This window comes from Mirounga angustirostris, unplaced genomic scaffold (assembly GCF_029215605.1).
Source record: "Mirounga angustirostris isolate CCGP_5_RB_7025 unplaced genomic scaffold, mMirAng1.0.hap1 SCAF_6, whole genome shotgun sequence".
Lineage (NCBI taxonomy): Eukaryota > Metazoa > Chordata > Mammalia > Carnivora > Phocidae > Mirounga > Mirounga angustirostris.
In genome coordinates this window covers 114,150,272-114,214,168 of record NW_026991714.1, presented here as the reverse complement: position 1 = coordinate 114,214,168, position 63,897 = coordinate 114,150,272, and the positions used below count along the sequence as shown (strand labels likewise).

The 63,897-nt window shown below is 51.3% G+C and overlaps 1 long non-coding RNA gene across 1 annotated transcript; it reads left to right on the top strand.

Moving 5' to 3' along the window:
- The first annotated feature begins 22,677 nt into the window (after nt 1–22,677).
- LOC123846618 (uncharacterized) lies at nt 22,678–45,559 on the top strand. The gene is made up of 3 exons (XR_006791328.3): nt 22,678–23,751; nt 31,845–33,149; nt 42,026–45,559. It is a non-coding gene; the product is annotated as an uncharacterized LOC123846618 (long non-coding RNA).
- The last annotated feature ends 18,338 nt before the right edge of the window (nt 45,560–63,897 follow it).

Sequence of the window (63,897 nt, the reverse complement as noted above, 5' to 3'; positions counted from 1 at the left end):
ATGTGGGAAGTGACACAAATGTTTAGATTAAGAAGCCAAACAAACCCCCAATAGGGTAAAACTGAAAGAAATCCCTGAGAAGACACATCACAGTAAAAACTCTGACAACTAACAAGAAAGAACCCCTTGGAAGCAGTGGGAAATGGCACAGTGCATGTAGAGGAGAAGCAGTCAGAGTGGCGGCAGATTGCTCACCTCAAACTCCAGAGGCCGGAAGAAGTAGAGCACCATGATTTTGGGGCTGACAGAAAGGAACCCAGAGGCCAGTGGAGATATCCTTCAGAAATGCAAGGGAAGTCAAACATTAGTAAGCCTCAAGTCTGATAGAGGACTCCTCTCTAGAATATACAAAGATCTTTCACAACTCCACTGTTAAAAATAAGCAAGTCCAAAAATGGGCAAAAGAAATGAAGAGAGAGTTCACCGAAGAGGATAGATGCATGGCAAGTAGTCACTGGGAAGATGTCCAACACTGCCAGCTGCCAGCCACTTGGGCAATGTCACTTCAGACCCCAGTGAGCAGTGTCCTGAGTGAAAGAAGCCAATATCCCAACAGACACAAGAAAAAGTGCTCAACATCAGGGAAATCCAAATCAAAACCTCAATGAGATACCACTCACACCAGTCAGAATGGCTAAAATCAGGAAAGACAGATGTTGGCGGGGATGTGGAGAAAGGGGAACCTTCCTACACTGTTGGTGGGCATGCAAGCTGGTGCAGCCACTCTGGAAAACAGTATGGAGGTTCTTCAAAAAGTTGAAAATAGAGCTACCATATGACCCAGCAATTGCACTACTGGGAATTTACCCCAAAGATACAAATGTAGGAATCCGAAGGGCTACGTGCACCCTGATGTTTATAGCAGCAATGTCCACAATAGCCAAACTGTGGAAAGAGCCAAGATGTCCATCGACAGATGAATGGATAAAGAAGAAGTGGTATATATATACAATGGAATATTATGCAGCCATCAAAAGGAATGAAATCTTGCCATTTGCAACGACGTGGATGGAACTGGTAAGTGTTATGCTGAGTGAAATAAGTCAATCAGAGAAAGACATGTATCATATGACCTCACTGATATGAGGAATTCTTAATCTCAGGAAACAAACTGAGGGTTGCTGGAGTGGTGGGGGGTGGGAAGGATGGGGTGGCTGGGTGATAGACATTGGGAAGGGTACGTGCTATGGTGAGCACTGTGAATTGTACAAGACTGATGAATCACAGACCTGTACCTCTGAAAAAAAATAATACATTATATGTTAAAAAGAAGAAGAAGAAGAAGAAGATAGCAGGAGGGGAAGAATGAAGGCGGGGGGAATCAGAGGGGGAGACAAACCATGAGAGATGATGGACTCTGAAAAACAAACTGAGGGTTCTAGAGGGGAGGGGGGTGGGAGGATGGGTTAGCCTGGTGGTGGGTATTGAGGAGGGCACATTCTGCATGGAGCACTGGGTGTTATACACAAATAATAAATCATGGAACACTACATCAAAAATTAATGATGTAATGTATGGTGATTAACATAGCAATAAAAAATTTAAAAAAAGAAAAAAACTAATGATGTAATGTATGGTGATTAACATAACATGATAATAAAAAAAAAGAAAGGAAAAAAAAAGAAAGAAGCCAATATCAAGGTTACAGACTATGTGACATCATGTATAAAACATCGTCTAAACTAGTATGTTGTAGGGATGGAGAACCGATGAATGGCTGCTCAGAGTTAATGATGGGTGTGTGTGTGTGGGAGCATACAGGGTGGAACCAGGGAGATCTCTGTGGTGGGGCATCAGCTCTGTGGCTGGGTTGTGGCGATGGTTATGCGGATCCACACAAGTGTTAAAATGGCATCAAGCCATTGCACAAATGTTGTGCGAGTGTCAGATCCTAGCTTTGATGTTGTACTGTGGGTCGGTAAAATGAAACCATCGAGGAGACAGGGCAAAGGGTATGTGGGAGCTCTCTGTACTGTTTGCTACTGCCAGCAATTGGGTAGCTATTTCCAAGTAAAAAGCAGGGGCACCAGGGTGGCTCAGTCGGTTAAGCATCTACCTTCGGCTCAGGTCATGATACCACGGTCCTGGGATCGAGCCTCATGTCAGACTCCCTGCTCAGCGAGGAGCCTGCTTCTCCCTCTCTCTCTGCCACTCCCCCTGCTTGTGCTCTCTCTCTCTTTCTCTCAAATAAATAAATAAAATCCTTAAAAAAAATTAAAGAGTAAAACCAATCAATCGAGTAAGAGCAAAGTATAAGAGAAAAAATTACTTTCAAAGGAATGACCAAGTGACAATAGACTTTCCACCAACAGCAAGAGATGCCAGGAGTAAATGGAGTAACAGTTTCAAAATGCTGGTGGAAAATAATGATGATTTGATCTTCATATCAGGCTACACTGAAAAATGAAGTAAGAATACAAGGATATCCAAAGTCTACAAAAATTACATCCATCAGATGATCCAGAAAAGAGCTATTACAGAGCTATTGTTTTGCACAGCAGTTGAGACTAGAGAAATAACCATGCAGCTGAAACAACGAAAAGCCGTCTTCATAACCAGTGGGCCAAATTACAATTGTTCAGTGGCCTTTAAAAACTTTTGTCATGTCAAAGGTATGCTTCTTGCCCTCCAGAGGCGCTGATGGGAGAACAAAATGTATATGTCAAGCTCAGTTCTCCAGAATTACCTAGGAGTATGTGATGGGACCATGGATGAGTAAGTTTACAAGTTTTCTTTGAAGTGTTAGAGATGGTGGCACCAGGAAGGTGGCCACGTCCTCAGGACTTAGTACGGGTCAGCTGGGGGTAGGGCCCATCTTATTAAACAGCTCAAAACTTTGGTGGCATGAGCAAAAAGGAAGTACATTTGATTATTTCTACTTTTGTAACTTTCCAAGAGCAAAATATTCAACTTTTTTTTTCTCAGTCTTTGTAGTTGTTCTTTTGAGTCAAATTATTTTAAAGATGGAGTTAGTTGCTTACTTTTCCCCTCTGATGTCAGGCCCCATTAGCATAAATACAGACACTTCAGACAGGCGGGAGCTCTTATGTACCCTGCTGTAACATGGATCTCTCCTATTGTAATATGAATCTCAGGTTTCATTAATTGATCTTGTGATCATGCTTTCCTTGATTCCTGCATTTCAAGAAAAAGAAAATAATAAAAAGTAGAGTTTGTAAAAAAAAAAAAAAAAAACTTTTGTCATGTCATTAAATAATACTCCCTTACTGCTTGACGTAAATATATCGGAAAAGGAAAAACATAGTAGAACTAATACATATTTACTACACTCTAATTGAAAATATTAGAAACATGGGGAATTAAAGTGGTTTTATTTCCTTATAGGACACTTGCAAAGAGTAGTCTGAACAACGCTTGCTTGTTCAAAGTCCACTTAATGCATTATCACATTTTGTTTCTTTGTTGCATTTTATCTTTTTTTTTTTTTCCAAAATACTACCTTGTGATGATCAGGTTTTTTTGTTTGTTTGTTTGATTTTTGGTTTTGTTTGTTTTACAATCACTTACTTGAACTCCTTTTCTTAAATCCATTTTTTTTAAAAGATTTTATTTATTTATTTGAGAGAGAGAGCACATGAGAGGGGGGAGGGTCAGAGGGAGAAGCAGACTCCCTGCCGAGCAGGGAGCCCGATGCGGGACTCGATCCCGGGACTCCAGGATCATGACCCGAGCCGAAGGCAGTCGTTTAACCAACTGAGCCACCCAGGTGCCCCTCTTAAATCCATTTTTGAAAAATGTCACTGGGCCCCAAGGCGACAGTACAACTATATGCTTTGCTGTCCGGACAGAAACTGAGTAACAGCCCTGCGGGACGGATCGCTGACAGACCTTGAAAGATGTCCCGTGACGGGTCATGGATCACAATCGGCTAGCCGCAAAGTCTGTAGATTTTGCAAATACAGTTAACACATTGTGGTAACTTAAGTTTGGACCGTGTTATTGGGGCACTGGTGCGATTTCGCACTGAAGAAGTCCACAAGAAGACACAGCATAGTTAGAAATCTGAACACTGAAGACCAAGGAGAAATCTTGGGAGCAGGGTGGCTGCTATTCACGCGCATCAGAACTGTGCAAAGTGAGGGTCCCGTGCGCATTGCTGGGATGAAGCCAGCCTGAGAGGAGCCATTGGGAATGGGCGTAGAACACCTGACCAATGGCAGCAACCATAATTCACTTTTAATTATAAAAATTATAAGTCACATTTTATACGTGAAGATAAGAGGTACAACCGAGGTCAGACAGAAATAACAAATGGAGGACCAGGGTGCAGTGGGGGTTGTTAGGTCTGGCAAGGTCTTTGTTGTATCTGTGATGGGGACGATGCATAATGCAGACTTGCTCAGAGAGAAAGGTAGTTAGGTATGTAGGCTGGGAAGGTAAGGGTAACAAGGACAGAAAAAGAGTGACTTCAAATCCATAAAAAGCGAAAATTGGGGTCGCCTGGGTGGCTCAGTTGGTTAAGTGTCCTAGTCTTGATTTCGGCTCAGGTCATAATCTCAGGATCCTGGGATTGAGCCCCACGTAGGGCTCCATGCTCAGTGGGAGTATGCTTGGGCTTCTCTCTCTCTGCCCCTCCCCCACCCTGCTCTCACTCTTTCTCTCTCTCTAAAATAAATAAATAAATCTAAAAAAAATAGGAGTGAAAATTGACTATCCAGGAAAAATGGAAATAAAAAGAGAAGTAATGGCAAACAGAGACTATAAAAGAACAGAACTAAGTTCAGCTATCTCAGCAATCACAGAATGGTGAGCAGATTAACTTGCCTAATTAAATGGTAGACGTCATCGGATTGGAAATGTAAAAATGCATCTATATGCTGCTTACGCATGATACAACTCAACAAAACCACGCGGAAGAATCAAGGGATAGAAAAAATGAACTATACCAGGCACGCACAAACCTAAATAAAGACAGGGAAGTGGTATTAACAGCAGATAAAACAGAATTGACTTCACATGGCATTTGGGGGATAATGTGGGACAAGGCATTATCCTAAAAGAAACAGTCTGCAATGACACACTGTGTGCACTTAACATAGCCTGGGGCTATCAAAACAATACTGCCTCAACATGCATCAAGTCAAGTCCAACAGAACCCTAAGAAACTGCAAAGCCCTCATCCTAACTGGAGACTTGAATTTACTTGTATTTAACCTGAAAAAGGTCTCATGTGATGAGGCTGGGCCCATCAGAAAAGTCTCCCTTATTAGCTTATCTTAAAGTCACCTGATTAGTAGCCTTAATGCTGTCTGCCAGGTCCCTCTGCAGTATGAGTAACCTTGTGCTGGGGGTGACTTGGTATTCGCAAGTCTTACCCACACCCAGACAGAGGGACGAGGGATGGAGACTGCACAGGACAAGGGTCTGTAGGGGCCCATCTTAGCCTGCAGGTGGTCATCTTGGTGAAATGCAGTGAGAATATGCCTGAAGGGAATTTCCTGGCCCTGGGGAGATGGGAGTGTGATTTGGGGGTATCTTCAAGGCTGGCACTTGTGAGCTCCCCAGCAGTGAGAGGGTCAGGAGCCCATCACATTGGGTATTAGGAGAGTGGACTTGGAAGTCAGCTGAACTGAACTCACCACTTCTTGCTGTATCAGTTATTTCGAGTCACCTCCAAAGCTACTGGCTTAAAGCCCAATGCTTATTTAGCTCAGGAAACTGCGGGGAGTGGGGTCGGGGAGGGCCTGGCAGGGAAGGCTTGTGGACTGCACCACTAGGGGCTGGGGGTCGGCTTCTGACTTGCCTCACTTGGTGGCTGGCGAGCTGGTGCTGGCTGGCGGCAGGGAGCTTGGCTGGAGCGGAGGGCCAGGGCCTTGGGTCCTTTCCATGGGAGCCCCCCCAACAGGCCTCCTCTTAGAAGGAGGAGTGAGTTCCAAGAGCAAAGTCCCAAGAGACAGGAAGTGGATGCTGCCAGCTGCCCCCAGCCTGCCCCCAAACTGCCCTTCGCTCTTGGCCAACAGTCCCGGATCCACAGAGAGAGGGGGCACAAACCCCACCTCTCGGTGGAAGAAGTGTCGAAGAATTTCGGGATCCGAGAACGTTCAAGAACTGCCATATGACCTTGCCAAAGACTCTGAACCTGGGGGTTTGACTTTCTAGAAAGGACGACAAACAGCGCTTTGCCCCCCAGATTTCTGTGAGGGAGGATAAAACAGGAAGAAGCCTAGTCTCAGAGCCTGGCCTGTGCAGGCGTCTCAGAGCTGAGTCCTCTGCACTTTACAGGGTCAGGGCAGGGGCACCTGACCCGACGGATGGCAGAAGAAGAGGGGCTTGGACAGCATCACCCAGATGTGACCCCAGCAGCCCACCCTGGATGCCGTTTCCAGAGCTCGTCGAAGGATCCTCCCACTGAGACTGCAGATCTGCATGCCGGTGGCCTGGCCTGGGCAACAGCAGGGCAGAAAACTGTGGGGGCTGCCTCCACTCTTCAGCCAGGAGGACAGACAAAGTGACTTGGGGCAGCAGGAGCTGGGCAGGTGCACCTCCCCACTGCTATGGGTGGTGGCCGGGTTGTGATAAAGGCAGAATCCAATTGCCACTGGGACTGTCCACGCCTGGTCCAGAGAACATCCACAGAGCACCTGAATACTAGAGCCCTGGCCCCGTCCTGGTCCTAGAGAGGTTCCTGTTCCCTCCACAGGGGGCAGAGGTCAAAGAGCTTCTGTGGCTGGGGATGATCACCCTCCCTTCACCCCGAAATTGAGGGAGGCCCAAGCTGACGCGGTCAGATGTGCTTCCCAGCCCGGTGCTGGGTCCTGATGCTCCAGAGGCAGCCATGTGCCAGTCACAGGCTGGGAAGAGGGGCCTCTCCGTCAGCCACCAGCCTCAAAACAGAGCTTGACTTAGGGTTTCCCATTACACCACGCTGTTTGGGAGAGTAACGTGCCCAGCCTGCCTTTCAGGGTGGAAAGGAGACAGGAATTATTTGTCGAGTCTCTCTTGCATGCCAGGCACTGTAGTAAGCATGCCCTCAGGAAAACCGGGCCCCAAAAAGGCAAAGAAAAGGCTACGTAACAGTTTCCTCTAAATTTGGTGGCTTAAAACAACATTTATCAAAAATAAAAAAAAAAAAAACCATTTATCACCTCACAGGCTCTGTGGGCCGGGAATCTGGGCGAGGCTTAGCTGGGTCCCCTGGCTCAGGCTGGAGCCAGGCGCTGGCTGGAGCCGTGGTCTCATCTCGAGGCTCGACTGGGGAGGGTTCACTTCCCAGCTCACACAGTGCTGGTTGGTGTCACTCCACTATTTGCTACTTGTTTCTGGAAGCCTAGCTCATGAGGTTCCTTGACTCGGCGGCCTTCCCACAAGGCGGCTCACAGCCTGGCAGCTGGCTTCCAGCAGGACAAGTGAGAAGGGACCCAGAGTCATCTTTGTAACCTCATTTTAAAGGAGACAATGCATCACTTTTGGCACATTTCATTCATTAGAAGCAAGTCACTAGCGGCAGCCCACATTCAAGGTGTGGGCTTACGTCAGAGCATGAACACTGGGTGGTGAGGTCACACCCAGGATACCAGGGGGCAAGACTGGGATTTGATCCCACCTCTCTGATTGCAGCGTCTGTGCCGCAAACCCCAACTCCACACACACATGCACACACATACACCCTCACATATACACCACACACGTATGCACATGCACACATAAACACTCATACACAAACCACACACACACATACACATATGCTCCCTTGCTGGGAGGAGGCTGAGGACAGTGTAGGTAAGACAATGATTACCGGGAATTGGGGTTCTGGTGTCACTTAGAAAATCATCTTGGGACCACAGATAGAATTATGGGCCAAGTTGGTTCTGTTTCAAATGAAATCCTAGTTCATCCCAGTTCGAGGATCCATAGCAACCATTTTTAAAACGGGAAGAATTTGTGGAGTTTGGAGGAACGAAGGCATCCGTGGTGCAGCCTGGGGTTTGGAGTCACTTGCTGGCTGGCTGGGCTTGGGCACGTTACCCTTTCTGTGTGACAGTGACGCCTACCTCATGGCTGGAAGGTTGGCATGACCTTCAGCAAATGTGACCTCACCCCATTTCCTTTTCAGATGATTTGGCTGTCCTCACGCAGTCCCCAAATCAGCTTTCGGGAAGAGAAAGGGAGCATTGCTTTATGGCTGCTGAGGGCCAGCTCCAAGATGGGATGCCGCGGGGGAGGGGGCTGGGGAGCATTTGTGTGCAGGTGCAAGTGTGGGTAAGCGCCTGTGGTATGCATTCACAGCAGGGTGCGTGTTGGAGAAACAGAGAGACAGGGAGAGACAGGGAGACAGAGAGACCCACACCATCAAGCAGCGTCCTGGTTCATGGTGCCAATCACATCCACTAGGTGGCGCTGCCTGCCCGTACAGCTGCCACATCAGCACCAGGGCTTGGGTCCTGGGAGGCAGGATCGCGACTCCCACGCACCCACTCTCAGCCGCTGGACCCGTGTCCCCTGCTCTGTTCTGGGTCAGAAGTTTGTGGCCAACAGATAAGCCTCAGCTGCAAACTGCTGCCGTCAGATCTGAATCCTAGTAGAGCATAGGCTTCGTATTACACTTCCCAGTGTTGCCCTTGTTAATATCAGGGAGGAAGGGAAGCCTTCATTTGCACCATGCAAAGCATTTACACACATCGTTGCTTTGGATCTTCACAACCACCTGTCAAGCGAGGAAACAGGTTCAGAGAGGTTCAGCAACTGCCCAGGGTCACACAGCCTGGAGGTAGAGGAAGGCAGACCTGTCTCCAGAACCTACTCTCTTTGTGTGCGGCCACCTGGACCCTGACCCAGGGTGGAGGAAGCTGTGCTGGCCACGGGGCATCAGGGACTGTGTCCGAGGGAAGACTGAGGCCAGATGGGGGCTATAATTGGGGGCTTTGCTTCTCCCCTGTCTGCTGGGGCAGGGGTGGCTCGAGGGCTTGTGAGCCCAGAGCAGTGTGAGCAGGGGATGGCCAATTGCAGGACCCTGTCTACATGAGCTTGCAGCCTGGTGGTCCATAGATGCCCAGTTACTGGCTGCTCCCTTCTGGGAGAGCTCATGCTCCTTGGGCAGCCAGAGCCCACACCGGGCCCCTAGCCCAGTTCTTTGCTGCTCCTGCCTGGCCCTCTGAGGAATGTGAGTCTGCCCCTCCCCCCCCCCCCCAGACAGGCTGGAGCTCTGGTTCCTGGCTCCCCCGTGCCAAATCCCTGTGACTGGTCATGGGTCAGAGGAGTCCAGCTGGGTGGAGGCGTGTGAGTCCCCCCGCTGCCCCGAGCTTCCCAAGGAGGGTCGTGGAGGTCTGTCCTCCACTCTGCAGTTCAGAAGGGCTGGATGTGGACAGGACCAGGTGGCCACAGGTGCCCTATGCTCAGATAGCACCTTTCACTGCACGGAGGCAGAGGGCAGGGAAGGTGCATGCTGTTCTCTGGGACAGAGCTGGACTGTTCCCTGCAAGGAATCATGGAGCCCCAAGGCCACTCCCTGTGCCCATCCCCACATAGCTCTGCAGGGTAGCCTGAGTGGTAGAAATGCCCATGGGCTCTGGCCGCATCAGCCCTGGGCTTGATCCCAGCTCTACCACCAGCCACGTGAGCCTGGGGGACTACCTCATCTCAGAGCCTCAGTTTCTCTTTCTGTAAATGATGACTGTGATGATTAAGTGGGCTCAGATGTGCCGAGCGTGCTGGCGGGTCTTACCCAGCACACGCCGGTTCTTGCTCCCTCTTACTCCTTACCTTTGGGCCTGGCCACCCGGACCCACTTCTCCTCTTAGGGCCCTTGTGCTCTTTATCATCTGGACACATGCCAGACATCAGGCCGGCTGCCAGGGAGACAAGACCCCATTTCCTCTAATCCTCCTCCCCCCACAGCAGTGGGCATTAATGACCTCTTTCTTTAAGGAGAAGGGAACTGTGGCTACAAGCAGTCATGGGGCTTGTCTGGGGCTGCCTAGCCTGATTCCACAACTGCTGCCCCCCCAATACACACACTTATACTAACAATTTGGGAGCTCTGAGCAGAGGCAGGAGCCTTCCCAGTGGGGTACGTCCGGGCAGACCCAGGATGTAGATGTAGCGGAGCTGGAAAGCCAGCCCTTGGGAAGCTGGATGGGGGTGAGGGAGGTGGAAGGCCAGGCCCACCCCTCTGCACTGTTGGAAGTTTCCTCAGTCCCCCCCTCAGGAAATCCAGGTCTCCCTGGTGTCTCCTGAGGCTGAGTGACGAGGGATGACCAGGGCCCACCCCTAACTGGTGAGGAGCAGGGTGCGGGAAGGAGGGAGCATCTGTGGCATGCCTACCTCTGGACCAGGTGCTTCGGGCAGGTTGCCTGGCTAAGTCCTGCAGAAAACCTGTTGGTGGAGTCATCTTTGCCCCAAGAAGGAATAGCATAGGCAGGGAGGGAAGATGCCACCCAGGCTCAGAGGGCCAACATGGGAGGGAACTCCCTGCCCATTCGTTTGCGCTCAGGGCTTCCTGGGAGGGTCCTCCACCCGGGCATGTCCCGGGCCACACCCGCTCAGTCTCCCTTTTCCCAGTGCTCAGCCTGTCTGCGGTGAAGCTGCCACAGCTGTCCCGTCTCCTGCCCTTCTGTATGCCCGCCGCTGTCCACGCGGCCCCAGCCCGGATGCCTGCCCTGCCGGCCTCCGCCCACCCCCGGCAGCTGGTTGCCCAGCTTCGCCTGGCTGTATGTCTGAGACGCGGGAAGTCGCTCCCCTCTGCTCCCCACTGCTCTGCCCTAAAGGGGGTGAAGTCTCCCCACAGTCAGTGTCCTGCTTCCAGGCCATCTGCCGCAGGTGCCACCCACCCAATCCCACCCAAGAAATAGTGAGCGATATTCAGAGATGCCCAGAGGGAGCAGAGCTGAGAGGTCCTTCCCGGTGGGGGGGACAGTGCAGGCGTTGCCACGGGCCTCAGGGGCCCGACACCCCTGGGCCTCTTGCACAGATCTGAAGACCTGTCGTGATGCATCCTCGGCGGGACTCCTCACCCCCTGGCCAGCGCTTCTGAGCATCTGTGTTTGTTCCTGAGGGCTGCTGAACAAAGCATCCCAGACTAGGGCGTTTAAACAATAGACATATTTTCCCGCTTTCCTGCAGGTGGGAAGACAAAAACCACAGTGTCGGGAGGGTGGGTTTCTTCTGAGGCTCCCTGTTTGGTTGACCTGCAGATGACCGTATTCCCTGGGTCCTCACATGGCCTTCCCTCTGTGGGTGCACCTGTCCATGCCCAGAGTCCCTCTTCTTACAAGGACACCGGTCAGATTAGATTAGGGCCCAATCTGAAGACTTTGTTTTAACTTAATCACCTCCTTACAGATCTTATTTCCAAAAACAGCTGCATTCTGAGGCACGGGGGTTTTAGGACTTCAACATATGAACTTGGGGAGTAACACATTTCAGCCCATAATAGCATCACAAGAGAGAAAGGGATCTCAGGGACCCAGTGAGGATTCTCTCTGTATGGAAGGGCTGGGATTCTGCCCCCCCCTTTCAGCCTGGTAGGTCTGAAAAAGAAGGTGTTAATGACCACAGGGTGACCACCAGCTCTCCTCTGGATAAGCTCCTGATTACCTCAGAAGGGCCACAGTTAAGGTCAACTGAAGAATGGGATAATGGATGCTACTCCAGTTGGTTCTACTGTTTCAAAGATCAGCCAGGGGGTCAGGGCTCATGATGGCGGAAGCAGGGGACTGTGGTAGCCAGCATGGTTGTACCAGGCACTGGGGTCTTCTTTATCCTGACTCTGGAATGCATGGAGTCTCTACAATCATTACCCGGCCCATTCCCTGCCACAACACCTTCTCTAGCATTTTCTGGGTCATTCACACTCGGTTTTCCATGCTCTAAACTCCTTCCACGAGAAGGAAGATGCTGTGTGCATTTGAGAGCGGAGATGCTTGCTGGTTTTTGTCTGCTGAGCTTGGCAGTGGCTTGGGAACAGGACATGGTAGCAGGAATCAGGGCTATTGGGAAATCACAAAAACATGTGTTTTGCTGATGCTGTAAGCTCTCCAGTCTCCAAAGAAATCCAAATGATGTAACGGGAATGCTGTCAGAGATCCCAGGTCTGGACCCTCCAATTCCCACTTCTGTGCCTGGGAAAGATACTGACTCCTCCAGGCACGTGGCAAGACCCCGATCACAGAGAGTAACTCAGATGGGTCCTCTGGGCTATGGTAAGAGCATGGTGGAGCTTTGTCTTTTTTAACTTATTCAGAAATTCCACCTAAGATTACTGATGCGTGTGAGACCTGATCAACATAGTGCTCATAATTGGCTGCAACACTTTAGATGGTGGTGTGAATATTTCAGTATATATGCTGTCAAAGCGAACACGGGTATAAAAATTTCAGGTTTGAGCACCACTGCTCTATGTTGTGCTCAGTGAGGGGGATGGAGGACAAAGTAGCCCACCTATAAGGGGGTCCCAGGGAAATAAAGAGTGTTGAGAGAGAAGGCAGGAAAGGCAGAGGGGTGGAGAAGCAGGCATGGTCCAGGCTAGGAAGCTTGTTTTTTTCTGTTGTTGTTGTTGTTTTGTCTGTTTTTTTGAAACTTATGGGAAACTATCGACATATTAAAGCTGAAATCATTTTGAATATTTAGAAAGATCATCTCGAGAACTGTGTTGAGGGTGGGTTGGAAGGGAGCCAGATTAGGACTAGACCAGTTATGAGTTATGAGCAGGTGCAAAAGTAGTCCAGACCCAAGATGAGAGTCTGAATCACGGGAAGGATGTGGAAGGGCGGGGGCTGGCTGGACTTGAGCGACGCAAGGTAAGTGCAGCCCACGGCGCTAACTCATCGGTGGGGTACACATCTCAAATGATTCCCAGGTTTTTGGCGTGGGGACTGGGCGGGGGTGATGTCATTCTTGGGAGCAGGGAATAGGAGTGAGTGTGAAGTCAATAATGAGTTCAGTTAGGGACATGGTGAGTTTGACCTGCTGTAGAACTTTCAGATGGAAAGGCAGGTCTAGTGCCAGAGGAGATGGGGCTGGAGACGTGGAGGGAAGTGGGAGGGCTCCCCAGGGAACAGAACGGTGGTGGGAGAGTGCAGGCTTGTTCTTAGAGAGGGACAGCCCCTGAGACTGTCGTGCTTCACCAAATCAGCTCTGGCTTGAATTCAGTGATGTGAAAGAACCAGAGACATTGTGTGCAGAGGTCAGGGAGCAAAGCTCCGCTACTCCGGTTGGGTGGGGCCGAGGGGGAGGCAGTGGCTCAGCGTGAGTCATGTCTGCGTGGCTGCCACGCTGCCTCCATAGAGAGAGGTAGGACTGCCTCCACAGGACACGAGGCCTCCTCAGAGCTGCTCAGAGCCCATGAAGGTGGTGCCTCGCGGAGAAACTGAGGGGGATGATGAGCTCGGGCCCGAGGTCTGTCCGGTGGTGGTGGTTGAGGGATTGTCCCGCCCGCTGAGCAGGGGTGAAGGGAGCAGGTGCATTTGGTTCCCAGTGGTACTTCATTTGGGTGGTTCCATAGCTCCTAAAAAAGAGACAGAGGAGGGGTCTACCAAGACTTAGAAGGGGCTTTCTGACTTCAGAGCTCATCCCAGAAGGCCCCCACCAGGGATGGTTTGGGGAAGCTGGACAACATTTTGAGGATAATGCAGAAGGAGCCCTTCCCATGGGAGCTGGGCCCACTAGACCTCAGAGTTCCCGTCAGCACTGAGATGGGATGATTCTGTGACTCATTCTCCCAGCAGCTATACTGGGAATCGGTTGCTGAGGTGGACAGGTCCTCCTCCACTGAGGCGGTACCTTGAGACAGCCTTCTCTGGACGGTGGGTGGAGAGGGTTTCAGACTTGATTCTCTTTTCCTTTCATTCATCTGCCTTTTTGTTCGTGTTCTGCTTCTTGGGAGGAGGGTCTTTTTATGAACAGGAAATCACAAAATGGCAGGTGGGGCATCCCGTCCTGCAACTATTTTGAGGATGAGCAGGGTGGGCACAGGCAATGCCAAAGTCACTCATACAGCTTTGAGGTGAATGTGCTAGCCAAGAAGCGACAGCATGTGACACCAGGAGAGCCCAGGGAAAGTCAAACACCCCCCAGGGGCCCTGGGGGCAGGTGCTGTGCTGACTTCGGCACCTGTAGTCTGGTGGTAAAGAGGGGCAGATGGTCCCTTGTAGCAGCAGGTGGGAAGCATGGGTTGGGAAGCATGGGTGGACGGCTTGGGGTGGGCACAGAGGGTAAGTGCAGGACCCAAGACAGCTCTCTGAATGCTGTCTGCTAGTTGACGCATAAAAAGGGAGGGAAGACCCTTCCAGCCCGGGGAGAGGATGAGGTGAAACCACGGAGGTGGCAGGGCCCCCAAGCAGGCTGAGGGGTTTCCAGTGGTTCATCGTGACTAGAGTAGCAAAGGGGAGGCCAGGAGCTGTGGAACATCAGTCTGGGCTAAGCAAGGACCAAGCCAAGGGACGTGGTGTTCTGGGGGGGCTTCGCTTTACTTGGTAGGAGACAAGAGCCCTCCACTGACTTCAGGCAGGAAGCGATGCCACCTGCCTTTCAGCACAGCTGTTCCTATAGCCGCGGCCTGGGTGGGAAGGGGGCGGGAGAGGACGGGATGGTTTGGGAGAGAGAGCTATGAGGTGGGGCCCTGGGACCCTGGAGCTGAATGGGGAAGCATTCTCACATGGCAATAAACCGGTTGTGGGGTTAGAGACCTTTGGGGGTCCCTCAGTGGTAAAGGTGAGCCTGCGGGCTCCGGGCCCGGGGTATGGCTCGGAGGCAGACTGTAGTCAGTGAGTGACTCGCCCCAGATCCCAGAGCTGCCGGTAATAGGGCTGCTGCTCCAACCTGGCTCTCCCTGACCCCATGAATTGTGATGTTTTCCACCTAGTCCGCATGTTCTACCATGTTTCACTTGTAAAGTTCAGCTACACACACGCACATGCACACGCATGCAGGGCTATGTCTAATAGTCAGGAGTCAACCCTTTTTGCATCAGTGAAGGACTTGCTTGAGGTGACAGCTCATGACCAGCGTCACCCAGTGGGCGGGGGAGTGTCCCCGGGAAGGGGAAGGGGAGGGGCGGGGTCATCTCACACTTTAAGGCAGGACATGGTTGAGTTTTTCTGGGCAAGGGATCATGAGTCAATCTCCACTGTCCCAGCTATACAGCGGAAGGGGAGGCTGGGGCTCCGAGTCTCACGGAGCTGAGGGTGTGAGCCGGGTGGGATCAGGTCACATGGCTGTCACAGGCCCGGCAGCGGCAGGTACTCCGGAGGTGGCAGGGTTCATCAGCAGCCGCCACCTACTGTCATGGTCACTGTCGTCTGCATCATCACCGTCATTAGCCCCCCTGCCTTCTTGCTTGCCCAGCCTGTCCAGGCCGTCTGTGCGAAGCTGGGGACAGTGACTGGGGAGAGCAGTGATGAATACAAATCGCTCCCTGAGCACCTTGGAGCCTGTCCCTGGCATCGCGGCCCGCGGCGCTAACCAGCCTCACTGCTTCGTGAGGAGCTGCCGTCGGGCCCCCGGGAGACGGGGGGCTTGATGAAGACAGACGATGGCCTGCGCCCGCTGGGCCTGCGCCTGGGGTAGCGCTGAGCTACAGCGGGGCCGGGTGCTCAGCCAGAGCGCCGCTCTCCGCCAGAGCCCGCTAACTGGGGGCAGGTGCTAAGTGCAATTTAAATAAAATGTTGAGTTAATAAGGACCGTCGACAAGGATGTTACAAGTCCCCTGTCCAAGTTTTCAACAGGGATTTGAAGGCACGTGGGGGCCCAAGGAAAGTGTGACTTAATTTCTTAAGGTTTTCTTCGAAACCAAGTAAAATTATTTTAAAGCTTATTTATCTTCACCTTTGTGATTTAAACATGAGAGTCAGAAGTCCAACAGACATGTCTCCCTGATGCTCATGATAGCTGACATCACTTCAGTATGTGAAGTGCTTAGTGGGGGGCTGTCTGCTCACCTTTTGAGGGATCACCCCTGAGTGAACAGAGATACCTAGGCTTGAACAGCAAAATCAGGGCCCATGGGTCCCCGAATTGAGCCTGACTTTTCTCCAATAGCCCATGCCCGGAGGCTGTGCCCCAGGAATAAGAGGACAGAGGTAAGGTCCACACTGGTCCTGTGCACATATCCTTAGGCTCAGAAACTTAAGCTTTGGTACTTAAAAGAAAATCTGAGCCCCCAAGACTCCTGTCAGACCAGCAGGTGTGGTGCAGCCCCACTGGGGTGCAGGTGAAGGGCACTGCCCCAGTAGCTGCCCCTCTGCGCAGGCCTCTCTCAGCCCTCTACTCCCATGACTCCACCCCAGTGGCCACACCCCTGCTCATCCTGCTCTGGGACACAGGAAGTCACCACAGGTCAGCTCTCCCCGTTCCTTGACTCGGCCTCAGGCCCTCCGGTGCCTCGGTCTCCCCCCTACCGCATCTCCTCCTGCCTGGAGCCTGCGGGGGGCTGCCCATCTTCCCTCTGACTGGCACCTTCCGAGCCCACCCCTCCCTTCCTCACTATTCCACTGGATTAAAAACTCCACTTCCATTTCCGGAAACCACTTGATAGTCCAGGAATTTGAATGTGTTTCCCAAGAAGGCAGGAGTCAATTCAAGAGGCTCCCTGGGGGGCTGAGCCCTCGCCAGTGGGGCCCTTGCTGGGGGGGCTGACTAAAGGTGGGGGTCAGGGCAGTTTGATGCCCCACCTGGGTGGTGGCAGATTTCTGAGGTTTTAGAACAAGTGTTGTCACTCCCTGAGCGGCAGTGGGGAGTGGTGGGTGTTAGGTCCAGCGGAGCTGAGGGCGAGTCCCAGATATGCCGTCTGCTATTTGTATCACTTGGGATGAGCTGTCTAGTCTCTCCAAGCTGTTTCTGCACAGACCTGAGTCAGCCTCAGTAGGAATTGAATTTATTGGAAGAGACCAGGTGGCTGACAGAGAAGCTTGGCGCAAAGGCTTGGGGAACAGGCAGGAATCAAGGCAGATGCGACAACCAAGGTCAGCTTGAAGGATGGGGACCCATGCCCCTGCGGCTACCACACCAGCCCCACTGCCCTGGGCTGCCACCTCTGCCCTTGAACCCTGGTGGAGCTCACTGCTGGATGGTAGAGTTTAGGAGATGGAGCCGCGTGGGTTCAGGGGACAGAAAGATGGATGGGCCTCCCTATCCTGCTTAGTTTCTGTCCTGGGGTCTGCGCCCTATGTCCCCCAGACACACCAAGGTCAGTTCTCCAAGCATGGAAAGACGTTCACAGGCTTGGCAGCCAACAAAGAGAACAAGGAGCAGCCCAGTGCCAATTCATCTGCTTTCTGGGGAATCCTAGGGATTAAAGATAAGGCCTATTAAGTTCTTGATGCCCAAGAAGGCCCCTACCTGAGTAATTACAGGCCCTGCCTCTGGCAGCTAGCTTCTCTATAGCCATGACCAACTTCCTCATGCTGAGTCTCACTACCAAGTGAGGAGAACTCGGATAGTCCCAGAGAGGATCCCCTGGGGCAGGCGGTCTTGGCTTACCCACCTGGCTCGGGCCCTGAATGCCTAATGCCTGAATCAGAGAGGAGAGGAAGAGGCTGATTAATTGATTGACTTTCATGTCACAAACTCGAGGGGAAGAGGAGGGAGTTAGTTGTCTAGGAGATTAATTTGGGGATCTTTGGAGATGATAGGGAGAAAGGCATTAGTCTTTTGCTTTTAATCAGCATTTCTATGGAGAAAATCAGAGTCTGTTACTAGACATCCTGCTGATTTGGGAGCCATAGTCCTAGCTGCCCCAGAAGCAGGATCAAAGCTACCGTTTGCCTTGCTCGACCAAAGATTTGAGGGAAATGCCAAGTGCCAAAAATACGGTCTTCAAGGTCAGATAGATGACATGGGTTGGAGGTCTGCCTCCCCTCCTTACCAGCTGTGGGTTCTATTTGACTTTTCCAAGCCTCAGTGGCTTCTCTTCAAATGGCACTCTGGGTCCATTGCTCAGGGACATGATGAGCATAAAACAAAATAATTTTTGCAGACCTCTTGGTACAAAGGTTGGCAAACTTTCCCTGTCAAGGGCCAGGTAGTAAATATTTTAGGCTTTGTGGGTCACAAGGTCTCTGTTGCAACTACTTGGCTCTGCTGCTGTGACCTGAAAGCAGACACAGGCAAAATGCAAGTGAATGGACACAGTTGTGTTCCAATAAAACTTTATTGATACGCAGGCAGAAGGTTGGATTTTGCCTGCAGGTTTGAGTTGGCAGAATCTGTCCTAGAAAATAGAAGGTACTCAATAAACATGAGATTCTTTCTGTCAGAGGAAGTTGGCTTGAATAACAAAGAAATTGAGGAACATGTTCAACAAAAGTTGTCATTGACAGCAGTCCGAAGGAAGAGAGCTGGGCTCAGAAGGTCTCCTCAGACAGTTATTGGATTGTACCGTAAACATCTGCTCTGGCACACCGCACTCACCATGGCAATACCCCATCTGCTGCAGGGATCCAGAGGGAGTTCTGGAGAGTGTCCTGGGCCACTAGATGGTGGCTGGCCACATGGGTGCATTGAGTTGGACCCTATAGTTGTGGGCCATTACTGACCATCACTCCAAACTGGTTGGCAGATGCCTCTGACCAGAGGACAGTGGGTAAGGCAGGGGCTCTGGGCTGAACCCTTGCAGTGTTTTCTAGTCCCGGCAGTGGCCATGCTAACTCAGGTAAGGTTGTACTCATGTAGCCTCTTGCCTGGTCCACGGAAGATTTGGAGACAGTTCCTGAGCATATGAACTCTCACTGTGCAGGAACTCACGTCAAGCTCGTTTGCTTAGGCAGAAATGACCAGATCTTGACCTTAGTGGCCTCACATTTATAGCCTTTGCTTTGGAGTAAAGCTGGGGGAGAGGACTACGAGCTGGGGGCAAGGTCCAGGAGCTGGAGTGAGGCTGGGGCTAGGTCCCCGGGCTCACATGAACTTGAGTGGGTGTGGGAGGCAAAGGGGGCCATGACTGCTACCTAGGGGTTTATCCCACCCCACGTGCAAGGGTGTGAGCTCAGTCACTCAGATGGTCCCAGGCCCCTACCTTGCACCTGCCTTGTTGGGGACAGGAGCCGAGCAGGGGCCATCGAGGGGGTTGATGCTTTCAAGGGACTCACAGTCTAGAGGGCCCAGAGTCTGGGGAACAGAGAATAATAGTAGAAGCTGTTCAGGGTTACATAGTTTTCCCTTGTATGTTTTGCCATTTTTCATGATTCAGAATCATCCTTGAATTTTAATCTGTTTTTTGAAGGACAGGGATATAGGCCCTCGGAACTGTCCTAAAGTGTTCCAGTGAGTCATGAATATGTCTCAAGCCACATGAGAATATTACCCCCCAGGCCCGTGCCTCCCTTCTGCATGAAAGCAGAGGGCCCCTGAGGACGGAGGGCTGCTGCAGGTGTTCCCAGTGTGTGGCCGGGCTCTGGCAGCCACACCCCCCGTGACCCAGGCACTGAGCCCGGATAGGGACAGCCCCCTTCAGCACTTGGTTAAGCAAGGCCTGCCATCTTCCCTGAGGCACAGCAGACTGTGTCATCCTTTTATCCTGCTCTCACGGGTCTTAGCAATGTGGGCTTCCTCAGCCTGCAGCCCCAGCTGTGCTTTTGACATCCCATTAGCAGAGGGCTGAGAATGGAGGAAGTCTGGTCCCCTCCCTGACGGTTGGCCCCAGAGTCTTCAATTAGCGCATGAGACCAGTGGTCCACGATTTCCGCCAAGTCCTGCTTTGATTTCCCCAGCACAAACAGGGCTTGGGGAGCACTGATAAGGGGCACAGGGGATGGAGCGGAGAGCCCAGCAGCTCTGGAGTACAAGGCCATGGCGGTGCCTGGTGGACATTGCTAATCCCTTAATGAGGGCTTGGTGGCCACTGAGAGCAGGGGCCAGGGAAGTGAGGGATGGAGGAGCACAGACCGGGCTGCCCCGAAACCCCAGGAATGCCTTACATTAACAAACCTAGCCCGCCGGTCAGCTGTTCCCGCCTCTTCCAGATGCTCATGGAAATTTGAGCTAATTATAGACAGAGCAACGTGGCTCTAGAAAGGGAGCCCTTTTTGAAATCTCATGGCCTGCAGTGATAATATTTTAGAGCTGTGACTTTAACATGAACAGTCCAGGGTAGCTGGGCAGGATGAGAATGTGCCAGCCCAGCACGGCCTCCAACCCGTGCCTGCCAGACGGATATGGGGCCAGGACGGTCCGGCCGTGCGCGTGGCCTGCAAGTGATACGCCCACTCGTTCTGGCTGGAGGCTTCACGTTCACCATTTCATCAGCTCTCAAGACAGCCCTGTAAGGCACGTGTCACCGCCCCCCTGTGACAGCTTCGGAAGCCTTGTGTTGGGCCTGTAAAAAACATGCCAAAGGTTACGGAGCTGACAGGGGCAGAAGTGGGATCTGAACCTAAGACTGTCTGGTTCCCACAATGCACTGAAGGACCACTCTGATGGCACAACTGCTTTGAGTCTGGAGAGCTGTGCTCACCTCAGTTGATGCACCAGGCTGGCTGGGCCCAACCTTGGGAAGACATTGCTCTTGCCTGCTCTGCTGTCCACTGGTCCTGGGCCAGTCCCGACCAGGCCAGTGCTGTGGGTCAAGCCCCATCCTGAGCAGCACGTGGGTGCTGGCCTCAGTCGCCCACAGGCCCAGGCTCCTTGGCCAGGCCCACACTCTGGAGCTGGGAGATGGTGCTGCCCGCTGGGTTGCAGTGTGAGCCTTCCCCAGGCCGTAGGAGACCGCCCCACAGCCTTCCTTGGGGCTGGGTCCATTCCCCCAGTCCTGCCCCGTAGCCACCCTGGTACCCACCTTCATTCACACCCGGCATGGATGGAAATGCGGCCTGCCCCTCGTCTCTACCCACCTTCCTTCCTGCTACTCTGCCCATTCAGAGGTTAGGTGCTGTTCAGACCCAAGCCCGCTTGGCCCACCTGGACTCTGTACGGGGGCCGCACCCACCCTCCCCGGGCCCAGGGAGCTCCCTCGGCGGTGTCAACGAGGCTGGTGAGGTGTGAGCCGCGCTTCTGTGTGCCCCCACTACCCGAGCTCTCAGAACGTCCTCGCCTGGGCTGATGGAAAGATCGAGGCTGGGGTTCCATGGGACAAAACTGTGTGCAGAGCAGAAAAACAGAGCTTGGGAAAGACTTAGGACTCAACTCTCCATTCTCTTAGCCTGCTTTTATTTTTTCATTACCCTTTATGTGTGTGTGTATGGGAGTATATACTATCCTTCTTCTCACCCTCGATCATAAATGCCATGAGAACAGGGACTCTGCTTCCTGCTCTGTCACCAAGTCCTGGGATCGTGTCCCCAGCCTGGTGTACACTCACTGCTCAGCACAGAGCTGTGGAGGAAAGACCTTCCTCAGAGGTGGGGGGCCTGCACATTGTCATTTAGGGTATGGTGTAAAGTCCCACAGATGTGGGCCGAGGCCCTGGCTTGGGGACACTCGCCCAAAATCACACAGCTTCTAAGTGGGGAGGTGGGATTCAACTCCAGTTCTAGCCATTTTTTATTCCCTTCATTGCATCAAAGTTTCTAGTGACAAGCTTCTGTCTCCTCGGTGAGGCCCCTGACCTCTAGGCTGGGCTGGGGACCAAAGGGAGCTGTGGGTTGGAAGGGTACAAGGGGCAGGGAGGCAGCTCCAGCCCTATGCAGCACCTTGCTGCTTGGCCCAGAGGACTTGCTCCCGATGTGGACACTGGCCCTGGTATGGTGGGGGCATCACCTGACCCTCCCTCGGGGGGTGTGTGCATTGTTTTCACAGGCCCCAGGGGCCTGAGCCAGTGGGGACCCCGCAAAGATGCATCTCAGAGTGTGTTCCCTGTTTCCTGGGGGACGATGGGCTCTCACTGCAGTGCACGGCTGCTGGGGGTTATAGGTCCTTCTGAGGGGCCCAGCATAGCCTAGAGGTTGGAGGCCTCACTGAGGAGACAGGCCAGGGAGGTGAGGTAAATGCATTAACTTGACAAGTCCTTATGAAGCCCTTATGCTCTCTTAGGCTCTGGGAATATAGTACTGTAGACAATAGACACGAATCCCAGAAATTGGTTAAATGACATTTTAGAGACCCTATGGCCCAGGGGTTAACTGCACAGACCCAGGTCTGAATTCTTGTTCTGTTAACCAGTTGGTCACTTAGGGCAGGGCACTTAGCATCTCTGGGCCTATGTTTTCCCCATCTGTGGAAGAAGGATCTTAGTAGTACCTACCTCACGGGATGTGATTCAAATGGATTAATGTGTGGGAAGTACTCAGAGTGGGGTGTGGGCCACAGAAGGACATGGCAACATGTACGTTGTAGTGGAGGGAGGACCCACGGTGGACAACACAAGGGGGTCAAACCATGCTGTCCGTGGTAAGAGGTGCCAGGGAAGAAACTGCAGGGCGGCGGAGGGGCGTGGGGAGGGTATGAGTGTGTGTGTCATGGGGGGTAGTCAAGGAGGGCCCCAGATTTGAAGGAGGAGAGGGACAAGGGTGTTTTAGAAATGTGGACAGCACACACACGTTCCTTCAGCATCTGCCTAATGGCACCTGGTCTGTAAGGCTGAGCTGTATCATTTTCTTTCTTCTTTTTCAGTTAAAAAAAAAAATGGAGCTCACACACCTGTCCTGCATCCCACAATCATTTCACGTCCCTTCCGTGGAGACCTCTTTGTGGGGAGAACCGTCCCCATTCTTGCAGGCCACCAGTGAGGCTCAGCTGAGGAGCCACCTCCTCTTGGGACGCTCCCTGCCCCATCGGGGTCAGGGGCTCTGTCACTGGCTGCAAGACCGACGCCTTGTCGTTCTCCCCAGACCCGGAGGGGCCTGGGAGCAGGCCCAGGTAGCCATCCTTACTTTGTGCACTGGAGAGCCTCGGTGGGGCTTGTATGATTGTCCCCAAGACATGCACTCTCCCCTGGAGGTATTCAGAGAACACTGGGTCAGTCTACAGGGGCGGAAATGGCTCAGGTCAGGGAGGCAGGCTCACCTTGGGGCGAGAGCTCAACTTTGCCCTTTGCCTTTGTCCCAGGCCGCTCTCAAAGGCTCAGCCCACCGCCGTGGGAATTCCCAGGAGTGCGGGACCATGGGGCCCAGTGGGAGAGGGGCTCCCCGGCTCAGTCAAGATTCCCCTTCCCGCCCCGTCATTGCCACGTCCACGGGCAAGGCACCTCTAAGGCCCCAGTTACCTCCTGCAAGATACTGCCGCTGGACGTCAGAGAACCCTCGAGACCTTTTCTCTGTCTGATCCCAGAGCCTGTGGCAGTCGGCACTTTCCACCGCCTCTGCTCAGCCCTGGGAATTAGCAACAGGTGCTTCGAGCAGACCCCCGGAGCCCATCACCAGCATCCCATGGAAAAGAAGGAAAACAATTTGTTTCCTCCTTCCAAAAAATGTGAGGAAAGAAAATAGGCCTCATCTTCGATGTGAGCCAACTCTCTTCAGTTTGATCTGTCTCAAAAGAAGTGAGAAAGTGCAGGGGTTTCCCCCTGGGTAGGAGTGAAGCATGACAAGAGCCTGGAAACTTGGCAGGAATGCCCTGGATCGCAGCTCTGGCATCAGGCCCACTTGGCAGAGGACCAGGGAGAAGATTTCCCGTTGTCCCGACACAATTCCCTCGGCCCAGAGGAGCAGGCACACATGTGGGGGCGGTGCACGTGGGAATCAAGCCTGCCAGGGAGACGCTACCCACCCCCACTGGCCCTCAAGTCCATGGACACTCTCCAGCATTTACTGAGCACCGCGGGGTGCACGGCACTCACCAGGGGCACTTCGTACAGCGACGTGCAACCCCGGAGGAGCAAAGCCCCGATCCTGCCTGGTCACGCCTGCATCACGGAAACAGATCCAGGTGAGCACACTCACCTGCGAAGTGACCACCATCACTCCAGTGGCCTCTGGGACCCTTCCCACTTCAGAATCCCAGGTCTTCATGTGGAAGGTGGAGCTCCCCGGTGCCCAACAGCTGGATATTAGGGACCATCCAAACGACGGGAGGCACGTTCACTGTTTGCCTCAGATGCCTGGCATCAGGGAAGGGCCCTGCAGAGGTCACTCCACCCTGTTTGAACACAACTGACCTGTCATGTTCAATCTTTTTCATATTCCTGAGGAAACTGGAACAGATGTGCTGGGCTCCATGTCCAGGGCTGGGGTCTCCTGTGCTTTGTGTGGGAGGGGGTGAGCTTGGGGGGTGGGGGTAGGGGTGCTGGAGCTGCCAGTAGGCTGTCTCCCGTGCATGGGCCCCTGGCAGAACTCGCCATAATCTGGCCATGGGGCCCCCAAATCGGGGCCATGACAGTGAGGCCCCAAGCCCCCGGTCTGCCTGGTGGAGAGGAGCTCCAGATAGAGAGGGAAGACAGCAAGCAAGGGTTTGGGGCAGTGATGAGTGTGGACCCCGGGGCGGGGGGGGGGGCTGCTACATGGCACGGAACTCCTGGCCCAAGTATGCCCTGCCCATGATCCTAGGGGAGCTTGAGCATCGCTCGCAACAGTTGTTGCCCCTGGGCATCCTTTCTGATGAGAATGTGCTCCTGATGTGCTCCCTCCACTCTGTTCAGAGAGGAGAGGGCTGTCAGGGCCTTGGTGCCCTGAGTCAGGGGTCTAGACTAAAGCTGCTGATCCAGATCCAGGAGGCTCATCCCCCTCATCTGAGTTGAGGTCAGTGTCACGGGCCATTCTGATGCCTCATCGTGGCTTCCAGCTCTCCTTCACGAGACTGAGCATCGAGTGACATGTCTGTGGAAAACTGGTCTGCTTCCTCCACACAGGGGCTGGGCAGTGGTGGTGGGCGGGGAGGTTCTTGGCACCACCGTATAGATGGGACTTTAATCTCTTGGCGTATATCCCCACAGGGCACGCGTGGGAGCATGGGAGCCTGGGGAGGTCTGGGAGATGGGGAGTAGGAGAGATACTGTGGACCGCCGTGGAAGGTAGAGCCCTGTCACTGTGGGTGGTACGGGGCTCTCACACCCCATTCAAAATCCCCGACCACTGACCGGCACGTCTTCCTGGAGAGGCGGGTGACCCTTACCCTTTGCTGGGCACACGCTCCTGGGCTCGGCCCCTTGTTAGCCGAGAGAGCAGGAACCCCATTGCTCTGGGGTCCCCTGGGGACCATCTTCTTCGGCCTTTCCAGGCTCTTCCTGGTCACTCTGGTTGTGTTGACCTGTGCATTTTCGCTCCACATCCTGGGAGACAGCCACCAGTAGACCTGGCCACAGCATGGCACAGCACTCCTTCCAGAACCTGTTCAATCCTTTGTCTCATGCTTGCCTTGTTTTCTCTTATTCCCACTGCTTTCTCCCCAGGGCCCTTCTACATCCCCACCCCTGCCCTGGCCTCAGGGTCTCCACTGGTTAATGCTCTACTTACCACGATGAGGGGGCAGAAGGGTGGGTCTTCCCAGAGCTAAGATTCCATGACAGCTAAGAACAGTCCTGAAGGAGGAGGGATGGAGTCAGATGAAACGGGGATAGGGTCTCAGCAGAGTGGCCCCAAAGCAAGGAGGAGCCCAGCCACTGACCTTACCTTCAATGGCAGTGTGGGCGGGTGGGGCAGGCTCCGAGGTCTTGAGAATCCACTTCACTCCATGCATACATGTGCCCGCCCACCCATGTGTCCAGGCCTGAAGGGAGGGACCCCTTCAGAGGGGACCTCAGCAGATGACAACCAGCTCTTGACACCTGTGTCCTGAGGCTTCCAGCCACGGAAGAACCATGGCAGTCATGCAAGTAGCAGGGCCTCCATGTGACCTTGGGCTCGGGGAGCATGAGTGGGGGTGAGTGGGGGTGGCCAGGTTCTAGCATGAGTAGGGAACAAAGGGAGGCCACAGATGGCAGGACAGGGGAGTCTCTCTAAAGAGGTCTGGGGGACGAGAAGCCCAGGTCGCTAGTAGGGTCTCTGTGTCCTCTCTCAAAGAGCATCATGGAGGACACCTGTATGTTTCACACCACCCACCCCTTCCAGCCTCCACTGAAAAGGCCCTGCTGATGTCCCCTTGGCCCTACCAGGGGTCTGGGTATGAGGAAGTAAGCCGCTGGGGCTCACACAACCTGTCAGAGGAGCAGAGAGGGCTGGAAGTCCTAGGTTGCCTGGCAGGGTTGGGGGAGTAGAGCTGAGAGGTGGGACTCAGAAGGTCACCTGGGCCAGCAGCTGGGGAAAAGGGTCAGCACAAGTCAGAATATCATTCAGGAGAAGCGGAGTGCCAGCACCTGAGCCTGCAGGCCAAGGGGAGCTGGGCATCGGGTTGAGCAGAGAATATACCCCGTTGCCCCCGCCCCCCCTCAGCCAGAATGGTGCTCCTCAGTGGGAAAGGGAGAGATGAGCCCCCCTCCTGGGGAATGTCTCTGAGCCCTGAGGTAGCTCAAATTTGGGGCAAACAGACTGGGTGGATGGCAGTGCAGGAGAATATGTTAGAAGGGACTTACTGGTACCAGCTGCTAAAGCATTTTCTCCTTAATTTCCACATGGGCCCTCCAAGCTTGTTTCAGCACGGGGGCATGAGGAAACAAGGCAGGAAAAATTCCCATCCCTTGCCTAGGGTCACACAGTGGCTTGGAAGGGGCCTAGTGATGTGGATGTAACTCTGTGCGTTCCCAAGCCCCATGCAGACTGAGGCACCTCTGGACAGTGGAAGGAGGTGGTCTGGGGGCTGCAGGACTCCTTACAAAGGGCCACTGCCAGCCAGGAGCCTGGCCTGTCTGCTGGACAACCCCCTCCCCACCGCTGGAGGTCATGTGGGAAATTTCTGCTTGAGGAGAGCTGCGCAAATGGGCCATTGGGCCCCTGGGTACAAGGCCTTGTTTTCCTGCTGCCTCCTCAAATGGAGAAGGGGCTCTGGGGAAGGGCCTGCCTGGTTCCAGCAGCTCAGGCATGAACAACGGGCCTGTTAGCTGCCCTGTCTCACCCCGGGACATGTAGGCCTGGCAGCCAGCCGCTGCCCTCCTGGAGGACCAGAGCTTTCTGTGAGTGCAATTTCTTTCAAAGGCTCCTCCTGGGAAACTGGGCACTGGGGCCTGTGATCTTTCTGTGCAGACCCCCGAGCTCGGGGCGAGGGTGGGCGTGAGAGTGTCCGGGGAGTGGGTGCTTCTAGATGTGGGGGTCTCCCATCGAGGGCTAAGTGGCTGGGAAGTAGCTGTGACACAGGAGTGGGGAAGAGAAGTGGGGTGTGGTCTGTCCACGGGCATGAGTGGGGAGGGCTGTGTGTGGGGTGTGTCAGGTGGGGTACACCTGTGCAGGGGAGTGGGGTTGTGGAGGTGTCTGTGAGGCTGGAGGTGGGAGGCATTTCAGGAAACGGTCCTGTAGCGCTGTGGGTTGCTTGGAGGGTGGATGTGTGGGGAGTAGAGGCGGGGAAGTCTGTCCTCAGGCTGGTCATACCACCCAAGGTTTAACTGCCACAGTGAGGAGTCTGGGCTTTTTCAGGGAAGGAGGTCCTGGAGGTTTGCGAGCAGGCAATGGAGGCATGTGGACTGTGGGGCTGTGTGTAGGATGGGCGGGTGTGGGAGGGTGCAGAGGTCGGCCGCCTAGTGGGGCCCCGGGGCACTTATTCTGGTGGGGGCCTGAGGATCTGGGCCAGGGCCCAGTAAGGGGATAAGGGGCTAGGGCCAGTTCCCTGGGGTGGGGGACGTTGGAAGGGGACAGAGGACTCTGTGGCAAATTGAAGACAGGGAGCGCAAGCCAGGGGTCGCCCTGGACCAGGTGAGTCTAAGGCAGCGTCTGCATACAGGAGGTGATTTTGAATTTGTTCACTGGGACTGGTCTGTGAGTGGTGCCCGTGGGCAGAGGGAGTCCTCAAGAGAGGGGTCAGTGTGTGGGGGGGGGCGCGTGCGCACACACCCTACGCCTCCTGGTCCCCTCTGTCCCTCTCTGCCACAGGGGACACAGGTTAGTGGCGCTGCATCATGAGCATGACCAGCAGGGGGAGCTGTGCTGCCGAGGGACCTGTGCCCCTCCATCCTCAGCCCCCTCACTACATATTTTTACATTTTTGAGTGTGTGCCCATCTCTGGCATCACTTAGATAGTCATCTAGCCCCAGTCCTAGCTGACAAACTGTCTTCACCTCATCACCTTCTGTGCTAATACCGCAGGATGTCATACCCAGGGCGGCCTGGAGCTCCTGGACCCCTCAGCCCGGCTGGGCCCTGAGGAAGGCACACACAGTCCCTGACGGGAAGGCATCCAGTGCCTGGTGTGAAAATGAAGCCAAAGAAAGGGACGGTGTCCCAGTCCACACAGAATGAGCCAAGGGTAACACGGAGGCCAGGGGGCTTCCCCCAGGGGCTTCTCCCAGAGCCCTGAGTGGGATAGCCAGCGTACGCTGTGTCCTCTGTCCTCACAGGCTCTGTGGCCCCGGGCTTCCCAGCAGGGTGTGGTTGGCTTGGGAGTGGGGAACAGCAGGCTAGGGTGGCAGCTGAGACGGGGAGTGGGGGCCCTTGGAACAGCTGCCGGGACCCTTGGGCCAGACAGTTTCCCCAGAGGGGGCCGCCTTGCTCACTTACATCATTCACTGTACTGTGAATTCATACTGCAGGAAGGGTGCTCTATCAAGGCAAAGATGGGTGCTGGGGAGGCCCAGAGGAGGGGTTCAGTCCAGCCTGAGGGGCTGCACGTTGCTAGGCACAGCTTCCAGTAGAAGGTATGTCTGGACTAGGTTCTGAGGGATGTATAGGAGTCCAGTGGGCCAAGCTCAGTGTTACACACACAGTTTCTGGGCCTGTGTTACACAGGTGGGAGGTGGGACCCAGGCATGTGGGGGCAGGTGGTAGAAGCCTACAGGTCCTCAAGAGCTGAGGTAGCCCAGCCCCCGTGGGGCGCTCAGCCCGCTGTACCCACACACGTTGGATGCCGGGGCCAAAGGCAGACTCTGCGGGAGGGGGTTAACTCTAGGTCGAGGGAGCGGAAGGAGCTCAAAGTTGGTCTTTGCAGCCAGCTGGGGAGGCCCTAAGTCCAGCCCTGGTGCTTCTAGACTCGGTGTTAAGAAAATCAAACTCTCAACTCTGGGCTTTTCCAGGGACAGCCCCACTCTACTGGAGCTGAGAATTCCATTTGTAAAGTAGAATGGAGATGGGGAGGGATAGTTGTGAGGGAATTTAAGGAAGTTACCTAATTTTGTCCCATTTTATCTAGCATGAAGTAATTCATGTTCCTATTTTAGGGGTGATGTGGCAGGTCAGCTGAATTGTCACTTGCCCAGACCACACAGCTATAGCCCAGTGAAGCTGGGGACTGGCCCACGCATGCTTGCCCCTTGCCCCCTGAGGGGCAGCCCCATGCTGGGCTGGCTGTGTGCAGGCAGGAACTTCCTAGGGGGCCATGGGCCTCAGCCACTGGCAGGGTGTTCTGACCTGCTTGCCTGAGTAGGGACAGAAAGTAGCTCTGTTTAAACCTAAGGAAAGCAACCCAAAGCAAGCATGTCAACCACAGCCCGGTCCTCTTGGGGCCCCCTGTGGCTTGGACCGCTTTACTGTCTCAGCTCTGTTTGTGATGGGCCGTGCCGTGTCAAAGGCAAGGAAGGTGGCCCAAGGGTCTGCAGGCCAGGCAAAGGTGACCAGCCAGGAGCAGACAGCAGTGGGCTTCTGCAAGGCGATCTTCCAAGGACCTCTATGGCTCTGGCGGTAGGGCCAGAGCCCGTGACCTAGGCAGGGGTGTAGGACCTGTGAGGAACCCCCGCTGTCCTTCTCAGTGTGGTCAGAAGGTTAGGGGGTGGGTGTTAGGAGACACCCAACACAGGTCATAGAGGTGGTATGCAAGCCGGAGATTTCTGTCAATATATTTTATTTGGCCTACAGAGTGTTTCTCAAAACATGTTTCATGATGTCCCAACATTATCATATAAAAATCCAGATGTGCAGTTTCTCTTGAAGATTTGGAGGATCTGGCCTCCCTGTGTAAAAGGAGAGTGGTTGTCCTGTCTAGCTGCTGAAGGGGTTACCCCAGACCCCACCGCTCTCTGTAGTGTTCCCCGCCACTGTTTATGTTCCCTGCCTGGATCTCTCCAGGCAGCTCTGTTAACACAGCCCCCAACCAGTGATGGGGATGACCTCCATGGACTCTTGGCCCCTTGACCCCGGCTCTCAATATGGCTATGGTCCTATGTGCCCTAGAGAGGAGCATGGGGGATGTGACAGGCACCCAAGGTCAGTGGTCTAGTAGACTGGAAGCGGAGCCAGGAATGAGGGTGGGCAGCAGGGAGAGAGGGTTCCCGCATCCTCAGAGCCAGCGAGTCAGAGGGTTTGGGCTGGGAAGCCGGTGGGAGCAGCCACCGTGGGACCCAGGGGGCTGCAGGCAGCTTGGCGCCTGGCTTCTGTTATGCGGACAGAGAGAAGGCCAGAGCCGATTGGCCCCAGCCACATCGCAGACACAGGAAAACTCTTTCCACCCCGAGGAAGACAAATACAAAGGGCAAAATGAGGCTCCTGAACTCTCCACAAGCTTCCAGACAGACACAAACTTCCAGGACAGACTAAGGACTTCTGAGCCACTGTCGGGGAAGCAGGAATGTGGGGAGGGGGCAGGGAGCAAGCACACACTCTGGGAGGAGCAGGGAGGGCTCTGTGGTGTCAGGACGCAGCCCAGAGGTGGGGCAGGACAGGGCCAGCCCTGGGCAGGTGCAGGCACAGCTGAGCAATGTGGCAGGCCCCACCCTGGCAGGCCCCCCATGGCCTTGGGCACAGAGCAACTGCTTGCCGGGGGGAATGAGCCTGGAGGTGATGGGGTGGGGTGGAGAGGGGGGAGAGAGACAGACAAATACAGACAGAAAGACAGACACTGTTAGAGATGCAGAGACAAGGACAGCACCAGAGACGAAAGACGGAGACAAAGAGATAGTGACAGAGATAAACAGACACAGAGACAAACAGATAGAGAAAGACAGAGAGGGAAGGAGAGGGGAGGGAGACAGAGAGAGACAGTAAGACAGACATAGAGACACAGAGACAGAGACAACAACAGAGACAAAGGGGCAGTGACAGAGAGAAACAGAAAGAGAGGAAGACAGAGACAGAGGGGGAGAGACAGAGACAGAGATGGAGAGACAGATTGAGAGACAGGAAGAGAGGCAAGCTGGATGGCTGTGATGGGTGCAGCTGGGCATCTTGGGCTCATGGGCTCCAGCCGGACTTGGGGCCTGCCTGGTGCCCACCCCACTTCCCCACAGAAGCAACCGCCGCAATCCGCTCCCCTCCCTGGCCGGCCTCTGCTGGCTCCTGGCCAGGGCTGGGAGGGTCCTGTGCCGACAACGTTGGCAGATACCAGGTGCTCGAGAACTTGAGTCATGGCTGCTGCCAGGGGGTCCCAGAGTGCCAGGGAAAGCCCTCTGGACGGCCTCAGCCCTCCCGGGGATGTACTGGGAGAGGGGCAGCAAGGCTGGGTGGGCTGCTTGCTGCAGATGGCCAGTAAGGAGGGGGCGAGGCCAGAGCCTTTCTCTCGGCAGCAGGACCCTGCAGGAAGGCCCAGCTGCTTCTGTGAGCCCAGCCCATCGGGAGGGGTCTGTCCCCCAGGACCCATGGACCGGGGCTGCAAAATGTGTCGACGATAAAATCAAAACCATATTTTTCTATGTTGGAAGACGGAGCCGTGATAAATTTGGAAAGTAATACATATCAGGGCTCTGCAGACCATTTCCCGGCATCTCCCAGCAGACTGGCTTCCTGCAGCCAGAGCGGCGCACCCCCAAGGGCGTGCGGCCTGGACTGGGGGGCCGTGGCGGTCCGTGAAGGCGGGGCCGCGGTCGGGAACGCCAAGTGCATTTGATTAGAGGCTGGTGATGGGCAGCTTCCAGGGGACGGTTTGGGAGCCCGTAAACAGGCCATGTGGGGGGAAAATGCCCCCGAGGGAGTTGTGGCCAGAGCCAAACTATAGTTATTCACAGTGTGGTTTTCCAGTTGCTTCCAGATCTGCCTTCGCCAGCTGGGATTCTGAGTAAGTTATGCCTCCCCCACAGATCTCAGTTTCCCCAGCTTCTCCAAGATGGTGGTCACCCTTCTCTGACTCCGACATTCTTCTGAGCAAGCAAGGCCATGCCCACGGCTTCCTCGAAGAGAGAACCTCTGTATCGGGTGGTTCCTTCACATCATGACCTGGCCTGAGGAACACGCGGGACCAGACTGAACAGACTCCAGATAGGCTGTGCTCCGCCTCTTTTCTGTGGCCTCTGCTGGCTGGAGAGACACATAGAAACCCCTTGTGAGGGAAGCCCCAGTAAGGGAGATCGGGGTGTGTGGGTGCAGAGCCTCTGGGAGGGTGGGGTCTGCGGGCCACCCTGTGTTCGGGCACCGAGCCCACCCTGTACTCCTAACCCCCTGGCCCCTTGCACAGGGTTGTGTCTCCAGTTTGATCTCCTGGTGCTCCTTTTTCTCTCCAGAACCCTCCCTCCCACGGTCAGTGGAGACTCCCTTGTGGTACCCAGTCCTACAGAGGGTCCTATCCTGCGCAGCCCCTGCACGGAAGTCACCTGTGTTTGGGACGCTGGCTCTGCTGGGCCATGGCCTGAGCACAATCCTGCACTGAGCACCACGTCTGCTCAGAAGTGCTGGACCCGCTCAGGGTTCGACCCACACATCCAGCCCCCTGGGTAAACCAGGCTCTTCTGGGCTCCTCTCCCCTTCCTCATCTCTGTTTAAAAAAGGATGCCTGCGGAGCATGTTTACTTTATGCATTTCCATAACCCCAGCCTTATCTCAAAAGAGACTCCAGGAGACTAGAGAAGGCAGTTTGATGTCAGGATGAGTGACACAGACCTGTCCAACCTACAACACAGCCATGCTGGCCACGCTGGCTGGGGCAGACTCCATGTCCTCACTGTGTGATTGTCACGGGGCACCATCCAGGCAGACGTGCTCACGGGGCAGACCGGGGCCCTCAGGGGGATGTCTCTCAGTCCCCGCTCCTCACTTCACAAAAAGGTAAGGAGAGGGAGGTTCATTTGCACAGGCTCTTACTATTTTTCTGCCTCCACCCCCGGCCCCGGCTCTCTCCAAGCGTCAAAGGACTCCCCAGCCAGAGGACGGGCGTTTCCAGGTTATGCCTTCCTAGACATCTTGGTCCACACAGCTCCACAGCTCTTATGGAAGTGAGAACCACGGGGCCTGCCTGGCGATCCGAGAGGCTGCACAAGACGGCTCACCCAGCCCGGGGAAGAGCTGCCCTGTTAGAATGCAAGGAACCTCGCAAAGGGCTGCTTCGAGTTTACCAGCATTACCAAATCAAAGTGTCTGCACAATAGCGCCGGGGATCCCGGAGAAAGAAGGTGGGTGAGACCCATGTCTCTATCTGCTGAAGCCAGTTATTTTATTTTATTTTATTTTTATTTTATTTATTTATTTATTTATTTATTTATTTATTTATTTATTTATTTATTTATTTATTTATTTATTTTTGAGGCCAGTTATCTTAAAGAAAGACTGATGAGGACTAAGATACTCCTGTGGGAGCAGGTGTGTAAGCACCTAGTGTAGGTGTCTGGTTTCCCTCCACACTGGTTCATCTAAAAATGCATTTGCCTCTGAGGATCAAAGTCATCTGTGTTCATTACACACACACACACACACACACACAGATACATACATAAAGAAACTAACAAAGATTGTACCGCTCAGAAGCATTTTCACAAGAATTCTGATAAATTTCTCCTAGTTAGAGCTACCTAGCTGCAGACACATTACAGAGGGATTTTTTTTTGACCACTGATGATACTGTATCATCCTTGTGCCATGTGAACGCCATGGGAACTTCATTTTGCTTACATATTTGTCTGCATTTCTAATCATTTCTATTCATAGATTCCAGGAAGGGGAAATCACCGGGCTGAAGGGTGTGAACGCATTGAATATTTATTGCCAACTTGTCTTCCAGAAAGCTTGAGTCACTTTATTTTCTCTGCAGGAGCGTGACAGTGCCCACCACCAGTCTTTAAAAAAGACTCGGGGCTGGAAATGACCCCAAAGCTAATCTGGTGCTTAGATCTCCAGTGACTACACGCTAGTCCCTACTTGAGTCAGGGCCTCCCTGGTAGGGTCCCCTCTGCTGACACATCAGGGACAGAGAACTCGCTCCTTTGCTGCAGGTGAGGCTCTGCTTCTGCGGGTCATCAGGTTGTTTCTGTGTGCCTACGGCCGCGTGAGGGAGAGGAGGATGTGCATCAAGGGCAAGCCTGTGTCCATCCCCCTATCACCCAAGTCAGTTCTAGCAGATCTTGATTCTAGCAGTCTTTATTTACCTTGGGGGACTTCTTTAAGAATAAGAACACGAGGGCGCGTGGGTGGCTCAGTTGGTTAAGCATCTACCTTCGGCTCAGGTCATGATCCCAGGGTCCTGGGACGACGCAGGGAGTCTGCTTCTCCGTCTGCTCCTGCCCCTGCTTGTGCGCTCTCTCTTCTTCTGTCTCTCTCTCTCTGTCAAGTAAGTAAATAAAATCTTAAAAAAAAAGAATTAAGAACACAAAAGCATGAATACAGAACTATGAAAGCATCAAAGGGATTATTTTAAATGAGACAAAAATCACAATAAATTACAAATTTTTTAAAAAGCTGATAAATAACAAACATCACAAAATTCTTCAAAAACATAATTTTTACTAAATTCTGGACCTACTTCTATAATACTTTCCTTACACATTTTCAGCTGAGTATTCTTTTTTTTTTTTTTTAAGATTTTATTTATTTATTTGACAGAGACAGAGACAGCGAGAGCAGGAACACAAGCAGGGGGAGTGGGAGAGGGAGAAGCAGGCTTCCTGCTGAGCCGGGAGCCCGATGTGGGACTCGATCCCAGGACCCTGGGATCATGACCTGAGCTGAAGGCAGTTGCCTAACCAACTGAGCCACCCAGGCGCCCCTCAGCTGAGTATTCTTTGTTCTCTTCATATGACAATGATTTTCTCTAGTCATAATAAAAAGATAATTCAGTCTGTCTTCAGGGCATAAGTGATCAAAACCATTAAAAAATTTTTTTTGGTAGTTTAGACCAATTGCTTTCACCTTCATAACGCATTGATAATGGCATAATTAGAGTTTTATCAGATTGGGGAACACCTGTGTTATGCTCCTGTTGTACCTGAGCTGCAAGATTTTAGGGCATTTCTAGTTTTCCACGTGGTTATTAATCTTATATAGTCTCTGAATGATGATGGTCACATCGATGCTTGTATTCTACTGGCATTTATGAGTTTTTTTAATGTGTTTCTTTCAGTTTGGGTCAATTCAGCAGGAAATTTCAGTATCTTCCCAACCTTTTCACAGAATTCACCCTTTTAGTGAGATTACTAAACACTCTAAGAGCCTAGTCATTATTTTTATTACCAATTTATCTCTTCCTCTTCATAGTAAAATTGGAACATTTAAAAATTTAATGTGATTAACAATAATTTCTACTGATTCCACAGCTCATCTTTATAGCTTGTCTTCTATTCCATTCATTTTTATCTGATTTTTTCCTCAGTTTCTTAATTAAAAAGTTAAGTAGGACAAAATTGTATCTCCAGATCAGAAAACTGTAACTTTCTATTTGTTTTATTGCAACATTTAAAAACGTCTCTCCAAGTTATATGTTAAATCATATATTCCCAAATGAACTTCTCCTTAGTTTGGATCCTCAAACGCCTGATGCCCCTTCAGTTCCATCTAACAAGGGGGAAAGATACACGGCACAGGGGAAACCCCAGTGCACATAGAAGGCTATCTTACTTACTTACATTGCTGGGGCTCCTCCGGGGCCTTGGGAGGGGCCCCTGTAAATTGGGGTCTGTCTTGGAACTGTCATTAACTTGAAGGTAAATTTACCTCTGGCATCAGTCCCGCATTGCCTCCCCTCCACCAATGCTCTATGGAGTCTCTATCCAAAGGACTTTTGGCCTTGGTACTCCAAAACCTTAGTCTGGACACTGGCCAGCCCAGGAGATGGGTGACTGGTTTGGCAGGTGGGACAGACTTTACCACATTCATAGTCCAGCTTCACTGGAACACTTAAGAAGATACCCCTTTAACTCCCGACAAACTTGCTCTCTTAGATCAAGGAGTTCCTATGAGTCTATGACTGTGCGTGGGTTCAAGGCCCTGGATCTATCTTGCATATGTTACAAACTCTTTAAAATAGTTCCAGGTTTATTTCTGTCCTTAAGAATCAATATAATTCAGGAGCATCTCTCTACTTGCTATATGGGATGTTGCCCAATTCATGAATTGCTTAATAAAGCCAATTCCATCTTCAAAAAAAAAAAATCAATATAATTCAAGAAAATGAGAAGACAAGCCACAGACTGGGGAACAATATTTACAAAAGACATAACCTGATAAAGGACTTATTTAAAATATACAAAGGACTCTTAAAACCCAACAATAAGAAAATGAACAGCCTGATTAAAAATGGGTAAAAAACTGTACATACTATAGAATCTCAACTATATGACTTTCTGGAAAAGGCAAAACTATGAAGATGGTAGAAAGATCAGTGGTTGCTAGGCATTTTCTGGGAGAGAGGAATGAATAAGAGGAACACAGAGGCTTCTTAGGGCAGTAAAACTACTCTATGATGCTAAAATGGGGGAGCCATGTTATTATACATATGTCCAAACCCATCGAATGGACAACACCAGAGTGAACTCTAATGTAAACTCCGGATAATAATGTGTCAGTGTAGTTCATCAGTGATAACAAATGTACCTCTCTGGTGGGAGATGTTGATAAATGGGGGAGGCCTTAGAGGGGGGACAAAGCGTATGGGAATGCTCTGTAGTCAGCTCAATTTTGCTGTGAACCAAAACGTCTCCAAAAAATATCTATTAAAAAATCAATACATTCAGTATTTTTGTAATTTATTTTAATAGCCACTTCCAAGTAATCCATTCAGTGGATATTTACTAACCCTACTATGCACTACATCTGAGCAAGGCCCTGGGACCCAGTTGAGAAACAGGCAGGAGTGGCTGGTACGTTCGAGGTGCCATCATCCTGCTGGGAAGGTAGTCTCCCAGAAGGACAGATAACAAAAGTATAATCGCAGTAAGTTCTTTTCCAGTTGTCCCATATGTTAGAGGAGCAACAGGTAGGGGAACTCAAGCTAGTCTGAGGGGGTCTTCACTAGTAAGCAACATCTGAGCCTGGATGGGCTTTCAATGAAGGAGTAAAATGAGAGGATTTGTGTCTCCAAAATATTATCCTGACTAGTGCACAGAATGGACTAGACGGAGTCACGAGTGGAAATGGGCGAGCGGTTAAGAGGCCATCACAGTCCCAGCAGGAAGGCCTAGTGGCCTGTGCGAAGGAAGGAAGCCAAGCATCTTCTCAGGCTGAGAGGCCAGGAACAGTGTCAGGGAGATGCGGTGTGAGGGAGACTGTGATAGAGGACACTGGAGGAGAAGCAGACCTGGGAAGGAGGATACCGCGGTCACTGGGGACCCGAGAGCGCTAGCAACCACGGAGCTGCTGAGGGAGATGAGCCTGGGCGGCATGCGTCTGGAGCCACGTACACAGTCTGGGCTGGGGACATAAATCTGAGCAGATAGATGGTAATTGGAGCCATGTGGCGGATGAAATCATCTGAGGGGAACGTGTGGGCTGAGAAGAGCAGGGAACAGGGCCATGATCGCCGCCACATCTGTGGCCATGAGGAGACAGAGCCAGGAGAATTCACGGGGATTACCAGCCACATGACAGACAACGAAATCTAGAGGCCAAGATGCGCTTGATGCTCTCCAGGGGACAAGGGCTTCCCAGCCGACCATGTCACGATGACTCCTCACCCACCCTGAGAGGTGAGCATGCTTCTACCAACTGAGGCGTGCAGCACAGAGAAAGGAGAGCCCCACTGGAGTCCCAGAGACCCAGGCTCAGATTCACAGGGTCATAATTTCACCGTGAGGGCTGTGGGGATCAAAGGACATGGTGCATTTACAAAGCACCAGGCACCGCGCCTGACACATGGCTGTGGGAGTTTCGAGAGACTCATAAATAACACCCCATTATTCGCCTCCCCTGCTCACATCCAACTGAGAAACGAGACGCAGGAGACAGGTTTCAGCAGGACGAGCAAGAGAGGTATTGGCGGCCCCAGTGATGGACAGTATGCCACAGCTGTGAGGTCCCCTGGGGCTTTGGCCTTCCCACACCCTGCTGCCATCCTCCCCGCCCCACTGTGGGGCAGCCCTCCGGAGAGAACAGGCGGGCCGGCAGAGCGGTCAGATTTACCCAGAGCACAGAGAGCAGACCAGGAGGGAATGAATGAGTCTTGAGGGGGCCGCCTTTTGATGGCTCCCCCCGATCCAAACTACAACTGGGGACGGTGCTGTTCCCCACCACCACCAGAGGTAAGGGGTGTCACTCAGGTGGGCTGTGTCCACGTGGCATCATAGAGCCTGGGGGAAGGGTTTCATCCTCGGAATAATTGTAATAAGCAGTTACAGTAAGCAACTGTGAAAACTGATTGCCTCTCCCTCATTTAACAAGTCAAGTTATGGAGGTCTTTACTCATTGGCGAGATGTGGATTAAAAAGTCTGAAATGTGCTGACTTGGCCCACTTACTCTTTCCTTGTTGTTTCTTTGATAGCTTTTTTTAAAAAAATTTGTTTATCAAAGTCATACATGTACATAGTTTTAAAAGTCAAATGGTTCTGCAAGACTCATAATGAAAACCAGCATCTCTCTTCCCCGCTCCTGATTCTCACTCCCCAGAGGCCATCACTTCGAATTCTTCTCACAGATTCTTCTGGTGCTTTCCTCCTTACTTTAAAATAACATGCTTGGACTGCCATTTCTTGATTTTCCAGTTTAAATGTGATTTAATGAATTCCTACTACAGCAGAGGAGGACGTAACTCTTGTAAACCGCCCTCCCTCTCCCCCTGCATATGTGCACTCCTTTCTCCTCAAGCCCAACATGGTAGTTAAGAGTGTCATTTTTGGCCAAATCAATATTCAGTATTTACATAATTGTGACGATGTTCCTATTATTCCCAGCCTAACCATGTAGTGCACATTTCCCATTTTGTACAACCTTTTGTTCTGCTTGGAATGAGGGGCTGCCAAGCTTTTCCTTTGTTTAGTGTTCAGTGACCATCCATTCCTAGACTTCAGGCTGGAGGGGGCTCTCTTTCTAGCAGATACTTGTGCTGCGGCCCAGCCTCCTTCCTCAGGAGACACCCCCCTCTTACCCCCACCCCCGCAGCCTGTGCGTCCACCCCCGCTGTGGTCTTGGGGGCCTGGGGACCCTCTGACTTCCCTGCGCTGGGTCTCTATGTGCTGAATCCAATGTCCTGTCTTGGTTTTCTCCCTTGTTGGGGCGAAGCACCTTCTCCAGTAGCTTTCTGAGAAACGTTCAGTGTTAGGAAAGTATTTTGAGAGCTTGTCCATGCAAAAATTCACTCTCCCACCCTCACATTTGATTGGCAGCTTCTTTGGAAATTTTTGCCCCTGGGACTGGGAGGTCGTCACCCACTGCCTCGGGCTCACAGAGCGGCTGTGAGAAGTCAGATTTGGTCTCACCTCTTTCCTTCACATGAGGCCACTTTTGTCTCTGAAATTATTCAGAATTTTCTTTTCATCCTTGGGGTGCACTGGTGTGGGTCTCTCTTCACATGGGGGTACTCAGCGAGTCCTTTCAAACTGGAGGCTCATGACTGATGCTCATAATCTAGTACATTTTCTTGTATTATTTTCTACCCTCCTTCCCCTCCCCCATGTATATTTTCTGTTCTTTTTTTAGACCTTCCTGTTTTTCAGTTATGGACTTCCTGGGCCAATTCTCTAATTTTTCTAGTGTTTCTCTCTTATTTTCCATCTTTTTCTTTCTATTCTGTCTTTTGGAAGGTGCCTCTTAAACTTAAAATTGAAATTTCTTTTTTTTTTAATTTTTAAAATTTTATTATGTTATGTTAGTCACCATACAATACACCATTAGTTTTTGAGGTGGTTTCACTTATTTGTGGAACATAAGGAATAGCATGGAGGACATTAGGAGAAGGAAGGGAAAAATGAAGGGGGGGAAATCGGTGGGAGAGATGAACCATGAGAGACTATGGACTCTGAGAAACTTCTTATATGCAGTTGTTTTGGGTATCTGCCAATTTAATTTCCCAGAATACTTTTAAAATTCCAAATGATCCTTTTAAAACTTACTTTGTAGTTATTTTTTAAGCAACAAGTTTTCATTTCATGGATGCATGTTAATATCTTATTACCTGGAGATGGCGCTTATAACTTAACATATTACGTTATATTATATTATAACTATTTTCCCTGCTCCATGAGTTGTCTGTTTCCTCTAAGCTCTTTTTTTTTAGGCTTTGATAGTTTTCATCTCTGACTTTATGTAAAGAGTAAGACTCCAACACATACACTTTAAGCTCTGTGTGTCTGGGTGGGGCTTTGTTGGAGGAGGACTGACCTTGACCACTTTACCGGGGCCTCCAAACAACCAGTATCTGCATAAATTCTATTGGGCTGGCCAGTATCCCCAGAGAAGAATCATCCAAAGTTTTGCACAAAGATTATAAGCTTGGCTCCTAGTTCTCAGGGCGAGAGAAGGGTAGGGTGTGGGTTTCAGCATTCGGTGTGTCAACTTTCACTTCATCCTTGTTGTCAGCCAGATGCCCTCACCTGCATCTGTGCCCATGGTTCCTGAGTCCAGAGGCCCCTGGTTCCCTCTCACTGGAGAACAGAGCCCTGTCTTCTGCCAGGATGCTGGGGAGGTAATGTTTTACCTGCACAGATTGGAACAAGAGACCATGGGTCAAAATATTCTCATACTCATGTTTTTAAGTTTTGTTTTTTGGTTTTAGAGATAGTGTGTATGTGTGCACGCATGAGCAGGGGGGAGAGGCAGAGGGAGACGGAGAGAGAGAATCTTAAGCAGGCTCCACACCCAATGCTAAGCCCCACACGGGGCTCAATCTCATGACCTTGAGACCATTACCTGAGCCAAAATCAAGAGTCAGATGTTTAATTGACAGAACCAGCCAGGCGCCCCTCTCATACTAATTTTTAATCAATCCTCCATTTTCAGTTGCACCCACACTGCCGCTTTGAGAAATCCCTGTGCCCCTTGAGTGGCTCTGGCATACTTTGCTTTACTTCTTGACTCCCTTGCTCCTGGTCAGACCTCAGGCTGCTCCGAGCCACTATGTGGTGACCATGCATGCAGCCGCCTTCCCGGTTCCAAGAGTTTGTCACTGTTGCTTCCTCTCTACTTTCTTTGTCCATTGAAGTGTTTGCCTTATTTTCCCTCCTTTACTGTCATTCTAGCGGACTTTCAGGAGGGGCTAGAGATAAACATACCAAGACAGCACAAGGTGCTGGGAGCCCACAGTCTTCCTTTGCTTGGTCCCCGTCTGGAGACTTCTCCCATCCCGTCCTGCTCTGTTCTTGCCCAGCCCAGGACCAGCTGTTCTGTCCCTCCCTCTCCCATGGGTGGAAGGTACATGATTAGATAATCCTTTCAGTGGGTCCTGAATTAGGGATCCAGCATTTAGACCCTGGGGGCTTGTTGGCACCTACTGTGTGGTCTTTGACCTTTGGAGTTTCTGCCCAAACTGAGACTGAGGGAGCCCTGCTTGAACATCCAACACATTGCTGCATTGCCCTCATCTTTTTTTTTTTTTTTAAGATTTTATTTATTTATTTGTCATAGAGAGAGAATACAAGCAGGTGGAATGGCAGGCAGAGGGAGAAGCAGGCTCCCCATGGAGCAGGGAGCCCGACATAAGGCTCCATCCCAGGACCCTGGGATCATGACCTGAGCCGAAGGCAGACGCTTAACGACTGAGCCACCCAGGCACCCCGCATTGCCCTCATCTTAATGGGCCTTCAAATTTCTTACCCATTTTTCTATTGGATTGGTGTGTATGTGTGTGTTTGTGTGTGTGTGCGATATTTGTGAGAGCTGTTTTTGGCTACTAATTCTTTGCTTGTTAGAAAACGCCTCACGCTGTTTGTTTGTTTGTTTTAAACTTTCCTTATTGTGTGTTTTGATCTACAGAAGTTTTTAATTTTTATGAGATTAATCTGTCAGTTGTTTCCTTTATGGCTTCTGGGTATGGAATCTTCCTTCCTGTGGAAGGGAACCCCCACCCTCAAGTTGTAAAAATAATCTCTTTTTTCCCTCTAAAACTTTTATGGTTTTGTTTTGTTCATGTAGCCCTTCTGCTTCTGTCCAAAGCCTGGAAATGGTCTCCGCAGAATGGCTCTTTCTCCAGAGGCTCACCCGCTTCCCACGAGCCAGCAACACTCTCCGGCGACGTTAATCCCAGTTCCTGGGACAATGCTCAAGTACCTGCTGATTTGTGGTTACTCGTTCGGTGTGTCTTCCCCGCAGAGCTGTGGACATCAGAACAGCCCTGTGCCGCTTCAGGAATAAGACTGATGCACTGGTTTCTTGTAGCCGCTGTAACAAACCAGCACAAACTGGGCGGCTCAAAACAACAGAACCTTATTCTCTCTCTGCGCGGGAGGCCAGAAGACTGAAATCAAGGTATCGGCAGGGCTGTGCTCCCTCTGAGGGGAGGATCCTTCCTCACCTGTCTCCCAGCTTCCGATGCTGCTGGCAATCCTTGGTTTCCTTGGCTTGTATTTTTTTTTTTTTTAAGATTTATTTATTTATTTGAGAGAGCGAGAATGAGAGAGAGAGAGAGAGAGAGAGAGTATATGAGAGGGGGGAGGGTTAGAGGGAGAAGCAGGCTCCTCGCCGAGCAGGGAGCCCGATGCGGGTCGATCCCGGGACTCCAGGATCATGACCTGAGCCGAAGGCAGTCGCTTAACCAACTGAGCCACCCAGGCGCCCCGGTTTCCTTGGCTTGTAGCGGCATCATCCTCATCTCTGTCTCTGTTGTCACCTGACATTCTTCCCGTGTGTCTGTGTCTCTTCCTTTTCTTCTAAGGGCACCAGTTCCATCAGATTAAGGACCCCCTCTGCGTCAGTATGAGCTCATCTGAACTAATTATACCTGTGATGGCCATATTTCTGAATAAGACCATGTTCTAAAACTCCAGGAAGGACACGAATTTGGGGGCACACTCTCCAGCCCAGCGAAACTGATGGGTCTTCCCTTTTACCTTCAGCTGTTGCTAGGATGAGGCCCTTGCCCGGCCTCTGTTGTTGCTGCACTGGTAGATCTCTTCAGACTCTCGGTGGCTCCCTTAGAACTGCCAGTGGTCCCTAATTAGTGCCTTTTGATCTATCACAGAAAGTTGTGGGTGAGCAAGAAAAGGCTGAGAACTCTGGAAAGAGGAGATCCAGTCTTGCATTGGCAATCCAGAGGGGATCGTTCAGATCTAGGGTCCCTGGAAGTCAGCAAACACTTGTTTTTTGCACACACTGCAGGATGGGAGGGTGTGACTCCTGAGTGTTGGGATTAACCCTGAGGTCTCCCCGGGGGAATGAGGGAAAGGTCGTTTTCATGGGACCTTGGCACTATTCCTTTGGGCCCTTCCCAAATAGTGAAGTTTGAATTGCAACTTGTCTGCAGAGGAGGATGTACATCCATCCCTGCTTTGCCAGCAGAAAGGGTATGGGTATGTGACATTGGGCATGGACATTTCTGAAGTTCAGAGCGCATGGGCTGGAGCAGTGGGAAGTGGGTCTCGGACGGGCTTCTCTCACATCTTGGGGTCAGTCGTGTCCTGGAGTAATTGACAAGGCCCAGCTTCTAAATGGACCCCGTCACACTCTGTCATTGCCAATGGGGGTGGGCTTGGCTTGATTTCCAGGAAACAGAATAAATACAAAAGCAATTGTACTGCAGGGGTGGGGTGGTGAGGCATGGAGCAGGTCAGAGCGCTTTGTCCAGTTGGTTCTCAAGCATGTGAAATCCGTAACAGGGCTTCTGGAGGGACAAAAATACTAACCTTGTTCAATAAAACCTAGGTATCTTTAAAAAAAAATCAATTTTATTGAGGTATAAGTCACATACCATAGGCAAAAGGTACAAAGTATACAGTCTGATGGTTTCGATACAGTCACAGAGTTGTGCAACCTCAAGTCAATTTTAGAACGTTTTCATCACCCCAAAAGGAAACCTGCACCCCTTAGCTTAATGCCCTGCTCCCCTAGCAGTAGAAAACTAAGCTACTTTCAATCACTATAGATTTGCTTATTCTGCTCATTTCATGTAAATTATACCATACAATATGTGGTCTTTTGTGACTGGTTTCTGGCACTTAGCATCATGTTTTTAAGGTTCATCCACGTTGTAGCATTTGCCACTACTTTGTTCCTTTTGATGGCCAAGTAATATTCCATCATATGGATACATCAAATTTTGTTTATCCATTTATGTTTTGATGGACATTGGGTTGTTTACATCTTTTGGCTATGGTGGATAATGCTGTTATTGATCCATACCAGTTTTTGTGTGGATATATATTTTCATTTCTCTTGAGTACACACCCAGGAGTGGAATTGCTGGGTCTTATGGTAATGATGTTTCACCTTTTGAGGAACCGCCAGACTGTTTTCCACAGCAGCTGCACCATTTTGCATTCTTACCAGCAATGTATGAAGGTTCTAATTTGGCCAACACTTGTTATTATCTGACTTTTATATGATAGCCATGCTAGTGGGCATGAAGTGTATTCTCATTACTATTTTGATTTGCATTTCCCTGATGGCTCATGATGTTGAGCATCTCTTCATGGGCTTATTGAACTTCATGTGCTTATTGTGCATATCTTCTTTGGAGAAATGTCAGTTCAGATCCTTTGCCCATTTTTCAAATTGGGTTGTCTCTTTATCATTCCGTTGCAACTGTTCTTTATATATTCTAGATATAAATCCCTTATAAAACATATGATTTTCAAAAATTTTCTCCCACTCTGTGTGTTGACTTTTTTTACTTTGAAAAGCAAAAGTTTATTGGTGAATTCCACTTTATCTATTTTTTCTTTTGTTGCCCGTGCTTTTGATGTCCTAGCTGAGAATCCTCTGCCAAATCCAAGGTCGTGAAGATCTACCCCTGTGTTTTCTTCTAAGAGTTTTATATTTTAGCTCCTACATTGTGGTCTTTGATGTATTTTTTTTTTTTTGAAGATCTAATTGGCTTTATTCAACAATTCATGAACTGGGCAGCATCCCATCTAGCAGGTAGAAAGGAACTCCTTGATGTATTTTGGTTTAAAAACCACAGACATGCTTTACAACAGTGAGATATTTGGCAGGAGTGTGTAGGACGACTTACCCAATGACATATTTTTGATTTTTTAACAGATTTATTGACTTCAAAATTTCATTTCCTGTGTGCGCATTTATTTATACGCACACATAAATATGCACAGCAGTATAATAATAGTAGCTCTTGCGGCCACATGGGAAGTGGTGTACTAATGTGGGCAGACAATAACTGGAAACATCAAGGACACTTAACAATGGATTTTGCACTTTTTGAGACCAATCTCTTCTTACACATCAAAGAGTGCGGCCAGATTTTTGATTGACAGCAGCAAAAAATAGGACAGAGATTACATGAATCAAGCGATAATTTTCTCGGGCACCTGGGTGGCTCAGTCGTTAGGCGTCTGCCTTTGGCTCATATCATGATCCCGGGGTCCTGGGATCGAGCCCTGCATCGGGCTCCCTGCTCGGCAGGAAGCCTGCTTCTCCCTCCCCCACTCCCCCTGCTTGTGTTCCCTCTTTCGCTGTGTCTCTCTCTGTCAAAAAAATGAATAAAATATTTAAAAAAAAGAGAGAGATACATTTTCTCTCTAACTTAGGGAAACCTGGGACAAAGAGGGCCTGGACCAGATTCCATGGGCAGAGTTTTGAAAGCAACCGACTTGCAGAAGCGTGGGACATTTCCAGACCATGGAGGGCTGCTAGAGATGTCCATGCCTGGCACCTGCGCCACCCCCATCTCCTCCCTCCCAAATTTTTCATGGCACCTGAGAGAAGTGGAGGGGATCAAAGAGGAGGGGATTCAAGCCCCATTATTTGGGGACTCAGGGCCAAATAAAAATTCATAAAAAAACCTCTTGTTCAAAAAGCAGAAGGGCCATTAAAGATACAAAAAAAAAAAAAAAGATTTTTTTTTTCCCATTTATTTCTGCAGTTTCACTCTCTTGACCTGTTTTCAATATTTACCGTCCTGCTCCTTCAGATGCAAAGATATAAAGGCCTGTGTAGACCCCACAAGTCAGGTTCCCTCTCCTGCCAGCCATCAGCTGGACTGATGTACTGTGTCCCATCCAGGGACAGGGGCACAGAGCCAGGCATTTTCCTTCCCCATGGGCATGCTGCTTCAACCCCCAATTTAGAGGAGACCCTGGGGTGTCAGGACGCAGCTAGCACCTGGATCAGAGTAAGAAAGTCTTGCCCTCCCCAATCACCCATGGAGCATGCCATGGTGTGGCCCACCTGGAGTGTGGACAGCCATCACCGCGCCCTATCCCAAGATGTGTGGGGCACACATACCTGACCTTGACCCTCCCCATGCCCATGCTCAGGCCTGCACCAGGGGCAGAGGGTGGCAGCTGCACTGGGTTGAAAGGTGGAGGCTGGGTGGGTTCAAGATGCTTGGGACCCTGGAGGTGGGAAAGCAATGGGAGGTAGGACCCTTGTGAGTTGAGCTGCCAAGCCCCAGGACATGCTCCATTGCACCACGGGACTTTGTGTATAAAGCACAGATTCAAAGATAAGATTATGAAGAATTCCCAGAAGGTGATCAGCAGGGGCAGAGCACTAAATCCGCAGTACAGGGCCCTTCTGAGTCCGGGATCCTGTGGGATTGTGTAGGTTGCCAACCCATAAAACCACTTCTGGTGTCCCTGAGAGTAGATGAGAGACAGGGCTGAGGGACTAGCCCAGAGGTTTCTAGAAAAGGTGTGGGGAGACCCTGCACCCCTGACAGTGGGGAGAAGGGTCACTCTTGGATGCTCCTAGGGTCGCTCATGTCAGGGAGCTGCAGGGACAAGGGCCAACCCCACAGATCATTGTGTCCAGGAAGCATCCCAGGACCCAGCAGGAGATAAGATCAAGAGTGACTCAAGATAAAAAGCTTCTGCCCAGCAAAGGAAACTGTCAACAAAACAAAGAGGCTACCCACAGAATGGGAGAAGATATTTGCAAATGACACTACAGATAAAGGGCTGGTATCCAAGATCTATAAAGAACTTCTCAAACTCAACACCCAAAAAACAAATAATCAAGTCAAAAAATGGGCAGAAGATATGAAAAGACACTTCTCTGAAGAAGACATACAAATGGCTAACAGATACATGAAAAAATGTTCATCATCATTAGCCGTCAGGGAAATCCAAATCAAAACCACACTGAGATACCACCTTACACCAGTTAGAATGGCAAAAATGGACAGGGAAAGAAACAACAGATGTTGGAGAGGTTGTGGAGAAAGGGGAACCCTCTTACACTGTTGGTGGGAATGCAAGTTGGTACAGCCACTTTGGAAAACAGTGTGGAGATTCATCAAAAAATTAAAAATAGAGCTACCCTATGACCCAGCAATTGCACTGCTGGGTATTTACCCCAAAGACACAGATGTAGTGAAAAGAAGGGCCATATGCACCACAATGTTCATGACAGCAATGTCCACAACAGCAAAACTGTGGAAAGAGCCGAGATGCCCTTCAACAGATGAACAGATAAAGAAGATGTGGTCCATATATACAATGGAATATTACTCAGCCATCAGAAAGGATGAATACCCAACTTTTACATCAACAGGGATGGGACTGGAGATTATGCTAAGTGAAATAAGTCAAGCAGAGAAAGTCAATTATCATATGGTTTCACTTATTTGTGGAACATAAGGAATAGCATGGAGGACATTAGGAGAAGCAAGGGAAAAATGAAGGGAGGGAAATCGGAGGGAGAGATAAACCATGAGAGCCTATGGACTCTGAGAAACAAACAGGGTTTTAGAGGGGAGGGGTGTGGGGGGATGGGTTAGCCCCGTGATGGGTATTAAGGAGGGCACATACTGCATGGAGCACTGGGTGTTATTCGAAAACAATGGATCGTGGATCACCACATCAAAAACCAATGATGTATTGTATGGTGACTAACATAACATAATAAAATTAAAACAACAACAACAACAAAAAAGAGTGACTCACCCTGCTAGAGCAGGGCAGAGGGACAGGAAAGCACACTTCAATGCCCCTGCCCTCCACTGGGAGTCAAGAGAAGGAAAGAGAAGGAAATCTCAAGTTCTCCCCAAAGAAGAGCAGAATTTCACGATGGAGGTGACTCGGTACTATTACTTTTATTGATCTCAGGTGCAGTTGAAGAGCTTCGTGCCAAACCAAGTTCACCGTAGAGACTCAAATGACCCCATTTATTTTTATAACGGAACTCCGTGTCCTGTTGCCACTACCGAGTGGTGCTCCCAACACTGACATTTACCAGGGCTTACTCCAGGCCAGGCAAGGTACTGAGCTCTATACACAGTCACCTTTAAGTGTCACAACAACCCCTTGTTGTAACACTTTTTGGAAAAGGAAACTCAGACTCAGCGAAGTAGACCCCCTTGGCTGAGGTCCTGAGGTCTACAATTAAAATGTGGCAGAGCTAGAATCAAACCTTGGTCACTGTGACCCCACCGCCACCCCCTCCCCCACCCCCAACCTGGGTCCTGATCCTCTTTTCTGTCCTAACACCGTTCTGTGTGTGGCATCTACTTCCTTAGGCAAACATTTTGAGGGGGCCCTAAGAGCAGAGGGAGTCGTCAGGTGGAAATTCAGAGATGTGTGGTGAGGAGGAGGTGGGGGGATAGGGCCCCCGATGAATGTGGCCCGGGGCTCAGGCCAGCCCACGTGAAGAACAGAGATAAGGAAGGCGGCGACGTCCAAGACAGAATTTGTGCGCCTCTTGCGTAAGAAGTGAATCGTGAAGAGCCTCATGACCTGTGTCCCAAGACTTTCGTCAGGAGCTGGGGGGTGAACTTTCTGTCAGCATCTGGCACAGTTCTTTTCTCTAGGCCACTATGGGTCTTCATACTTTTTGGGTCAGAGGCCTTTGAAAATCTGAAAAAAGCAGCTAACACTCTCTGTGTCTAAAAAAAGAGTATTATTATAATTTTGCACATAATTTCAAGGAGTCCACATACACCGTATCCTAAATCAATCTCAGGTTTTCCTGCACATCTAGAGGAAGTGGGGAGCACAGGTGCATCTGCACCCACTTAACATGGGAGCAGGGCAATCCCCCGACAGGAAGTCTCTGTCTGGGACAGTGGACTTTGGGGAAATATCTTCTTGCCGCGATGACAGAGGGGTGGAGGGGGAACGTTGTGGGTGACTTTGCAGGCCCAAGAGTCTGCTTAGGGGCCCAGGGCTTAGGATGTCCCCACAGGATTGGGCAGCACCTGCAGGGGAAGAATCACAAGTAGTGACCAAGGGAACACTAAGGAGTTTTCTCTTCTCTTCTAAATATGTTTGCTTTTAGGTGATAAGAGACCTGACCCCCTCCCTGTGAGACAAAGCATTGCACATGACTTTGATCTAGGTCCTTCCCGCTTGTCCCCACCACAGATAGAGTTCCCTTGGAAGAGGCTTGGAGTCTGATCTTCACGCAGGAAGTTTGTGGGGGGTGTTAACCAGAACAACACATGGGAAAGGTCAGGGAAGCAGGCTTAGACAGAGGGAGACGTTGAGCCACGAGACAGTTCCAACAGGTGCCTCAACCACTCGCAGAGGGAGGGCAGGTGCCAACACGGCCCCGGGGAGTGGTCCTGAGGTGAGTGAGGGGGCTGGACCTTCGTATCTCTGCACTGACCAGTCTCGGAGTATGAGCTGGTCCTAGGAACTGACGTAGCCATCACCTCAGCTTCGAGCTGCTGGTGGCCAACACCGCTGACAGCTGGGGGACTAGGGACTTGGTCCGAAAGGGGTGGGCGGCCCTGGGTGCACCACAGCCTCCACCACAAAACCTCCAAAAGGGGCATTCTGACCTGGAAAAATAACCATTTAATTCAACCTGGGAGGACCAATATGCAAACGCCGTGCTCATGTTTCCCTCCTCTTTATGACCAAGGAGTTGCCACTATTGAGAGATGTTGTTCTAGAACTTACTAGAACCTCTGTTGTGATTCCAGCTGCCCCCCAGACAGGGGCAATCCAGGATAAAGGGAAAACCATGCCAGAGTCATGCCAGCCAGCATTGTTCTCTCGCCCTGGCTTCACTACAGAAATAAAAGTCCCCCATGCTGGTCCTCTCAGGCCATCTGGAGTTGGGAAAAGCAGACGGAAGCAAGGCCAGGCCCCCTGTAGTCGGTCTGTAAGCAACGGCCGTTTGAAGCTGAGCCAGGGAGTGGGGGCCAGACAGTGGGCTGGCTAGTGTCTGCGCTCGGTCTGTCTGGAGGAGGGGCTAAGGGAAGGCCAGGCCAGGCTGGACTCTTCTTGGCAGCAACACAGGTACAGAAATTTGACTTCTCAGGGTACCTGGAACAGACCCAGCGCAGGGCATTGACTCAAAACAAACCAGGCTCTTAAGATACTGATAATAATAATAATAATAATAATCTTGATGACAACGATGGTAATGACAATAGCTAACATTTATTTTGGAATTCCTCTGCGCCAGGGGCTGGGCTCCGTAGCTTGCTTAAATTAGCTCCATGAATCCTCTTGCCAGACCTATCAAGTAGATACTATTTTTATCCCTGCTGTACAGACCAAGGGAACTTGGCATGAGAAGGCAGTCAAGGTGCTCAAGTTACATAGCTGGTAAGTGGTGAACTGTTATTTAAACGTAGATAGTCTTACAGGAGACCCGGGGCTCCTCCCCAACCTCTGCTTCTCATTAAATGGGGCCGTCCTTCTCCCGGCTGCTCGGGCCTCGTTCCCTAGGATTCATCCTCTAGCTCTCATTCTCAAACTAACTATAACTAATTTATCAGCAAGCCCCACAAGCTTTACTTACTGTGGCCCCTTAGCTTTACCTCCCAAGCCCAAGTGTATCAGTCAGAGGAGCTAGGTGATGCCTCCTGACAAAAAAATGCCCAACTCTCAGCAGTTTAATTTAATGGAAGTTTCTTTCTTGTTACACATGAATTGCAGCTGCTTGAGGGGTTCTGTTCCATGTCATCCTCACTTAAGGACCCAGGCAGACAGGCAGAGTTTCTGGAATTGGTAACGTCATCATGGAATGGCAAAGAAAGAATTATGCACTAGCTCTTCGAGGTTTTTACTTCTCACTTTTTACTGGTTGAAGCCGATAAAAAACTGCATGTCCACACCATATTTTACAGGGGTGGGAAGTGCAATCCTATCACGGAGCCAGGAGGAGACCTAGGGACGCAGGTGAGTGGCATGCATACCGGCCCGGTCACTGCAGGGCCACTCTTCTTTCTCTCCTGCCCAAGGAACGTTAACAGCTTCAAACTCGTCTCCCCGCTTCCACTTGCACTCTTGCCCTGTAATCCCTTCTCCATGCAGCAGCCAGAATGATCTAGAACATAAGTCAGATTACTTTATTCTTAGGCTCAAAGTCCTCAAATGGCTTCTATCACATTAACAAGAAACGTAAAAGTTCTCATCCTGGCCTACAGGGCTCCAGAACAAGGGTCAGCAAGCTGTGGCCCTCTGGCCAAATCTGGCCCACTGCCTATCTTTATCAATAAAGTTTTATTGGGGGGTGCCTGGGTGGCTCAGTCGTTAAGCGTCTGCCTTCAGCTCAGGTCAGGATCAGGGTCCTGGGATTGAGCCCCGCATTGGGCTCCTTGCTCTGCGGGAAGCCTGCTTCTCCCTCTCCCACTCCCCTTGCTTGTGTTCCCTCTCTCACTGTGTTTCTCTCTGTCAAAAAATAAATAAAATCTTAAAAAAAAATAAAGTTTTATTGGAACACAGCCACACTCATTCGTTTACATACTGTCTATGACTACTTTCGTAGATGGTGTGGCCACAAAGTGTAAATATCTACTAAGTGACCCTTTACTGAGCCAGTTTGCTGACTCCTGTCTTAAAGGACATGGACTCTACCTTCCCCGCCGACCTCATCTCCTCTCACTCCCACTTGCACACTCTCTCCAGCCACACCACCCAGTCTGCGGTTCCTGAACGTGCCCAGCTCACTCCCACCCTAGGACCATTGCACATTCCATCCTCCTGCCATCCTCCTCACTCACTTTTTTTTTTTTTAAAGATTTTATTTATTTATTTGACAGAGAGAGAGAGAGCACAAGTAGGCAGAGTGGCAGGCAGAGGGAGAGGGAGAAGCAGGCTCTCCACTGAGCAGGGAGCCCGACGCGGGGCTCGATCCCAGGACGCTGGGATCATGACTTGAGCCGAAGGCAGCCGCTTAACCGACTGAGCCACCCAGGTGCCCCACTCCTCACTCACTTTTTAACACAGCCCATTCCTTCCTGTCCCTCTGGCTTCTTCTCTGATAACATCTCCTCAGGGGGTCCTGCCTGACCCCCTACAATAGCAACCCTGCAGCCTTGTCACTCTTTAACCCATTCTCCCCTGCATTCCTCTCCATTTGAAATTATAGCACAGATTTTATCCATGTTTGCATTTCCAGTCTTGTCCCATATTAAGGGCTGTGAGGTCTTAAAGTTTTGTGTTTAGAGACCTGGAGTGGTCTCAGTACCTTGATAATTTTCTCTTAATCTGTGCCTTCTGTGTCTTCCTGGGGAGGAAATTTTGAATTTTGGCCTCAGCTCTAAAGAGAATATACTTCCATGAGATTTTCAAGATCGCTTTACGTCTGCACATTTTTAATTTTTGCATTTGAGGGTCAAGGACAATGATGGTGTTATCACCCCTTTTTTAAAAAACACTTCAGGCAAATTCCGGTCATCTCTGGGAGGCAAACTTTGAACATCTCGGCAGTCCCCAGGGAGAACAATCTTCTGTAACTTTGAAGCCAAATAGGATTTCTGAAAAGGAAGCTACAGTCAATTGAAAACTCGATGGAGCGTGAAGAGCAGAGGGGTCCCCGTGGCGGGGCTGCAGCTGGGCCTGCCCAGGCTAGACGTGCCCTTCCCGGCTGGAGAGGGACCGCACAGACGGCACAGTCGGTGGCTGGAGGCTGCCGGGCCTCGGACCCGACCTGATGCTCCGACACCAGCTCAAAAGATGCAAGTATTTCTCCCTTGTCTTTGCTATAGGCTTGGCCATTTTCACATCAGTTTAGGTGATTAAAGCAGAGAAGGCAGGCAAAATGAGAACCCAGTGACACTCCGCTCACCTTCTCCCTAGCAGAGATGCTCTGGGATATAGCAGAAACAAAGAGGCGAGGCTGCTGATGGTTGGGGTGGCGGTCTGGGGGAGGGCGGCCTGCAGCACCCCTGGCCCAGTCTTCCTGGAGGGAGCTCCCTGACTCTACCCTTCCCTGCTTGGCTGTGTGGCAGGAGAGGTCGGGGTGCCGAGAAGTCCTGTCCTGCTGCCACTCAGCTGGCCTGTCTCCCTGGCCTCCCTGCCACGCTCACGTGACCTTGGCTGCCTGCTCAGGTGCTGGGGCTCTAGGCCCCTCCCTGCAGTCCCCTCTGCTCTGCCCCGCCTCACCCCAAATGATCCCATTTGCCCCCTGTCGATTAATCAAGTCCAAGCTTAGCTTAGCATTCTGGGCCGTTTGCAGTCTGTGTCCAAGGTCACCTGCTCTTTCCCTCCTACCCAGACCTACGCTGTGTTCTATCAATCGCCTATCCAGCTATTTCTCAGAGGGTCTGGCACTGTCCTATTCCTTGCTTTGCTTTATGTCTTTCCCAATTCTGGGGTGTCTCCTGCTTCTGCCGATAGGAGCATATCCATCCTCCCAGGCCTGATTCCACATCACCTCCCCCATGACAGTCAGGCTGGTCCCTTGGAGTCCCGCTGTGGGGATCTGCCCAGCTGCAGCTGTACTCCCCTTCTCTCTCCCTAGAGGCTCCGTGGGAACAGGCTGCGCCTTGTTCATCTTGATTCCCTTCCCTCTGCTGGCCCTGTACTGTGTCTGGGGCGGACGTTGGGTCAGAGGGTGTTTATCAAATATAGGACTAGTGAGTTCATGTACAACAAGATATAAATGACTGAGAAGGCTTTATGTGTGGGCTTTGCAGAAAGCTTGGCCTCTCCAAGGTGGGGAGTGAAGGTGGCAAACAAGGTGGGTCAGAGGCACACTGGCCCTGGGTTCCTGTGCAAACCTGGCTGATTGACTGGGGTGAGTGATTAGGGGAAGTGGTTGGGGTAACTGATTGGGATTATCCCCTGAGCACCGTGCCAGGGAACTGGGGGGCTTTGGCAGCTCTGTTCCAGGGCTGATGAAGATTCACGTTTCTGCCAAAGGTCTCAGAGAGAAGGGAAGAGGACAGGTCCTGGCTTCAGGGATCAGATGAGCAAGGCCTTTGGAGGGGGCAGGAGCACCTGCCCAGGCCCTGGAAGTTCTCCTTCGGTGGCCCTCTGATGCCCTTAGTGTCCCTCCCCATGGGCTGAGTGACTCAGGACTCACCTTGGCCACCTGTGCCACACGTGGGGCCCATCCTGTGCCCTTGTACTGTGACCCTCTGCCCTTGTGGGACTGTGAAAGCACAGCCCACCCCCCCCAATCCAGAATCCTTTCTGTGACCTATTGACTTGCCCTTAAGCCACGCCCACTGTGGTCCCAACCACACAACATACTCAGATCCAGACATGCTCAGGGTCCTCCCCTCACTGCAGCCCCTTCGGCAGGCTCCATGCTAGAGTCTTGTCTCCCGGAAAGCTCACTGGGACACGGTTCTGGCAAGGGCCGGGCTGATGGCAGACTGCCTGGTTCCTGTCCCCGGCACAAACTACAGCTTTGTGAAGCACCTCGTCCACCTGCGTTTGTGGAGAAAGGCCTAGCAGGTTCCTGGACGTGCTCGAGGCAGGACAGTTCCATCCCCCAAGTCCTACTGAATCCAGGGACTGCTGTGCAGAGGGAAGAAAAGAAGTGTAATTAAATCGTGGCGGGGGGGGGGGGCTGTCAGACAGCAGGGAGGGTCCGGGACCGGTGGGGGAGGGCCGTGCAAGCGTATGGAGTGGGCGCCCTGCAGGCAGGCTGGGCCCAGGGCCCCCGCCGGGGTTGGGATGGGGAGGGAAGCTGAAAATCATTGACTTCCCAGCAGAGGAAGGCACAGGGGCTGGTGCCCCTGCCTCCATGGTGTGGGAAGAAGACAAGAAGAAAGAACCCTGAAAGAGCCAGGTGTGAGTGAGAGGGGGCGGGAAAGCTTTGGGTGACACAGGACAACATTAAAGGTCAGCCATCCCCCTTTCTATTAGCAACGTCACATGTGTTCCTGTGCATATGGGGCAGGGGCGGGATGGGGGGCCTGCTGCCACCCTGGCAGAGGAGCCCTCATGGCTCCCAGAGAAACGGCAGGGATCCCAGCCCTTGGTCTCCAAGGCCACCTCACAGCCACATCCCCGAGCAACAGCTTGAGGTCCTCCTAGGTCCACGCCAACCCACGTGGATGCTGACCTCACGTTTCGGTGAGAGCTTCCCGAATACCTGGGGCTGCCTCTCTCCCCCAGCTTCTGCCCCTCTGCCCGCACTGCCCACCGCAGGTCCTGCTCTCAGCTCTGGTCATCTCTGACAACAGCTTCCTCTGTTGCCTTCTCCACCAATGCGCCCTTCACCTGGCTGCCAGAAAAATCTCTCAAGGAGGAAATCTGCTCACACATCTTGCCCACCATCTGCCGGGGGCTCCTGCCTGCCTGCGGGGGAAGACCCCTGTCCTTGTCTGGCTGAACCAGGCCCTCCACACACTGTCCTGGCCAGGACACAGCCTGGCACATCTCCCTCCCTCCCTCCAGTCCTACAGCCTAAGTTCCCTCACACCAACCTTCTCTCTATTCAGGGAGCACAGCATATCCTTCCCCACCTTCTCCCTTTGCACACGCGGTGCCCTCTTTCTGGAATGCCCTTCCCTTCTGCCTCAGGGAGGAGGTTTGGGCTGGATCCTTTTGGCTGGTGATTCTCAAACTTGCTCACATGACAAAGTTCTGTAAGACCTGGGTCCTCTGTGGAACACCCCAGACGCTTGACAGTTTCAATTCCACTCTGACAATGGGAACACATTTATTAGGTTTAAGGACAGTCCTCTTCGATGCAGGACTGTCATGTCCATTACAGGCACCCAGCTCTTTTTTTTTTTTATTCTTACGTTAATCCCCATACATTACATCATTAGTTTTAGATGAAGTGTTCCATGATTCATTGTTTGTGCACAACACCCAGTGCTCCATGCAGAACGTGCCCTCCTCAATACCCACCACCAGGCTAACCCATCTTCCCACCCCCCTCCCCTCTAGAACCCCATTTGTTTTTTTGAGTCCACCATCTCTCATGGTTCGTCTACCCCTCCAATTTCCCCTGCTTCACTCTTCCCCTCCCGCTACCCTCTTCTTCTTTTCTTTTTCTTAACATATATTGCATTATTTGTTTCAGAGGTACAGATCTGAGATTCAACAGTCTTGCACAATTCACAGCGCTTACCAGAGCACATACCCTCCCCAGTGACTATCACCCAGTCACCCCATCCCTCCCACCCCACCCCCCACTCCAACAACACTCAGTTTGTTTCCTGCGATTAAGAATTCCTCATATCGGGCGCCTGGGTGGCTCAGATGGTTCAGCGTCTGCCTTCGGCTCAGGTCATGATCCCAGGGTCCTGGGATCGAGTCCCACATCGGGCTCCCGGCTCAGCGGGGAGCCTGCTTCTCCCTCTGACCCTCTCCCCTCTCATGCTGTTTCCCTCTCGCTTGCTCTCTAAAAAATAAATAAAATCTTAAAAAAAAAAAAAAGAATTCCTCATATCAGTGAGATCATATGATACATGTCTTTCTCTTTTTGACTTATTTCACTCAGCATAATACCCTCCAGTTCCATCCACGTCGTTGCAAATGGCAAGATCTCATTCCTTTTGATGGTTGCATAATATTCCAGTGTGTGTGTGTGTATACACACACACCACATCTTCTTTATCCATTCATCTGTCGATGGACATCTTGGCCCTTTCCACAGTTTGGCTATTGTGGACATTGCTGCTATAAACATCGGCGTGCATGTACCCCTTTGGATCCCTACTTTTGTATCTTTGGGGTAAATACCCAGTAGAGGCACCCAGCTCTTGGTGCATATATGATGTTTGTAATAAGACACATTTCCGAGTTTTTCACATAATGTGCACTTGTAACTGTCTGACCTGCTTGGGTTCACAAAGTGCCGCACGTAGCTGTGGAGATCTGTCCACGTGGGTGAGCCCTGAGTTCCTTTTCCTATAAGAGCATGAGAGCAATTTCCCACGGATTGAGTGGACGAAAGTCACCAGAGCACACAGGAGGTGCCCAGGACCTGCCAGCACCTTTGCTCCGATCCTCTTTCTCATCCATACCCCACGGGCCCCTGACTCCACGTGCACAGCGCCCTGAGGCTCCCAGCTGGTCCAAGGGCATATTTACTGTTTCTCCCCACCCAGCGTCCATTTCCTTTCCTGACGACACCAGTATCTCCATGAGGAATCCTCTGCCTGGGTGGAGGGTCGAGAGTGGCTAATGCAAGCTGCCTGCCTTCCGCAGGGGTGACGACGGCTTTAGGTGATGCTCTCAGTGTGCCAGGGGCGACTGTGGAGGGAGCCCAGTGTATTCTCTACTCTGTCACGGTTCTAAGATTCTCAGCTAGACTCTTTTTTTTTCTTGTCTGTATGAGGGAAAGTTCAAAGAATGGCTGAGACCCAGGACCTCCCATGGGGGAGGGTCATATATGTCACCTTGACCCATCAGGGAGGTCCTAGAGGTAGGTGGTCAAGAAGCCCTGGGTTCTCACAAGTCGCGGGGAGGCAGGTTAAAGGTCTAGAAAGTTTGACAGAGAAGGGCTTGTTTTGGTTCCTGAGGGGCTGTGCTCTTCGGTGTCTCAGGGAGGAAGTCGACTTTTGCAACTTAGACATGGTGCTTCCCTAAGGGGCATAAATACCAGCACCTACAAGCCAGCCAGAAGCCATGTGCGGAAGTGCTCAGGCAGCAGGCCAGTGCGAGGGGGGGCCCCGGGGAGAAAGCAGCCAAAGCCACGAGTCAGGGACAGAGGCCCCGGGGTGGCGTGGGAGCGGCCGTGTCCACCGGCCACCGACCCTCGGGCCGGGCACGTCTATCTCGTTCTAGCACCACAAGGGTGTCTCTGAGCCTTTATTTCTTCATCTAGAAAGTGGGCATAGTATTTGCCTGTTTGGAGGACACTTGATGAATGTGACCTCCTTCCCCTCTGGGCAGGTACCAGCAGAGGAAGAGAGAGGAAGCTTCCAGCATGTGAGATATTTCGCGGTGTCTGCTGTGACCAGGAGAGAGAAATTAGGTCAAGGAGGAAGGACAATGGTGAAAAGGTTTGCAGTGAAGGCGGGGAAGCCCAGCAGTGGCATAATGGGATTTGAACCATAGTGTGAAGACTGCCGGCCCGGGGCCCAAGACCAGGCCCGAGCACCTGCCGTACCCCCCTGGCCCCATGTTCCTGTTCCCCAAAGCTGATGCCTGTGTGTGCAGGCGGGGACCTGGCGGGGTGCGTTGTGGGTGTACATGGGGTGGGCGTGTGGAGGTCGGTGGCCAGAACAAACTCATGTTGGAAAGTTCTTTCTCTAAATAGCTGTTTCTGTTGGAATTAACGGTTCAGTAAAATTTAATTTCAAAGTTTATCCAAGATGTGATTGTGTTACTTTCATATAATCTCTTTCTCAGAGAGTCCCCAGGAAGCAGGCTAACTGGAGGCTGTTTGTAGTAAGAATAGTCAGAAGCGGGTGGAACCACCCGGCATGGGGCCAAGGCAAGGACCACATCCCTGATCTGATCGGGCCTGCCTTGCCACACGTGCCCAGGCATAGGACGGCAACTGGTGGCCGCCTGCCCACACTGGGACCCAAGAAGTGTGCGAGGGAAGAGGCAGGCCTGTCTCCTCCCCTCCATGTACTCCACCCCACTCTCAGGAGGCAGCGACCTGCCCTCAATCAGCCTCTGGCCTCACTCTCAATTTCCATCTTGCTTTCTGACAATAACAGCCAATCTCCCAGAAGAACAGAGATGAGCTTTTCATGCAAAACAGAATCTGCTTGAACTAAACCTAAACCCGTCTTTCATCAGGCAGGAAAGGGCTTCCATATCAGGGGACCAGAGATGGTGCCGGGTGCATGGGCATGGGAGGGGTCTCCCCAGGCCAGAGGGAAGGCTTGGCCAGGAACGTGGGCATTGGGGCAGGCCTGTCCAGAGGAGGGTGGGGGGGAGGGAGGACAGCTGCCTTGTGCCCTTGTCCTGACCCCCATCATCCACCCTCCATTTATTCCATCAGGGCCCCTCTGACCTGCCAAACTGAAGGGAGCCTGGTGGCCTCCAACACGCCATCCCAAAAGCGTGCTGCCATTCAGCCCCTGGAGCAGGTTGTGGGGACCTGAAGCTGGCTCTTACCTTCCTGAGGGCCAGTCCTGACCCAGGGAGGCAGTGGGGGAAGGATGCTGTTGGAAATGTGCAACGGGTAACCCAGGACCATGCACAAAAACCCAGAGTCCTCCCCGGCATCGCGCAGCCTCACCTCAGAGAGGGAAAAGAGCCACTTCCACCAATAGGTGACCTCTTGCTGGGAGGAAGGCAGGGAAGGAGCCCAGAGGTGCATGGACACCAGGGCTCAATTTCTCCAGCAAGAAGGACAGACATGGCCAAAATGACGAGAGAAAATGCTTCCCTAGGAGAGCAGAGAGAAGACACAGGGAACTTTCCCAAATGTGTTTCCCCTCCTCCTGTGCACCCTTAACACCAGTCCCAACAAGCTTTGCCCATTTTCCCATCTTCTCTCTGGGAGATGGGAGAGACTGGGGAAGCACCCCAGGTGGCTCTCCAGGACGTCAGCAAAGTCCGAGTTGAATTGGGGGGACATCTGAAGCTCAGGGGTTTCCCCAGACTGCAAGAATTGCCGTGAACCCAGGCTGAGAACCCACGGGAAAACTACAAAAGAGAGCGACAAGCCCAGCTTCCCCTGTGAAGGCTGCGTGCTGGCCCAGCCACACCTCTCCAGAGCTAAGTCTGCAGAAAAACCAGCCCCCGGATTGTGGCTCATAGGGGAAGAAAAGAGCCCTCAAATTATGTGGGAAAAATGTTAGGGAAATTTATCTGGACTGTATTAGGACAGACAATTCCAGAAATAGAAGAGCTAGACAAAGCTAGACAAAGACAGGTGTCACCTTAAGACACTGATGGTCTGACCTCTGCCAGATCTTGATTCCCTGGGATTCTGCTTTTCCCTCTCCTGGGGCAGTTGGCGGAAAAGGAACACCGTGCTGCACCTTCCGTCTCGTCTTTATGTGGAGGGAGCTGAAATGTCATGGATGAAAGATGGTGGGTTTTGGAGCCAGGCAAGCCGACCTTGATCTATTTGCCATCGGAAGTGTTCTAGAACTTTCTGAGACTCAGCTGCTTTATCTGTAAAATCAGAATAACAAAAACATGTACTTGTTATGATGGCCTGGATGATGGAAGGGGATGACATTTTGCATTCTTTTTAGAACAAAACCCATCACAACACACTCCTTTCTTTGGTTAAGAGACAACCAAGCTCCTGCATGTTTTCACTCTCCAGCAAAAAGGATTTATTTCCATTTGCAACATTTATTGGTGCATTTGCTGCCCTAAGAAATTGTTGCAGATCTTTTGCCAATTAAAATTGCTCAAAAAGATTCGTACAACTGAATCATGATTCTTTTTCCTGGCTGCAAAATAATTTTAGCACTCTCTCACATAATAATTTTTATTCGTGTTTAACAGCTCTATTGAGGTATAGTAGACATGCAGGAAACCACATGTGTTTAAAGTGTGCAGTCTTATAAACTCTGACACATGCAGGACGTCATCACCACGTCAGATCATCCAAAGCTTCCTCAAGCCCCTTTGTCACTCCTCCCTCCCACCTCTCCACCCGACCTTTAGGCAACCACTGATCTGCTTCCTGTCACTATACATTAGTTTGCATTTTCTAGAGTTTTCTATAAATGAAAGAACGTATATTTCTTTTTGTGTGACTTCTTTCACTCAGCGTTATTTTAAGATTCATTCATGTTGTTGCCTGTATCACAGTTCATTTCCCTTTTGTTGCTTTTACATCTTACTTTGATGCATGAGATAAATGATGTAGAAATATATCCATTACATTTTTCTGGAAAGCCAAAAGTGTAACATTACGGGAAATGTTCTGGCCTCGATTTAAAAAATGTTTAGTTGGGGTATACTGGCTGTGTAACCACAGACATGTCACTAAACCTCTGTGCCTCAGTTTCCTCTCCTGCAAGAGGGGACTAATAACAGCACCTCGTTGGTCATGTTCACCAGGCCTTTGTCATGGACTTGAGAGGCCCAGCCCCCTCGACCTGTGTCTGTCTGCATGACTGGATGGCTTGGTGGAGTGGCACCCTCTGTTGGCCCTAGCCCCATGGGGAGATGACAAGTTTGCCAAAGGTCAGGCAGTGATAGGCCGAGGGAGCAGGGCTTGTGGCCCTGTGCCTGTGAGAACTGCATCTGCCTCGGCCTTGATGGAGTGTCTGGGAAGCAGGCCTATGAGGTGCTGCCATTGGACAGACCCAGGCCAGCGTGGGTGCCCTCACTGGGAGGAGAGGTTCTGGAGCTATTTCTGTGGTGCTCAGGCTGGGAACTGAGCCCCAAGTGAGAAGGAAGCTTAGAAACGTCGAGGTGGTGGAGGAGTGATGTACCCAGGAGGTGGCCTTCCTGTTTCTCAGCAGGACTCAGATCGGGAGAAAACCAGGAAGCTGTTCAGATCCTTCTGGGAGAGTGAGAAAGGCATGAGGGAGTCTACCGGACAGGCCCGTCCTTCTAGCAAAGTGAAGTTAGAGAGGTTTAAAGAGGAGGAGTGACTTGAAAAGAGGAGAGTCACTCCTCTGAGCTGAGGACAAAACTTGTGGCAACTGGTGTTTTGCAAAGATGGCCATAACAATATCTTTTGTCCCACGGGCTCTTCAGGCTGGCCACTGCCTCCTCAAGAAGTGGCATCTATGACCCGTCCCTTGAACTGGGCCTACGTAACCGCCTGAACCAAGAGAATATGGAGGAAGTGGCATTATGTGACAATGGCATGTACTTCCTCCAGCGGGGGGGACACTCACTCTTGGAACCCAGTCACTGTGCTGTGAGGTAGCCTAAGCAGCCTGTGGACAGGCTTACCTGAGGAGAAATAGAGACCCCCGGCCTATAGCCCCAGCCCAGCTCCCAGCCAACAGCTGGCACCAACTTGCCAGCCATGCGGGGGAGCCATCTTGGAAGGTGGCCCTCCAGCCCTCAGTCTTAAGCTACAAAGAGCAGAGAGGAGGCACGATGTCCAACTTAACAGATTCATGACAAAATAAAGGGCAGCTGTTGTTCTAAGCCACTACAGTGTGGGGGCAATTTGCTGTGCAGCAGGAGATAACTCATACAGAGCTCACCTGGGAGATAGAGATAAACTGATCTCAGCACCTGATAGCTGAGTGCGGTCAATATGAGGAGATGCCGACCCCGGCCCTTCCCGCCACTGGCAGCCTTCCCCACTGGGCAAGGTTCTCCCCACATTCTGGCGAGTCCTAAGCATTAAAGGACAAGACTAAGAATGGCTTGGGATGCCTGGGTGGCTCAGTTAGTTAAGCATCTGCCTTCGGCCCAGGTCATGATCCCAGGGTCCTGGGATCGAGTCCCATATCGGGCTCCTTGCTCAGTAGGGAACCTGCTTCTCCCTCTCTCTCCCTCTGCTTGTGCTCTGTCAAATAAATAAAATCTTAAAAAAAAAAAAAAAAAGACTAAGAATGGCTTGTCCTCTGTTGGACATCCAACTTAAAATATACATAGTAGCACCTCTGGTCACAGCATAAACATTTTTTGGAATGGCTTAAAAAGTGCTCTGGTTATAATACTACTTTTGAAATGTGGGATTCACTGAGCGCTTCAGATAACTCCTATGCAAATGTCAAGGGTCTGTTCTACCATCCAGGTTTATAAACGTCTTTCTAAGTGTCTTCAGGACATCAAGAGCATTTAATAAGGACTTACTGAGGGTTTATGATAAAGAATATTATTTTGCTGCATTTTGCAGATGAAGAGACTGAGGGTCCCAGAGGCAAAGTTCCCTGAGCTAGCAACTGAAGAGCAGGAACAGGAAGCTAGGTCTGTCCACCTTGGAGTCTGATACTCTTTATGAGGCCAACATGTAGCTTTGACTTTAAATTGGAGATTTATTTCTTTTCAGTTAACCGAGTGATAAGAATACAGACATCTGTCTTCAACTCTCTCTGTTTTTCTTTCTCTTTTTTTTGGATTTATTTATTTATTTGAGAGATGGGGAAGGGCAAAGGGAGAGGGAGAGAAAGAGAGAATCCCAAGAAGACTCGCCGCTGAGCGTGGAGCCCAAGGCAGGGCTCAATCCTACAACCCTAAGATCAGGACCTGAGCTGAAATCAAGAGTCGGATGCTTAACTGACTGAGACACCCAAGCGCCCCTGTTTCTCTGTCTTTCTTTGTCTTTACCCTCAAGCCATTTCTTTTAAAAAAAAAAAATTGTTTTATTGTGTAAAATACACACAGCATAAAGTGTACCTTCTGGACTATTTCTCAGTGGGCAGTTTGGTGGCGGTAAACACATGTACACTGTTGTGCAACCATCACCACCATCCAGCTCCAGAGCCCCTTTCATCTTGCAAAACCACACCTTTGCACACATGAAACCACTCTTCATTCGGCCCTCCCCAGCCCCGGCAAGCACCATTCTATTTTCTGTGTATGCATCTGACTGCTCTAGGAGCCTCATACAAGTGGCATTGGATGTATTTGTCATTTTGCACCTGGCTTATCTCACTTAATGTAATGTCCTCAAGGGCCATCCGTATCATAGCATGGGCCAGAATCGCCTTCCTTCTTAACACAGCCACTTTTTTGGGTCCAAATATGATGTCTTGCTATCTTCTGTGTTTAAAGGCTCCAACAAGCCAGAGTCTCTTCCCTTTCTCTGCCAACAAGCCTCAGGCGTGCCCCTCAGAAGAGAAGGCTGGGGAAGGCAGCTCACAGCCTGTTAGGTTCCTGGGTCAGGTATACATTTGGACAGAAGATAGGACAGCC